This window comes from Saccoglossus kowalevskii, chromosome 20, assembly GCF_978046115.1.
Source record: "Saccoglossus kowalevskii chromosome 20, keSacKowa6.1, whole genome shotgun sequence".
In the NCBI taxonomy this organism is placed as follows: domain Eukaryota; kingdom Metazoa; phylum Hemichordata; class Enteropneusta; family Harrimaniidae; genus Saccoglossus; species Saccoglossus kowalevskii.
This window is the reverse complement of record NC_140660.1, coordinates 20252520-20324608: the sequence shown is the minus strand read 5'-3', so window position 1 is coordinate 20324608 and position 72089 is coordinate 20252520. Positions and strand designations below refer to the sequence as shown.

Here is a 72089-nt window from a genome sequence, read left to right as displayed (position 1 = left end):
TCAATGGCTTCTGAAACACAACAATGAAGGGAGACAGAAGTCTTGCTCGCAAATGAAAGGTGTTATTTTGGAGGGCGCCGCTGATGGCAGAAGATCGCAAAGCAGTTCGTACAAGTCTCACACAATGATGATTGAAGCCTGTACCACTTGTCACACAATATCGCAGCAACACGCAGAGTAGTCCTTTGAAATGGTGGTCCGCAGCAGTCCTCTGCCTATTTATATGGCACAAATGGCCAAGATTCAGCAAACATTGAGCAAAGGATGCTGACAATCTACATTGCCCATGTAATATGTGGTATAATTCATCCTCGAAATGATGCATTGTAAAACCACAGAAAACATACATGCAATTACATACACCAACACAGCTACACACAAACAAACGCGTCCATTGAACCACCCAGGGACACTGCTCATTCTTCTCCCCCAGTTTTGTTACGTTCTGCTCCGAGAATTGGAAATGTAAAACTAATTATATTATGACTACCTACTTTAGCAAGATTATAAATTGGCCATTATTAAGTAATGAGATCATGCAAAGACAAAATTATACACCATTACTACTTTGAAATGCGTATAGCATATATGTACATATTCATAACATGCATTTACTGTACAATGATTAGACAAACAAACTTATAAAAATTGGGGTGATTTTAGAATTGTGATAATATTGGTGTAAATTTGTATTTTGCTATGCTGCAACAAATATGTGCCATTACATATAAACATTTATCACATCTCACGGTTGTTACGCATGCTGTGAGTGGACTCGGTCACATGAAATTGAAGAAAAATGGATATTACATGGTATATTGCCCGCCAAGTGGATATTACATGGGTATGTCACTTGGATGACGTCACTGAAACTACTGAGGAACGATACTGCGCGTAACAAATTGTCGTTCGCTGCACTGGTGCTGCCCGCCGCTGTTGTTTTCGGGGTTGATTTCAGGGTTTTGAAGGAACTTTATCCATCCGAAATAGACAGCGAACGTGCCAGAATGGATATTAAGTAAAATACTATGTTTGATGTTTTTTTATATGAAGCAAAAATGTACGGCAAAGCCGCCACTGAATCGTTTCAGCCGGGGTCGCTGCGGCGCGTTCTACGCTGTGAGTATTTATATGCGTTCCACGCCGATGGTAGCCGAAAACGCTCTAAAGCTGTGTAACTTGTGAATACCTGTGGTACGTTCATGAGAAGTAATTTCAGTCACTTCCACGGCACTCGTAATTCATTTCAAAAATGTTATTTGCGATAAATTGAGTGATTCACACTGCTGAAACACGGTGACTAAAAAGAGTATCCGTGGCTAAAAATAACATTTACTGGGCGTATTTTGTTGTTTTGTTTCAACAAACAATGAATGTATGTTATTGAGTAATATAAAACTTGTTATAATAGATATAATAAAATATTGCTTACTTCAAATATATAATATAAGTGTTGTTATTTAGTGGGAGAGCGGGTGTGAGTGATGTGTGGTAGATGTGATTGTCATGGTGGATGTATGTTCGATGTGATAAAATAAATAACACATGGGTATTCGGGCAATATCACGATTTGTTGTCTGAACTCGGGCTTTTTGTCATGACCATTCCTTAGGCTAGCAACAAATCGTGATATTACCATAAAAAGCTTGTGTTATTATTTAAATAATAAAGACAAATGATGTTTCATATTCAAACTGTAAACCGTGTTGAAATCATGTAATAATGCAGTTACCTGTCTCTAGTTGACAAGGGGGCTCAAATTCCAACACCTATATCTCAAACAATTATTGCATTACTTGGGTACAATACTAAAATTCTGATTAGTTAGGGATTAAGAAATCGAGCATACTAATTGCTTAATTTGCACAATCATCATCTTTTATCGAAACTTGGTACGTAGATGCTCTCGGGTAATCCACCGACGTGATTAGTTTAACATTGTAAACCATGCGTATTAATTACATACATTACAGTAAACATTAATTACGTAATACAAATCGACAAAGACAAGCAAACAAGAGTAATGGAAATAAAACAAAACAAAAAAGGATAATTGCTAATGCACTGCAATGAAAAAAGTTTACACACTATCAGAGATAATAGACCACTTCCGTAAATGTAATTCCAATTTGTTTTTAGATGTAGCTATATGCTTTTCAATCTCGCATGCTTCAGTTACCACTTAATGAAAATACACATCACTCGGTATACTCTTACTCATTTTACAATTATAAATATATTGCTTCCCTAAAAGTACCAAATAATTTGCCAACACTGAAAAATCAGTACAGCCTAAAATTATCTGCCTGAGGGAAAGAGCACCTGACCAAAGATGTTTTTAAATACATCACTAAGGGCAAACCAATTTTTTTGTATATTCACAATAAAAAAAGATGGTAAGTAGTTTCCGTTTCCTGATGACAGAACGAACAATTGGGACTACTAACCTTTGATGATTTCATTTTAAAAAGACACTAATTAGTAAACAAAATTGTATGTAGTAATTTAAATTGAAATTATCTTGATTGCTGTCTGTCCTAAATGGTAAAACGTAATATTTTGACATTGCAGCAAAGTTGAGTTTAAAATCTTTTGTAAAATACTCTGAACTATTTGGAATAGTTTTTGCACGAAGAAAGTTATTTTTATAAAATTTTTACTAAGTACAGATACCGTTATATTCTTACCATCAATACAAATAGTTGGCACTGAATCGTACGAAAACCTTCGGATAGGATAAGAAACATGTGATCAAGCTTCCTTCGTGTTTTTTGTAATTGCATTAAAAACACAACTCACAAGATATATTCAAGTCTGGTTAGGTTATGTTTAGCAGATAAGACAGCAATACTAACGGCTGTGTTATTTGGAAATAAATCACCAATGCAACTAATACCCTTATTGGCAATTGTAGGGAAAACACAGATTTGTTATCAATTAGGATATCCTTGTTATTCAAAATTATATGATGTGATACTTGATTTTTAATATCTAAATGTTGAAGAGTAAACCAAGCTACCAAGGCTTCACGATAATATTCGGACAGGTTGATTTTCAAATATTCAAGTCTGTAGTTACAACTAAATATTACGTTGCCTCCAACAGGTTTTAACTTTTTTAAGAATATTTTTTCCATGCATGGGTCACTGAAGGGTCAAAGTACCTTTTCAACCACATTATACAAAATATAACATAGCTTGTAAAAATATCAGGGGCTTCCAAACCACCTTCTCCTATGTCTGCGATCATAACATTGCGGGCAACCCGGTCGTGGCCTTGCCAAATAAAATTGAAACACTTTCTATTTACCTCAAGTAAAATTTTCTTTGGTACAGAGACCATAAGATACACAAACTTTGATAAGTTAAGTTTCTTTGCTTCCACAGATTCAAGGTTAACTGTAAATTTTCCATTGGCATGATTTAAAGTAACAGCCCAATTTGTATCATAGGAAACATAAACACCAACAATCATGATTGGTTCCTTAGGCCATTTAATACCAAAAGGTGTGTTATTTCGACTTTTCCAGGGCCCAAGCCCTGATACTTTTTGGAAGCAATTCAAAAGCTTAAACAAATGTAGTACAGAAGATTCATCTTGCAAAAACATGATAGGTCATCAGCAAATGTTACATCTGTTACAAGTATATCACCCAACTTAATACCTTGAATATTTTGATTTGCCCGCATGGAGATTAAAAACACTTCCAGCGCCAGAATAAACAATGTAGGGGACAAAGGGCCCCCTGTCTGACCCATTCTGAACTTTAAAATAACCCGTGGTAGAACCATTATGGATAATCGAACTTTCCACGTTACAGTAATACGATTTCACTCAACGAATCAATGATGGACCAAAATTAAAAGTTTTCAGGCAATCAAACAAATAAGCCCACTCTAAAGAATCGAGAGCTTTTTTCAAAATAAATGGCAACTAAAATACCTGGGATATTATTTTCATCAGTACTAAGAAGTACCTCCTCAATTAACCTAATTAAATCCGTGACGTCTCTCCCCTTAACGAAAGCTGATTGCGTATAGTGAATAAGTTTTGGTAAAAAACTTTTCCATCCGCTTTACAATACAAAGAGAACTAATGTTCGCATCTACATTGATTAGCGATATTGGCCGCCAATTTTTAATATATTATCTGTCTTTACCCTTTTTCTCGAACAAAGTGAGTATACTCTGGCGCTGGGCATTTGACAGACAGCCATGGTCATAGGCATAGTTAATGAAATTAAGTACATAAGAACTAGTAATAGACCAAAAAGCAACATAAAATTTTACTGGGAGACCATCGTTTCCAGGTGTCCTGCCTTTTGACATGGACAACAGGGAACGATGCGCCTCCCCTAGTGAAATGTGACCTTCACACTCACTTATTTCATCACTCGAAACTTTATAAGTTGATAGTTTGTCTATAATTATATTCATAAGTGACACAATCACGATTAGGTATTGCCAATTCCAATCTATTAAATCATGATGCACATTGTTGGCTTTTTGGTCGTCCCAAGTGAGTTGTTCCTAGATGCTCAACAAATACAAACAGTTTTCAAATACCTCCAGTGATATAATGTGAGGAACTATAAAAATCAACAAAAATAATATGACAGAACCCCACACCCTCCCAGTGGCTTTCGTTGCGTATGGAAGTTATTTTCACGAGTGATGCGGTGTTCTCTGCGGCAGTACTTTCACGAGCGAAGCATCTCGAGTTATTTCGTATTAAAGAAAGAACGTGCAAACCGGGATGGAATTTAGGTCGGAGAACCCCATTACCCATTAATATGTTCCAATATAAGTGTTACGCCCTAGCAGCGCGTGTCAGTGGAGAACGCGCCCGGAGAACGCGTGTCATTGTTTGTTTGAAATTAAAATAATTAGACGTCTAATCAGAGTCACTGTCAGAATAAATAACTCGTTGACGTTTAGTTGGGACCACGGCAGAACCAGAACTTGAACTGGACGACTATGATACACAGTTTATGTTGAAGTTAAACGTTCCGCCACAGAATTGTGCATTGGCAAACATGCCGTACAACTGCGGTACTCCACTGACGGGACGACTTTCGTCGACAGCGGTTGTCGCTTAGCTGCACGCTAAAACTTCGTGTGTGATGTTGCTTGCTGGTCGTGGATTGACTGAGTCTTGATTACCGGTTAAAATGTTGCTCTTTTGGCGTTGGTAATTTTTATTTGGAACTGAGTAACGCCGCAACGTCGCCAGCAGAAACCTGGTATCTCGATGCTGATGGTTGCGGCTGCATAGTAATCGCTAATTTTACTGCTGGTGGATCTTCTGAGAGCCCTTCAAGGTTTATAAAACTCAGTTTCCAGGTGGTCAACATACATTGAGTTCTCCCAATCGTAGTATTCCATGTGATGTACATCTGACATGCCAAAAATGTTGTTGAACGATTTGAACTGGATAAAAATAGCAGACGAAAATGTGTTTACAAAATAAAAATAGTTCGGTAGCCAATGAAAATACCATGTTCATTTGCATATCGACCGTGAAAATACCGAAAACATTATTGCATGGGTGATATGCAAATTAGTTTGGGCCAAAATAAGTGACTGCCTAAGAGTACCATTACTGTTGTTCAAATTTCATTTCACTCGGCAAGTATATTCATGTACCCCAAGGGGAAAATATCGTACTTCTAAATAGTGTTTATTCCGAAAAAAACTGTACTCCTGAAGGAACTACTTTATTTGCTCTCAGACCTCATTTGCATATGGGTTGTGGAAATACCGATTTTGATTTCAGGGACGAACCAAAATAAACTGCAGTACATATAATAATAATAAATAAGTGTAATGTTCTACAACTCATCATTAGTGACAGATATTTTCGAATGACCAATGTGTGACATTATTAATATACTCTATTGTTAATAATACACGTCAATATTTTCTATGTTGATTCCACTATTTTATCTGCAATCAAGTGACGTTTGATTTTTAATTACCTACAACAATACAATACGTTAGAGTGACAGGTCTATAGAATATAAATGTGTAATTTAATAGACACTGGTACTGGTACCGGTTGAATGTAGTGTTATTTAACTATATAACTATTTAAAACGGATTCACAGAGAACATGCCATGCGAGTTAAATATAACCGGAAAACGTTTTAAAACATTAAATGCTATCACGGAATACATGCACGCGAGCAAGTTACGTTTTATTGGAGACTATTCATACGCTATTTTAGGTTTTATGGGAGGATTAGTTAAATTTGTTTTTCGTTCACTTATTTTTTACACTATGTTTTTTTTCTATGATTTAGGTGTGCATGATTGTTTTCTTTGTTAATGATCCCTGTAGTATTTTTCTTGTGAATATAATTTGTTTCCAATTCTGTCACCTCTCCTGTAGTTACTTTACTGATGGCCAACCGCGATGTGATAAGTTCAGTGTAACGATATTGATGTAACCTGAGTCTGATGAAATGTACCTAACCGTTTTTAGTGCTCATAGTTTGTGGCTCATCAAATTGCATCTGTCAATAATTATTATAGATTTCCAAACAAATAAGTGAATTGGAAAAGCGGTATATTTTTTTTCCTACAGTAGGATCTAGAGATCATCCCACAAAAAATGCATTTAAAAAAAATGATCGCCTGTATCATAAATTTTTGAAACACACAATTCACGTGACTCTCAATGATGTGGACAATTTCTAATCTAGTTGTGTATATTGCCAAATACAATCTGGCTAATCAAAGAAGAGTGCAATATGAGTTGGTGAAAATAACACGGGTAACAAATAGTTATTGTAAACTCATACATGTACTGAATGGAATAAATATTCAAAAACAGATTGCCAATAAATTACGTCTATACTCACATGCAATCGAATAGTATAACGTTGTTGAAACACATGCATGTCAATAGTTGTAACCCAGGCGCTGACTGAAGTCACAAAAATAACTGGCAAAATGACTCAAGATGGATAACTCTAAGTTAAGCCACGAAAACCCGATAAATGTCGGTAAAATCATTGAGTTACACGATATAATACCCTTGGGTACCAAAAAATATAAACAATATTATAAGCTGTACGCCTAGCCTGTACGGGGATGTCGGCTGGTATCTAGTGTATAAAAATAGACTAGGGATGAAGGCTCCAGTGATAATACAACTGGGAAAAAAGACGAAAGATAGGACAAATTTAATCAATACAAAAATACCAGTTTGAAGAATATTTTGCCAATGAAAGTCAAAGGCCATGCCTCTAACTGTACGGGGGCTGCATTTCTTCTCTGTGTTCATTGTAGCACTCCGACACTCTTTGCTGAGTAAAAGTTCTATTTTTGGCAATTGTTATTTCAACAGTAAGAGTACTAATAATACACAATTGCAGAATTTTATATTCAAGTCATCCTGTCATTAAAGTGACACCAACAAGCGACGATTCATAATGAAAATAACGGTGTCTGAAAATCATTATCTTCAATGTAATATTATTGCAGAATATAATTTATTTCACAATACCTTTCATTTGATAGATCACATTACATTTCCGTTCATAAAATTCAAACCATCGGGGAATTTCATTATAAAAATAACAATATCTTCATTTCGAATCTACAATACCATTGCAGATTCGCAGCATTGTAGAATAATATTGGACATTAACATACCTTTTTTGATATACGCGACGTTACTTAAAAAGCATTAAAATTGTACATTCAAATATGAAATATGTTCATATAGGTAAATAGGCAAATTATGGGTAGATTACCAAAAACTATTTACTAGTTTCTAGTTTGGAAAACCTAATGTGACGACGCTGCCGTTCATTGTTGGTAACACTTCATTTCGTATTCGTATTCTACCCTGTTATTTGCATTCGAGCGATGGATATTCTTTAAATAATCATTCACAAACAACAAGGTGTGCATGTCTGGTTTATAGACATGCGCCACTAGGTTGGCATGCGTGTTCAGCTAAGTAGTGGTATATTGTATAACAATGATAACCACTATATTGGATACGTAAACGAAACATACAATATGCGATGACGATTAAATATAACCGCTCTAGTTGAATTCGGGTTCGATAATTGTTAGCCTCGATATGAGTCAAAATAGACAATCAACATATTATATTGTTTTACTCGGTTGAACACCTTATTTTTTTAAACCGTAATGTACGTGCAACATTTCTAGATATTTGATTTACAGATCATATTATATATTAATTAAGGATTTATTAGATGTGGGTATTCAACTAACATATGGTGTTCCGGAACCATGTGTTTTTACGCCAACTCCACATCGGAATAAACTTGTCTGCATTCCACAGCCTGATTTCGGTTATGCTGCAACGAATTAGCTTCCATATTTATACCTGCATTATCATTACCCAGGTGAAAGTCATGGCGTACTACAAAGTACTAAATTTCATTGAAATCCTTCGAGTGGTTCTGGAGATTTCGGTAGAATAGATACACATTCAGATAATAATGTCATATATCATTCGGAAGGTAATGCCATCCTTTTTTTCAATATCAAACATTTTACCCCTTTGATGACGTCATCAGTTAGTGGTATATTGCCGTCTGCATACTGAATAACCTATAATAAATAAAACCATTATTCAAGGAAACAGTCACAATAGCTTGAACCCGTCACTGTCAAATGTGCATGTTAGTTTTGTGAATGTTATAGTCAGTATGTTCCTGATGAGAAAAATAAGATCCAAATCCAAAGTGACTCAATACAGATTGAATTTTGTAAATCAATTGATTGGATGTTTTATATTTTTATATTTGTAGTAAGACATTAAATATTCAGATTTCAACGTAAGTTATATTTCAACCCTTTCACAGCCATTCCGTGTTTTGATCTGTTAAAGATTGAAATTACTGGTACTGTACCAAAAATAGCAAATTAAAAAAAAAATGTATTTTTTTGTTTGCATTTTACGAGTCTCTCCCACCCGCAAAAATATTACATCACTGAAAATGGACTGCTCGGACTGATCAGCACGCAACTATCCTGATAATGAAGCACAGCCTATTATTTCTACTCGTGGTAAATATTTATCCAATCAAATTACCATAAAACAATTCGCGTTACGTAAGTGTTTCGCAAACCATCGACCCAAGGTTACTAGTGTAGTATGTAGCCGTATGTAGTCATAGTACTATTACACCACTTCGTTTTTTTGCCACGATCTGTTTATTAAAGTAAAACATTTCTAGACATTTGTACCATGTGTTCCTGTTTTGATCAGTTGATCATACAATCACTATGAAGAGTAGTATGATATCGACTAAGTTAGATATTTATGCAATGTATTTAGATGGCGTATGATCACATGTCTTCAGAGATATTATAAAACTATAAAACGATCGTCCCATCATGCATTGCAGTTCGAGACCTGGACTATTATTGAATTACTTTTCATCCACAAAGATCCAACCAGTATCGCGTGTAGCCACTCTTTTACAGTACTAATTTTAGGAAACATGCGGTGTCTGTCCTCACAGGTCAAACCATTATTACACCTTGGTAGGGGTACCATTGCAATCAGGGGACACTTTACCCAAATGGTCAATCCATCGACATTTAACCTGGGTGTTATTCCAGAAAGTCACCAGTCAACGTGAAATTGAGTAATAGGTATAGTATGTGTTTGATGAAATATTACAGCCAATGGTATTTGTAGCAAAACATAGCAAAGCAAAATAATGTACAAGACTTAAATTACTAATCATCTAAACGAGCCAATAGAAACACGACATCTCATTCCATACGCAATAAAACCCTGGCAAATGAACTTGTTTGGGAGTTGTGTGATCCTGCATTATACGTTCCAATTCGACAAAGTCTCTGATAACCAAGGCTGCTTCAACGATAAGAAGAATGTTGCGTTTACTGATGGTACTCATTGCTGTAAGCGTCATTGCAGCTGCTCCCATGAAGGTATGTACACAATGAGAATTCAGGTCTAGATATTCAATTTCATTTCGATCTGTTGAGTAGAAGTAAAACGTATCTGCTTCCTTGAGTGGTCAAACATTCTTTGATTTAAATAGCCGCTACAATGTCGCTGTGATTCTATAGTACTAAGTACGTAAATTATTTCATTTTCTTTCATCATCGGGCCAATATGTCAGGGTCTAAATATGTAATTTGGTATTACATTACTTTAAACATATATGCTCACTCACAGAAGCATAACATTCTTTCAACAATTTAATTTAATGTATGTAATGTTGCATCGCTTTTATCTGATATTTTTCCGCTAACCAATTCAAAAATATACTCGTTTCTCTTTTTGAAAATATTGATTTCTCGTTCGAGATTAATAATGTAGGAAAATTAGCAACATGCACAACCACACGTTTGTGTTATATACGTATTGACTAACTAACAATCGATCGTATAAACACGTCAAAGTTTTACATCGGTATTGTGGTTAACCCCCTGTTATTGAGGTCGACATATACATTGCCAATACATACAGTGCAGTAAATCAAATTCAAAGATTAAAAATAGCTGACTTGAGTCTTTTATAATTTCAAAAATTGTTTTATGGGGCCATATCTGAAAGAAGACCAACTAAAGAAATGAAAATATTTTCTCTTCCCGTAGATATTCAAAATATTATATTTTCTGAGAGTTCTTAACCCGAGTGCAATGATAATGTATGTGAGCAAGTTCTACTGCGAGGTCAATGAAATCTACTGTTGGTAACACACGCCATTATTTTGTATGCGTATTCTGACCGGTGTGTCTGCATCAAGCGACTTCTCCATTTTAAGTAACTATAAACAATGAGGCGTGGACCATTAGGTTTACATGCGTGTTAAAGCTAAGTATAGGTATGACGACAAATTGTGATGGTAGTGGTAATAACTATACTAGAAATAAAGCCGCATAAACGTACAACACACGATGGTAGTTAAATAAAACAGCCCCTGGTTGAGTATGTATTCGATCAGTAAAATGTATGCACGTCTTTATCAAAACTGATTCAAAAAAATTTCTAGCTTTACTCGTTTATAAAAAATGTATTTTTTTTAAAGTATTACAGTGCTACAAAGTATCACAGTAGATATATTTATTATTGAGAATTGATAAGATTGCATAATGCGCTGTTATATTTTATATAAACAATGATATCGCAGGACCCAATGTACACTTGGCAATGTTCAAATGACACCATTTCAGTGATTCAACTGCCTTTTACACAGTGTTTCATGATAACGACACTATGATTGTGTCTCAACGAAGGACACGCTTTAATGGCCTCATAACATACAAACTTCACAATTCACCTTTCTATTCTGTGACTCAAAAAAAATTAGTGACTCTTTATTTGGGTTATCAGAAGTGGAGTACAAAACATATTGCTGACATACACGGAGTTTGGTCAGATCTTTGACGAATGAACATCGTTCGTTTGTACATCCGCCGCTTACCAACAACAGTCTGTTGTACAATAACACTCTTCTTGAATTATAAATATAACAAGATTTTAAAATCATTATTAGACTTAGTTGAAGAAACTTTATTTGAGTGGGTAAAAGATATTAGTAAAATGCGTTTGTATGGGTTTTCTAGTAGTATTGATTGAGTGGTCAATTTATGGACGTGACTAAATTTTAACAAAAATGACTGCAACGCAAATTAGGATGCATGAATCTATTATTTGTGACAATATCTCATGTTTCTTAAATTCATTTGATGATTCTATCTATATTACATACGTGGTTTTAATAACGTCTTATAACAAATTGTGGATCGTCACTGCCTGTCAACAAATATAAGAAATCAGGTTACTACTATTACTAATTTTGTTTAAATGTTTTTTTTTGTGCCAGGCGACAGTTCAGGACATTGAATGTCACTGTTGTCTCTCCTGACTTTTTTGTGTGTGCAAGTTGCAAGTGCTGACATATAGTGCATTTTGCCACAGAAGCCATATTCATGTTTTGGGACTACACACATATCAGGACTGTGCGGCAATCTTTATATCAAATGGCAATTTACGGGGCTGTCCTGGCGTCAACCAGACTCTGTCGAACACAAGTACCTTCAGAACTTAGCCAATGTTCCCCCAAAGTCGCATTCATTAGTGAATGAATCTCGAATTGGCCTTCCAAATGTGTCTGTGGCTCACTCACCTCAAGCTTTTATGTGTTCAGCATAAGATTGGATTTGAACTTGGGTCTACCGATCATGAGTCCGATGCAGCACCCTGTCGCATACGACTTATTTACCACTTCTGTGTCATTGAGAATGTTTTTGAACCGTACTGTGTCTGGGTGGAATATTCTAGATTTTTTTAGAAACTGGTTGAATGGGTAATAGAACACTGTAGGAGGCAATAGAAGGTAATGGAACATTCTTGAAATTTATAGTAAATTCCAGACACATTATGTATGCTGATGTAATGGTCTATTTATATACAGTGTGGGTATATATAGGGGAGTTGTTCAGCACTGAGTTCAGATCGGAGATCTCGTTGAATTGTATTGGAGTTTAAGTATCTAGTTATTGGAGTAGTGGAGTTTTACCGGGTTATTGTACTTGATGTTTGCAGAGTATAATAATACCACTACCAGTTGAAACCTCATTTGTTGGCTCCGTGTTCGTATTTTATCATCGCCGCCAGGGAAGTCTTTCTGTTACTGTTGCCATTTTGGTATTTGAACCATCACACCTGTACTATACCAATTACAGTAATATTACGTTGCGTGCGACACACCCACTATACTACCAGTGACCATTTTGCTTGATGATAATATTGCTCTTATCACTTATTTATCAACAATATGAAGATAAATTGGATTGCCAAACCAACACAAAGATTGTATAAGTAATTGTGCATAATAGTGTGTTCACTCCAATAAGTTTCAGAAACCTGTTCTATTTGATGTGGTGTGTTATAAAATATGCATTATAAGATGTTACATTAATATTTATATGTGTATATACATTGACACATACCATGTTTACATATCTGTGTTTTATATTTTCACAGAGGTGTGTGTGCCTAGGTATGTATACTTGTATATTTTTCGTATATTTTTATATAATCAGGCACTCAACGAATCAAACGTACATCAAGTAGCTAGTCCAGAACGACAATTTGCAATGACAGACATAGAGTATGTTTAGAATTTTTAAAATATGGTCAGAGTTAAATACAGAATAATTCTAACATCAGGTAATATCCATTCAATCTGACCTTATGATGTCTTCTCCCAACATAACTATCAATCCATCCATCCATATACCCAGCCATGCCACAACATTAAGATGGATGACGTTTCAATAGCTTACATTATACCAATCAAACTATCATTCCATCTACATCTATCTATATACCCATCCGTGCCATTATATCAATTCACCAATCATTGTATACTAATAACATAGAAATATATTTTATTTTTATATGGTGGATAACAGAAGATATACCTGGATATTGGCTACTTGGTGAAGGTGATATGCCTGCTGAGGAACATACAGATGGTAAGGCACCCTGTTTCCTACCTTTCTAACCATCCGTTTTACCCATCCGCCAATATAATCCTTCAATATTAAGATTCAAATAATTAAATTAAATGCAAACGAATTATGTGATCTTTAAAAATGTTTCGAACATTTCTAAATCCGATAATAAAATGAGTTTTAAAATCTAAGGAAATTTGTGGAGCAAAATTAAAGTAAAGTCTCTAATCATTTAATGATGATTATTTTTACAGGTGGATCTTCGTTTCATACAAGTAAGTTGCCTTCAATATTAAGATTCAAATAATTAAATTAAATGCAAACGAATTATGTGATCTTTAAAAACGTTTTGAACATTTCTAAATCCGATAATAAAATGAGTTTTAAAATCTAAGGAAATTTGTGGAGCAAAATTAAAATAAAGTCTCTAATCATTTAATGTTGATTATTTTTACAGGTGGATCTTCGATTAATACAAGTAAGTTGCCTGCTTTACTTAATATATTCAGTACTAGTTTTGATTATTTAGGGAATGTATATGAAAATAAATAATATGTAAGATTTGTTGTTAAGCATACCATGTAAATGAGGAGAATATTTTAAAATAATCCACCAACAAATAGGGATTTAGATAATATGTCTACCAAATTTAATAAAAAGGATGCCTCCGCTATGTGACACTTATATTGTTCATTTTCTATATATAACAATAAAGTACATAGTGGTTAAAATATGTCCGAGCTTGCATTCCTAAAATGATAAATGTTTGGTAGAACATTATATGAAATTTAAATTCAAATTTTGATTTCGCAGAAGTATCTCAATCGAGCTACCTAACTAATATACACCAAACAGTAAACATTGTCGGAACTGCATCCATATCCAGACAGATTCAATACGGGGTGCCCCAGGGATCAATATTAGGGCCTTTACTTTTTCTTCTCTACATGAATAATATTAACCACTCTACTGATGTTTTAAATTTCCGCCTCTTTGCAGATGATACACATTTATTTAAATTCATGCAAACTAACTCTATTGATCTTTCTAATATCAACAATGATTTTGGAAACGTTTTACAGTGGTGCAATGCTAATAAATTAACAATTAATGTAGAAAAAACAAACTATATGATCCTGAAAACTTCGCAAAGAAACGTAAAAATGCGGGGACAGCTCGCAATCATCGATAGAAGTTGTGTGTAAAGCCACTTATCTGGGAGTAACCAATGACCCATGCCTAAATTGTGAAAACCATTAGTCCCAAAGTGGGCATAATATCTCGCATTCGTCACTATGTTCCCAGATCAATTCTCATCCTTTTTTTGCAAAACACTTATTCTCCCACACTTAATGCACTGTATTGAAATCTGGGGGAAACACATACCCAACACTTCTTGAAACAGTTCTGCTCTTACAAAAAAAGTTGTGCGCCTTATCACCTTCTCGCACTTTAAAGCACATTCTGCTCCTCTTTTTATCCAATTACGCATACTTGATATTCACAAACTTTGTAAATTACAAACCTGCCTATTTATCTTCGACCTTAAACACAACAGATATGCACATAGCCTCAATAAGTATGTTACTGATTACCCACATTGCTATCCCACAAGGTCAGTGTCTAGTGGTCAATTCCTGTTGCTCAACTTAAAGTTTCACAACATAATTTTAAATTTGCTGCTGTAAAACACTGGAATTCAGACTCCTTCAAAAATATCACCAACAGAAACAAATTTAAATATAAAATAAAACATTATTTGCTTTGTTAAATTCCTCGATTACCTCCCATTTCTCTTCATTTTTTTCTTTTCTTCTGCATATACATTTTTTGTACCAGTAGTTCGTTTATATTATTATTATACATAATATTTTTGTCATTTTTCATATCTAAACCATATAGATTACCTTTTAATTTTCGTTATGAAAATAGTAATATTTCTTTACTAGTAAATTGTCAATTTCTACTTGATAGTCTGGGCCATAGACTGAACTAGTCCATAAGGACTATTTCCATGGTCGCCACCAGAATTACTACTATTGCATTTTGTTTATAAGTTCCGTAATAATGGTCATTCTGGTGAAATAAATACATAAAAAAAATACATCTGTCATACACCGTAATGATTATGTTAGATCTCAGATTGCCGAGGGTCTTTATTACTTTGTATTACTTATAATTGATTTACTGCAAATAATTTCTCAATTTCAAGTAAACGTTTAGCTTAATCTTTTCTATATGCATTGATCTGCTGTATTAAATATAAAGTTATTCCCAATACATTTGTAATGTTCTGTATGTCTGTTCATCTTGTTTATATTACGGCAACATCTTGACATGTTCACAGTATTGTTCGATTTGTTGTTTGAGTAAAAAGAAAATGATGTCATCTTGTAAATATTTGTCGATATTTAATAAACACAAATATTGTTGTGGCATAGAGATTTGGGTTCGTCAGATCAGGAGGACTACGAATTGAATGTAGTGGTCCGGCTTGGATATATGTTCCAATTTACTTACGCTAAATATGGTTCTTGGGGGCCTTAACCTCTTTTTTGTCAAGGTCATACCGAATACACTAAACTAACTTATGTATTGACACGTGATGACAAGTGTTTTTTATCATCATAATACTTTAATAATTGTTTTACAAATAAGTTTACTTTCCCTAGTTGCAAATATGACAACATTTTGTTTAATTTCTACTATACATTGATCTGTTTTGTTTAATATAAAGTTATACCATACTCATACTCTTGTAATACTTATTCATCTTGTCCCTGTTTGTTTCTATCACAGCAATATTCTCAAATCTAACAGTATTAACCTAAACACATCTTTAGTATTTGATTTTTTTTAGTTTCTGTAAAAAATGATGTTGTGATCATGTAAATATTTGGTTTTTAGAAATGTATCACACGTATTGCTAATAAAATATATATTTTCTTTTTTGTGGCATACAGATTTGGGTACGTTAGATGTAAGTGATAGGCTATCACAAGGACTAAAAATTGAATCCAGTGACTCCGATATTGTTATAGATCCTATTTTTTCTGCACTTAACACAGCCAGTAATTTATATCAAGTTTTACACGGAATGATGGAAGCAGAGGAAGATGCAGCCATCAGGCAGGCACTGGCCGGTAAGACTGATCGTTGCGTTTATGTAAATCTGGTTGCACGCGTGCTAAAGAATCACATATATCGCTACCTGTTTCATTCTACTGTTGTTATTGAAAACCAATATTTTCTACTTTTATTCGTTGGATGACAGACATGCTTGCACGTGTGAGTAACTCAACTTCACCTGTTACGGAGGATGAAATAAATCGTCAGATTAGAATATACCAAGATTACATAAGCTTTCTTCAGGTATATTCAATGGCTCAGTCACATCTTAGCTTTGTGCTTGAAAGAAAGCAAGACCTAGAAGACTACAACACCAATGATGATCCAGCCATTGAAGATGAACTGGCACGGATTGAGTCAGAAATTGAGCAATACCGCCAAGCTGTCGACCAGGCTAAAGGTGAGTTTGTAAAAGTCACCAGTAGAGGTGCGTATGGCACCTCAGACTGGTCAACTGTCATCGCATATTACGTCACATGTTATTCTAGGCAAAATAATTATAATTAAAATTGATATATTGATTTGAAGGGACATTTCTAGCAATGTTCTACTGTTTGATGACAAGGGCGAGAAGTAAATTAATTATATAATTCTATCAGTTTAAAATCAAAACGTTTTTTTTTTTTTTTTGATGTGATAACAATTTGCAATTATGAATGACAATTTATAACCCGGATACAATACGCTACTATGACACATGAATATTTATTATTTGTTTTCAGAAACAATCATCAACGCTTTTCCATCGAAAAAGTGAACATGATAACAGTTATGTATCATTTTTGACGATAAATATTAAATGGAAATCTCATATACTATATATTTAAGCTTCCTTCGTCTTTGGTTATGTCAAATTATAATGTCAATTTCGACAAGCTTCAATATTATGTAAAGTTGCAAAAGAAGATTGAGCATGTAATTTTAAATGTAATACTTGAAGAATTTGATTTCCGGGCTGCTAATAAAGGGTGATAATATGCATATAAAATGTAAAGTTGTTGTGAATTACTACATGCTTGTAATCAATAAGCGTCAATATTAACTGTAACAGAACTGTTATACATGATAATAGAATATATTTCGTAATGTTTATTCAATTATGCTCTTGATGATAGAATAGACTGTCAACAGTCCTCAAGCCTAATATGTTTGTATATTTAATATTAATTTAATGGCGTAGGTATTTCAGTGAAAGCAGGAGGCACGAGGACTCTTAGCACTCTTAAATGATCTCACACGACAATATATGGTTTCTCACCGGTACTAACATGCCCCACCAATTATTGAAACCTAGCTCATCGTGTGCCTGCATGCCAGTTGCACTACTCACGAAATGCTGGTTTATTGTGTTGATAGAAGACCGTGATCAGACTGACTGCGAGTGGGGTTGTTAGCTACATTTATGGATGGGAAGTATAATTGTAATGTATATAGATTATTTTTTGTAGACTTGTGGATGTCACTAAAATAGAGTGCGTGTAACTATGATGTGGTTAATTCTCGTGTTATTAAATCTTCATCTGATGTACCAGAGATCACGAAGTTCGCCACCTTCTCACTGAAAAAGGCACACACACAGGTAGAATATGTGTCAACTTCTAGACTTAGTCACGTTGTGGACAGCCCCTAACAGCAACCTGACTCGTGCAGAAACAGGGACGTGGAGCCCCTGTGACTATAGACTAGGACTCTGTTTAAAAAACTCAACCAATTACAATGAAGTATAAAGTCTTTAAGGCATAAATATAAATATATATACCATAGTTCTAGGCGCAGTTGAATACCTGTGCGATATATTATATCTCAGGCAGAGATTTAGACGACACCGCCATATCGAACAGGTATATCGAATTTTGATTTGGGCCATACCATTTCAAGCTGCAGGGTGTCTAAACAATGACTCAACAAACAATAAACACATCTTCCACCCACCACAAACATTTTAGCCATAATTGAACAACCAAGAAAGCAACAAATATCAGGCTGCATCCCGAAAACAACGAGATAGCACATTACAACAAGTCATTACAAATATGAAATCCTCCACCCCTTCCAGAACACCATACAGCAAGCCAATAGACGCACCTGACTCATCAAACTTTTGATCAACCACTCATTCTAATTGTTGTTGAGTGAGGGCGCTATTTACTAATGAGAGGATTTTGTTTAAAGAATTAAACAGATAGATATATACACACGAAGTATTTAACACGTCATATATGTTGATTAATTACTCTCTATATTAAGAAACTATACATACCATATTGTCAGAAATAGTTCCAGTCAATGATTTCAGTTCCGTTCAAGGCGCCGCAACGGTCTAAATGGTGACAGATTATGGAAAGGTGATGAATGATATAAACAAGCTGTACACTGGCAAATAGCTATCATGTCGTATCAGTGACCCATCTGACACATAGAAATAAATCATGACGTAACTATTTAAACTAGTTTGACAGAGGTTACTCACGAAATCAGGTATAAGGCTTCAGCGGTTTTCAAAATGTCAATAATTTAATTAATTGAAAATGAACAATACCCTTGAATGGAATATACGAGGCTTTGAACTGTTCGTCACAGGTTGGCCATGGTCGCCAGGGAAATTCAACTCATCAATGATGTACTATTCAGAATATATTGCAGTGTGCTTATTAATGCATGTAAATCAATAGTGTACTATAGTGGGATGAACACAACGTCAACACAGTTATCGATTCATATATTCCTACTATAGGTACATACCTATTGCCCATGCAATATGTAGTATAATGGTCTCTCCAATGATGCATTGTAAAACCATGAAAAACAAACATGTACCCACCCACACATGCGGGCAGCTACAAACCAACAAACACATGCACTGAACAATCTGAGAACACTATTCATTCATTAAGCCCCAATTTTGTGTCTGCTATTCAGTCACTTTGGTTTTTAATCATAAATTATAACCTTCTACTCCCAATGGGAATGCTAAACTTCAAATTTGTAAAAAAGTTCTTTTCGTATGGTGAAATATATTAAGACTATGTGACGAATTATAAAACGAATGACGTACTAGTGGTTTAACTTAGAACGAAAACATACAGAAGCTTACAGTGCATAACATATGGCTGATGATTACTTTTTTAGTGAGAGAAAGTAAACACCTATATCAAACACTCACAAAAACATACTACTAGTAATTTGCATAAGTTGACCTATTCCCATGGTGGATTCACTGTATTATATTTGTTTTCATTACAGTAAAAATGTGAAAAAAGACCACTCATTAAGGATTGTAAAAGATCTTGGGTACACAAATACTGTTGAACATTGTCAATTGTAAACATGAAAAACTCAGCCATGACAAAGCATCACCCATCACAATATAAGTAAGTTTGATGATGATTGAAATTATGTGCCTGTAGGATACATGCAAGTGTTGTTAACATTTTACTAACTGTAGTATTACTATTTCCATGGGAACGAGTAAATCGTAAGCATTATGTATAAAACATCTGAATATAGCATTAAATAAACCATTACATAGTTACCATACATGACCTCAGCCTCATAAGTTATTTACACAAGCTACACAACGTATTGTGCATTATTACATATGTACTGCAGTTTATTTTAATTCGTCCCTAAAATCAAAATTAGTATTCCCACACTCTATGTGCAAATGAGGTCTGAGGGCAAACAAATTAGTCCTTTCAGGAGTAACGTTTTTCGAAACATAGCAGAAATAAACAATATTTAGAAGTACGACATTTTCCCCTTGGGATGAATTTACTTCCTGAGTGAAATGAAATTTGAACAACAGTAATGTTACTTTTAGGCAGTCGCCTATTTTGACTAAAACTAATTTGCATATCACCTATGCTATAATATAATGTTTTTGGCATTTTCACCGTCCATATGCAAATGAACACGGTATTTCCATTGGCTACCGAACTATTTTTATTTTGTAAACACATTTTCGTCTGCTATTTTTATCCGGTTCAAATCGTTCAGCAAAAGTTTTGGCATATTACTTCACATGAAATACTACGATTGGAAAATTTAATATATGTTGACCACCTGAAAACAGTTTACAGTAAAATCAGCGATTGCTATGGAACCGCAACCTTCAACACCGAGATACCAGGACGTTTCTGCTGGCGACGTTGTAGCGTTACTCAGTTCCAAAAAAAGATTACCATCGCAAAATGAGCAACATTTTAACGGGTAACCAAGACTCATTCGATCTATGACGACCGCTGTCGACGAAAGTCATCCCGTAAGTAGAGCACCGCTGTTGCACGGCATGTTTGCCAATGCATAATTCTGTGGAAGAACTTTTAACTTCAACATAAACTGTGTATCATAGTCGTTCAGTTCAAGTTCTGGTTCTGTTGTAGCCTCAACTAAACGTTCACGAGTTATTTATTTGGACAGTGACCCAGAATAGATTATTTTTATTTTCGCGTTCTACACTGACACGCGTTGCTAGGACGTAACACTATCCTGAAATATATTAATGGGCAATGGGGTTTCCCGACCTAAATTCCCTCCCGGTTTGTTGCACGTTCTTTCTTTAATATGAAATAATTAAATATGGAACATATGTAATAATAACAGGACCCTACACCATCGTGTAGCTTAGCGTCGCTCATGAAAGTACGGCCACAGATTACACCACATCACTCGTGAAAATAACTTATATTCGCAACGAAAGCCACGGGGAGGGTGTTGGGTTCTGTCATATTACCATATACTTCTATAGCCCGCCCTCGTAACGCTATGGGAAGTGCGCCCTCATATAAGGGCATTAAAATCTTGAATCACGCCACAATCAAAACGCGTTACTCTAAATTACATCGTGTGTTTTAGGCCACGGCGTGGTAAATTTATAATTACTTAACGTATATGATAAAACATTAATGCACTGGTTACGGCTTTTGCTGCCCACGGTCGTACGACTTATACGCACGTCCTCGGATCGCAAAATGCGTATCCAGTTCACAAAAAATAATCGCAAATCGCAATTGCCAAACAAAATGTACCTAATTTAGTCTGATTATAAATTGGCCATTATTAAGTAATGTGATCATACAAAGGCATAATTATACACGAATCTTAAAATTTATATTTGTTAAAATGGGTGTATCATATAGTTATTTGTAAAACAGTAATGTCATCTGATTAAATTAGATGGAACATTGTGTGAAACATTGGTTGATTTTTGAATTGGTCAGACAGACATATTTTCAATAAAATGAATAGATACGCAAAGGTGGAATGATATTTGTCTGCAAGCAATCCTAAGCTTCGTATACAATGTACAAATGTATTTCCTATAGCGTTACGAGGCCGGGCAATACACGGTGAATGATAATGCATAATATGCTGTATGGCCTATGAGTTATTTTATTTTCTGTTTTTTTTGTTTTCTTTCCAAAACGGGAAGTTTACATTTCGCCATTGATGGCGCTATCAATTTTTTTCTTACATAGTTTTCTATGTGTTGGCTTTGGTTACAATGGTTTCCCCATTTTCTTACTTTTAACATTTATAGAACTAAAGCCCTCTACAAAAAAGTAGTCCATGCTTGGTAGGATTGTTGGAATGCAGCGTTTTTCTCTTTTCAAATTGGGTTACGTTTCAATGTATGATAACGGAGATGCTATTCCCGAAGAATATATTGTTATTTGATGTAAATTTTCATCATTATCTATTCATCTTCCACGACTAGAGAAATTCAATATGGCCTGGTGGTCAACAGAGGAAAAACATAATATAGAATAAAATAAATACTCTACGCGCCTGTCTAGTATATTCAATACTTATAAATAATTATTTTTCCTTGGTCTAAAGAGTTGATGATTAAACGCTATTTGTAATTAGATGGTTGCGTACTACTATGCAATATTTGCTCTCTTGTTTTTATACCATTTTCAAAGACTTAATTGAAAGCGTGTGAAATTAGTTTGAACAATATTTGTTTCTGTTACTTAAACTGCAGATTGTTTTTATTTTTCATAATCCACCACGGAGTGCCTAATGAGGCCCTCTATAGTTGAGATTAGTTTCTTTAATGCTAATTGTTTTTAACACATTCCAAAATTCATGAGTGCTGATTTTCTTCGCCGCATGTATACATGAAGACTTTTGACAGCTGTCGGATGTATTATATAGCATCAAAATAGTCCTACGACTCATTTTACAAGGCCACTTACTTCGTGGCTCACACTTTTGGTGGGACAGTCACTATGTAGTTTATGGTACCAATTTGCGACATTGTGTGCAAACAATTGTAGCCATATTGTTCCTGGCTTTGAATATATGAATTGACCTCTAATTCCTGCAGCTGTTGCAAAATTCAATAATTTTTGATTTTTCTGGCATATTTGTCTGTTTATTATGTATATAGTGCACCAAAGAGCCACTGTCATGCTGACCGACTGTTAAATATAATAACTTGGACTTCAGTCTCAATGATGAGACTGATGTTTTGAAAATTGATATGCTATTTGTAATATATAGTATGGACTGTACGTTTTTCTTGTTTACCAGAAGTGACATGATATTATAGCTGTAATGTACCTGATTATGTATAATTGTCACATTGGTGGGTGGTTATTAGATCATGGTTGAGAGATTTAAATATTTAATTTAACTAATTTAATTCGAAATTGCAGGGTCAATTATAATAAATAAATTTATCATTAAATTTTTAAGTCTAACTAATAAAATCAATACATATACGATGTTAATAATTCGTTCTATTCCTATGTTGGGAAACCAATGTTTAAGAAACACCAAACAAACACATTTTCGGCGTATTAATCAGTGCACCAGACACATCAGAAGCATTGTTTGGGGTGTTAGTATGACACTAATATAACGAATGACTCAAAAAACTCGAAGTCTTCCACAACTAATGTCTCTGTAGAATTTTAACAATAAGAATACCAAACAGAAAACTGGCAGCATATCGATGGATTGCATTATTTGTATACATACTCAGAATGAAACAAGAAAGTATCCTGGATATCTTTGATATGGACTCCATCAGGCAACAAAAAACCTAAACGCTCTAAAACAACACGTCACAGAACTGTTTCAGCAGAGCTAGTAGACATGGAACTGGCATCAAAACACGCCACACAAGGCAACAAGTCAACCATTTGGAATTGCTGTCCAGCATATTTCTGTCCTGAATTTGCGACTAATAGCACTTTTCTTTTCTTTTTTGGGGTGGAGTATTGTATTTCAAGATATAATTTGTTCTATTAGGTGGAGTCTATTGCTTTTGGTAGAGTTTTATAAATATACTTTAAACCAAGCAAAATATTAAAATTTGTAGTAATATGACGTATTAAAATCTATCATCATTGGTATGTTGAGCCATGCAAAATATTCACATTGTTGCTAAATGGTTCCAAAATTAAGTGAGATTCGAGATTTTTGACACAAGAGAATACATCATGGGAACGCAGAAATAAAAAATGTTTAAGACAAATTTAACGAACTTCTTTGTGTGGGTCCAGTCAAACATTATTCATGTTTTTTTATTGTTAGAGGATGCTTAAGCGCGTAATCGTTCATTTAGAATTTGCGTTTCCTAATATTACAAGATGAAAATACACCGTCAAATACCGCAAAATTACGACACTCTGTAACTTATGGCGTTACGTGACAGATGTATAACATATATAACACATATATCACGACATTCTGTTTATTAGTATTACAAAGATATCTCGAAATATGCACGAATACGGTACAGATCATTTGCATACTATGAGGCACCCTTAATAATGATTCCATAGTTATACCTATTTCTGACCCAGAAGACGATGTGTATAACACAAAATTGTACAATATTTGAAATACCACGTATCTTAATAAGGCAGGACGCACAAGGGTGACATACTATCATAATCACCATGTATTCATTGCTAAAACAATTATTCCCAAAATCAGTTTATTCGCCATTATAATAGATCAAAAATGAGTAAAAGAAAAACAACAGTTTGCATTTACAATAAAGTAAAATAAGAATATGAGGACAGAAAATATATTTGAAGTACCATACAAAGCAGACTGAAAGTATCATATCACATATTTGTGCATTATTCGTTCCTCGTATTTATGTATAGTTGTCATATTAACATTTGTACTGAATTTATATGTATGAAAATCGTGGAAGGTACATGAATTGAATTTAAGGAATCAATCCCAACACCAGAGCAGTAAAAGCTGTCTCAGTTGCATGCCTTTATCCTTTTTCATCTTCTGATTTCGCAATTAGGTGATATCATTTTTACCTAAGTGTCTTTGATCATTACAGATATATTCTATGGACTCACCCCTACGTAAGTAGATTTAATACTTTTGTTACTTAAACATAAACTGTCATAAGCCAATTCATATACTTATCCATGTTATCATATTGATTATTCAATTCACTTTTTTCGTCATACATCCATCCAACCATCCACATACCCCCATTTAAGCACACTATCGACTCCATTATATCTTGTCAACAGTTCATGCACAAACATACATATCCAGTCATGTATTTATTGGCTATTGTCAATAACTTGGCTTGTGTAAACTATTTGTGGTACAACATGCGTGTGCTCACTCTTGGTTATCATCATACTACTCTCCTAACTGTTTGACTATTGCTTTATTCATAACCGACAGCATTTATCTTAATGGTTCAATTTGCTACTGTGCTGCTTTGCAATACATCTATGTTATCAACTGCTCGTTTTATCTTGTTTTTTAGTTTGCTTCTTGAGAGTTTGTACCGATATAGACGTTTAATATTATATTTATGATTAGTTGTGTGAGTAACTAACTTTGTGGCAATGTATTACGCATATTTATAGTTTATAGTGATGCTGAATATAATATTTATTTCCTTGTTTGTGTCACTTACAGGTCCATCGAGTAATTTAGAGGATGCGATGAGTAGACTATCTGAAGGCTATAGAATTGGTGAATCAGGCGATGTGTCCATCTCTAATGGGGATTCCGATATTAATCAAATCGTTAGGTTACAAGACCGATTGCAATCATGGCAGAAATCAATAAATGATGCAGATATCAATCAGGCGTTTTCTGGTAAGTGACATGCTACTGCTTTGTGTTAATTCTGTCTCATTTACAGGCACACATCAACTTTTTTTTGTTTCATTGTTTTGCGGTTAACTGAAACAAACATTTTCTATTTCAATTTAATGACCGACAGCTGTTCTTTCTGCAAGGCACTCGCCCTCGGAAGTTTCGAAATTGGGTGGAATGTACAACGATTTACTGTCATACCTCGAGGTATATTACAAGGCTAAGTGGAATCTACAATCGTTGGTTGGCCGAAAGAACGCTCTGGAAAGGCTAAACTCAAATGATCAACATGTACAAGAAGAGCTAGAAAAAAATGAGAGAGAAGTTGAGAAATACCAACAAATAGCTGACATGTACAAAGGTGAGTTTGTTCCAACTCAGCCACCTAGTGGTAGTGTTCATGGCACGACACAAAGACTGCAAGTGAATCGCAGTCTGGAAAACAATATGCAATACAACGATATACTTAAATCAGATTACCAAAAAAAACGTTATCCAATTTAATTGGATAAATAAATTGTATTGTTCTTGATATACAAATTATTTATGTACATATATGTATATACATATTGTTTTCGAATCAATCAATATTTTTATTACTGTTGGTATAACTATATCTGGGTTACATAACTGTCACCGTCAATCTATTTTATTAGAAAAATGAAATTATATTATTGATCAGAAATCAATTTGCATATTCAAACCCAGGAACAAAACTACATTTGTCTGCAAACAATGGCGGCTTTTAAAAACAAGTCATAAATCTGTCTTGATGCATAATACATCAAACAGTTATCAATTGACTTCAATTCAAACACGTATTTCGTAATAACGCCCTCTGCAGCCAAAAGGAAATTATGAAAACGTTCTCAACTAGAAAGACTCTGTCAACAACTATTTGTTTTGATAGTTCTCGAGAACAAAATGTGTTAGCTGTACCATCTTTCTCATATTAATTAATGCTAAATCACAAATTCTTAGCATTAGATTGGGATTAAATCTTTACACTGAATTATTCTATCATTAAAATTTAAAACAATCCATATTAATTATTTTTGGCAACTAAAAGTGTGTAGCACAATGAACGCCAACATTTACTTTACACAACAGCACACAGTATGTATATTGACACGTGACGTTTTTTCTTTTCTTTCAGGGCGAATTGTCAATGCCGCCCCATAGAAAAAATGAGCAAAATATGAGATATGTATCATTCTCTGGCGATATATTTGAAGATATCTCATTATATATTTTATAGCTTTAGATTTCATTCGTCTTGGGCTTGTATTGCCAATTTTGACCATATATGAATAATATCAAGTATGTAGTTCTGATATAGTGAATAATATTAAATAAGTCATTGTAAATGCATTATATGTATTTTCTTCATCGGGTTGATAATAAAGGGTGAAAATGCAATGGTGTTCTTTTCTTTGACTGATTTAACATACATGTTAAAAGTCTATGACAAATCAATGTACTAGGACAGTATAAATGTAAACAAATTTAATTTCTTCAAAATGTTGGCTTCATTAAACCATACAGGATCGAGCCTGGCGACAGTTGCGACGTATTTCAATGGCCACCAGTTCAATTTAGTAATTGTTACTAATCCACAATTGTTAGTAGACGAGACAGAGCAGCAATCTTAACTTACTGATGTATGGTGTGGAAGGTCCAGACTATGGCATTTGTATCCTTGAATTTTTTTAGAATTTACATATGAGCCAGGAGTTTGATAATTTTAAAGATGGTGGGTGTTCTCAAAATTTTGCAGAAATGTGCAAATCATAAAACACTCATATATGAGGGCTGATGTGTCGGATGCCATAAAATAAGATTAACTTAAAATGATCCAATTTCCTGTAACCTACTCGCATCTAGCGAGATTAATATTAAAATGGTGCAAAGTATTGTGACATAAATAGGTTATAGTAAGTCTAACTTTATTTGGTGAAGTATTTTTTTTTATATTCAGTCTCAAACTAGTGAAGTTTTTCAGCCAGTTAGCCAACCGACTCAAAAGTTCCACTTTCTAACTTAAAAGCTGAAATAAAAAGAAGAGCATTATTGTATGAATACTTCGGGCAGTATGAATGCAAAGAAGGCTAAAATAAAAGACCATTTTCCGTTCACTGCGTGTTATGTGTGAAATCGAACGTAGACAATAGGATACAAAAGGTCATAGCGTCGTGGTGGCGACAAACATCGCATTGGATTCAAAAAAAGCGAACATATTTGGGGGATATTTCCATGCTTTCCATATTTCCTATATTTTAATATTGTGCTGTACACATTTGGGTATTCAAACGCATTATTCGATGTTAGTTATTCGAGTTTAAAATCAAATCGTTCAATCCTTGCGGCATGCGTTCGGCGCGTCTTTCACGTAACTCGTGAAATCTCGCAGTTGAACGGAAAATCACCAACTAGTATTACATATATATTTAAGAGTCACGTGAAATTCAGCTGTGAATGGGTCAGCCATAAATTATAAATGTCCCAAAATAAAGATGTATCTGTATTTTATGACAAATATTAACTCCAAAATCACAATATATGTTTAAATTTAAAATTGCAAAAAGCGATTTTCTATAATAAATTTTGGTCCGTACCTTAAGTTCACTTCAAATATATTGGGCGGATTTCTTTTATAATAAAATGTGCAGACATTTATATAGGCTAAACTAGATGAACACATTATATTTATAATGTTATATATTAGTATTTGTAATTGTTTTAGTATAAATTTCAAATGGCTGTTAAAAACAGCTATGGCAAAGGCTAAGCAGGAAATGCCATCTGTAGAAAGAGTATCGTTTGTGTGTAGGACAATCGAGCAATGATTGAAGGAAACCCGCACGGGTAATAGCCAATTAATGTTTCTATTTTGGATTTCCATGAAGTAATAGGTTTTTTAAAGATAGATGTTTTATGAATATTTGATAAATTTGATAAATTAAGAGCCTTCATGAAAATTACTGTAGCCATTGAATATGCCTATATAGTGCAGAGTGCGTGCATGTATACATTTTCTTGAGGATGCGAGTTTTATTAAGCTTCAGAATAGTATTGATAGTACAGTTGTCATGTATCGCAATAGTACGACATATATTATATATATATATATATATATATATATATATATATATATATATATATATATATATATATATATATATATATATATATATATATATATATATATACGAGTAGTGAAAATATTTACTTAGTTTACAATTAGTTCTGTTAAAATAATAATGTTTTCATTGATGGTTGCCAGTGCGTCATTGCAACACCGTATATCCATGAAGCGCTGTAGACTCGATGTATGTTAATAGTAGATGAATTCACCACGAATCCTGAAGCACAGTCTTTGTTTGAATATTTGTACAGCATCGGTAGAGCCATCTCCATTAAGTGCGTTGCGTCGAGATAGGTGTATTGACATTTTTGCAGTTGACATTACAAAGTTTAAAAGTGCATCTGCATGTTTTTCGACATATAGACTTTTTTGGGTGGGGCAGGCGGACCAAGTATGTACCACCAGTGAAGAGGGTTAAAGTCATTGTCAAAAAACCTTTTACACAGAGCATTGAGTAATTTGAATAGTGGATTTAGACGGTCACATTGGGGGAATATATGTAAGAGATCGTCTGAATTTTCACAGAATGGACATTTATTGCTGTCACGATAGTTACATGATAGTAGATAGTTTCCGGTTTGATATGAACCGTGTAGGAGGCCCCATAATAGGTCACCATCTCTTTTTGATATCTGGATGATGTAGCAACCTTTAAAGTTAGGTTTGATGGAGGTGGGCAAAGACAGAAGATCCCTCCAAATGGTGTCTATATGATCTGGTAATTTAGAGTTAAACTGTGAAAAAGTAATGAACTTGTAGATTTCTCCCTTTTCTTGTTTGTATAAAGGGGTACTAAGTGTGACACAGTCGGTAATGAACCTTAATCAATATTGTATCTTGTATATGTAGGTGAAGCCGGTTGTGTGTCAGAAAGGTATGTTTCAATTTTATTGATGAAGGATTGCGGAATGGATTTTTGTATTATTGTCAGCATTTGTTCCATTATTCTTTTTGAGTGCACTGGGACGACTGGTTGTAAATCATCAGGTGTTAACCATCTTCTATTTTTATGATCAATGAGATCAGTTACAGAAAGGTCTATTTTTTCCAAGATCTTTGATCATTTGTAGTTTCGCAGTTTTATTTCAATTATATGTATCCTAGCCTTTTCCTGCACTGTAACAGGCTTCACGCAATTTTTTTTAAAAGATTTTCTCAATAAACGTGCATCTGCACAAAAAGTGTAAACAACGTTCAAGGATCTTTTTAGATCCTTTCATAGTTTCCAAGAGGTCATTGAGTTTTTTTAAACGATACGAAGTTTTGATTCTGGAATGTCATGGATGTCATTGGACATTTCAACTTCTAACTAGGTCATGTGTATATAGAAGCCAGGTTTCCGTCTATTCAATGTACAAACAGCAGCTACTATATTGGCGTGAAGTCTAAATCACAATCATGTGATTGCATGGTATTCAGCCGACAAAGTCAGATCTTAGAGAGTTCAAATACGTCTTGACCTTTCGCAGGTTAAAAACAAAAGACGTTCAAGGCCACAGTGCTGACACTGACCATCTTTCATTAGTAATACAATGGTAAGCGAATTCAGTTCCCTATCCAATCTAGATTTCTGAAGAATGCAGTGATACCACTGATGCATAACGCCACCAGACCCAGTATCTGTAGATAATGTAGTATTAACCTTTTCAGTGACTTTTCCAATGTTATGCAATTCTAGACGGTTGGAATGAGTGGCTAAACGACAAAAACGAATGCTGTGTAAGATTTGAACAAGGAAAACTCATCGCATTTGTCACACGAATAAAAGAAAATAATACCATGGTGATAGACAGTCAAAAATGAAAATTTAAATTGCAAATGTTATTGTTGTTTTTCTCATTATTTATCATCTGCCATTGTCATGAGACTTTAGATTACATTAACAATCTTCATGATCAACCAAATGCATCTGGTAAATGCAGTGGATGTGGCCAAAAAAACACAGTCAGCAGCGAGATGTAGTCAAATAATATTTTGTCTATAGACAGGCATCGGTGACCTCTGAATAATGATAGTTTCTGACCATTGTTTCTGACATGGCTAGAAAATTATCATAAAATTCTGTTTTTGTATAGAAATAAACCAGCTGCAAAACAGTTTCGACTATGAGAGCGTAATTGTTGTTTTATCTTACAACTAGCTACAAAATTGGAAGAACAAAATGGCGCATATCGCAAGACGAAAATATCACGTGACACATAAATCGTAAATAACATATAAATAACTCATACTGACTGACAAGTGCTGAGTAATTGAATTATTAATTACAAATCATTTCGTTAATGCAATTATATAAAGTATTACAACCTCAAATCAATATTACTCCATCGTAACATGCAAGGTACTCCTAAAGCATTATGAAAAAAACACGTATCACTTCTCTGTATTGCTTGTAGTGTGTTTGACATACGCACCTCAAAAAGGTGACTAAATACTGCGCATCCAGTTGATTCACATGACGACCACGTGACTTCCGTCATCGACACGCGGGCTGTTAGACAGTGCAAAATGCGATACGTTTGGCAGGATAATAAATCGCCATAATTTGATTTACATCTACCATTTCCATGGATCTTGGGCGCTAGAGGGAAAATGTTATGTTTTATTTTTAGTTCCAAAGGATGCAGATGTTTTGGAGTTTCAAGATTTGATTTCTCTAGGAATTTTGCTGGTAAATATTTCCCGGCCCATCGTGATGAGCCTTAGTGCCCCGATCACAACTGGTACTGTTCTAGTTATCATTTCCCACATTTTGTTGATTTAAATTTCAAGGACTTTACACTTGGACAACTTTTCAGCCAGTTTCAAAGAAGTGTTTCTATCTGATGATTTTGTCATGTCAATGAGGATGTACGTTTTATGTTTCTTGTCCTTGACAATTATGTCTGGTATGTTGGCACATTCAAGATGCAATGCGCAGAACAGCAGGAACGTTCGTATTCGATATAATGAGAATTGCAAGACAGATTATGGAAAAGTTCAAATCTTGAGAGTTGTATTTCGTAATATGATCCTAAATATATTAGTTTCAATCAGAGATTTATTTATCCCTGGTCTAAAGGTTTGATGATTAAACGTTCTCGCGTAACACTGTGCAATGTATTTTCTCTCTCGTTTTCAGCTCTGTTTTGTTAAAGATGATGTTAGTGTAAATTTGTATTTTACTATGATGTAACAAATGTGTGTGAGATAAGTTTTAACAATCTTTGTTTTTAACACAAGGGACGCTATTCCGAAAGTCAGGGTTACTGGTTGCCATGTTCGGCATGTCTGTGGTATTACGCAGCATCAATATAATCATATGACTTGTTTCTAAAAGCCACTTACTGTTTGGCTTACACTATGGTATTTTTGGCGGTCTGTCACAATAGTTTTGGGTACTGATTTGTGTGCAAACAATTGTGATTCTATTGTTCCTTGGTTTGAATAAGCGAATTGATTTATGATCTATGGTCAAATTGGTTCATGGGTCATACTAGACGAGAGGCTCAATACTAAGAGTGTTTCAAAGATATCAATAAGAGATGTTACATATGTGATTTTATTGTTAAACTAAATAATTTTGAAATTGACTTTAGACGTCTTTGTCAGTGTATTATGTATATAGTGCATCACGAGCCACAGTCATACTGTCATACACGCAGACATTCCGATGGTTTCGGCAAGAATTTAGATAGTCCGGTGTGAGAAATATCACAATCCCAGCAAGTTAATAATGAAATAAATGTTGCTGCACATTAAAAAACAGAGAAAAAATGTGACGCTTAACAGTATACAGAAAAATAATTAACATTCCTTTTTTCTCACTGTTTTAACCACGGCATTTTCCGTTTTCCCCGAATCTGCGCATTGTCGTAATTCTAGTCTGGTTTAATATTATTTTTTAAAACAAAGGAACTCTAAAATTTATCCAACCTTACAATTATACTGTGTGAAAAAAACTTCTTGCAAGTATTGTATAGCTGTATACCTTTTAAAATATTGTTTATGTGTAATTAATAATAAAGTCTTGATTTAGATTAAATTTTGTTACGATAATTTTGTATTACATTAAACAGAAGCGATAATACAGCTAGTAATATTCAAATAACTATCTGCCAATGTTGGGATTGAAGCATTTTAAATACATTTGATGGAAACTACATTGTGCATTGGCCATGTTTCAAATAAATATACTATGAACAGTCTAGTGAGAAATAAATGGGTGTCACTGGGTTAATTAGAATGACCTGGATTTCAGTCTCAATGGGGGAAGTAAAGTTTTGAAATCCGATAGTCCTTTTGCAATATACAGCGTTGAGTGTATATATATATTTATATATCAGTTTTAATAGTACTAATGATGATAAGCGTTTAGCTATAGTGCCTTATAGCATTTGTGGGTAATCAATCACCTTTATTCGAAATCATCGGATTGGATAACAGTTTGAGCCTAGCAAAGCATGATAGAATTGGCATGTAAGGATTCAAATAAACATAAACCATTAAATTGACAGGGAAGTGATACTTTAAATGCATCAAGGTGTTTCAATTGGTGTTATGATCGAGTTTTTAAATAACCCTGTCAAATTTATTATTGGTCCACTGAAAATATCTAAATAATGTTTCACAGTAACTTAGAGTTTTATTGATCAAGAAATTTTTAAAATTATGGGTATTAAATCCCCTCAAGTTATGAACCGAGGTCCCCCATAAGATAATGTTTGCATCCAATATTAAAATAAAGATAACCGACTATAGCGTTGATTCATCTCGTTCTACTCTGGATTACTTCGAGAAAAAAAGAAGGACAGTATTAATATGCCAGTATATTTTTGAGGTTTTATATTTATTGCTATGTCTTTGACTTTTCCAATATGTCTTTGGCTATTCCTAGTTGTTTTCATATTGTCCTTACTGTACCAGTTTCTTGAATGATATATACTTACCTGAACTAGATTATTACGATGAATGCTGTAGACTCTCTATTTGACCTCAGTGAATTCCGAGCTACGGGACGTTGAGCAGTGGCAAATATTTGTTAATAACCCCAGTTGGTCACTAGATATTATACACAATTAGTAAATTTGTGAACAAATGTCAGATAATTGGAAATTAATAACACATATTTCTTTCCCCACTAACTTTCTAAATAAAAAACAAAAATATGTGTTGTGCTAGGACTTCCACCATGACAGTTGAAATAACATTTTGTTTACGGGAAACGTCCAATGTATGACGTCAATAAAATGTATCGATAACACACGCTGTTATTTTGTAGGCAGATTTCGCCGTTTTAACAAACATAGTATGAATAGTTTAAATTACCCATTACAATGTAATAAGGTGGCAGGTATGTAGAAGATATATGTGTAAATTGATAGGTACTGGTACTATGAGAGTTAAATATGCGATGATTAAATTAAATTTAACATAATTCATTTGTAAAAAACATGTGCTCGTTAAATACAAGTATGCAAGCCACACGATATTATCTTGTTTTAAAGGATGCATTATAATTACAACATTCATTGAATTTCATATGTCAGTGACGAATGTAAGTAACTTTCAAACAACATGCAGAATTTATTTCCGTTAACCTTCCGGGAAATTCTGATTATATAATAATTATATGTTTCAACTTCAGTGGAAAAATAACATGTGTTTAATTTTTGAATAGCCTACTGTGACGTCAATACAGTTCCTCGTTAGCAACACATGCCATTTTTTGTACGAAATCATACCATTTTATCTACATTTAAGAGGTACATGGTCTTTTATATCAGTCAGTTTAATATCGCTTTATAGACATGCGCCAGTATGCGTGTTCAGCAATATGGTTATGACGAAACACAACGGAAAATGGTGGTAGTGATAATATTGGAAATATGTCCGAATAATCGACATATACAACACACAGTGAAATATTTTTTTTTATTAAAACGCAAGGGTTACAATAATAGATTGTTCGTCTAGGCTAGCTGTGCAACATACGGATCATGACGTGTCACCACTCTAATTGATTTCTCACTGCACTGCCAATTGAGTGATATCAGTTATCGTGCCCCTATTTATGTGTTTTGGTTCTAGTTTTATGTTGAGAGCAGTATTAGTAATTATTAGTTTTGTAATGTTTTGTAAAAGTGTTGAATATTTATCAAAGCTATCGAGTTGAAATGAAGCTGCCAACAATTATTATTATGGTACGTAGATGAGAACCATATAACATGTGTATTTGAATTTCATAAAGTAGGAAGATAGGGTGGGGGTCATGACCGTCCCATCATGCATTGCATTGCGTCGAAGCGTTTTGTTACTTTATTAGATCAATGTCATATATCGTAATCCTTACCAGCGAATTCTCAGTTTGAGTCCAGGACTACTATTGACTTTAATTCTTCCAACATGATCCAACGAGTCTCGCCCAGTTTGAGCCAAGCAAGGCGTGATAGAATTGGCCTGTTCGGATTCAAATAAGCATGAACCACTAATTTGATAGGGAATTAATACTTATAGAGCAGCAAGCTGTTTTAATGGCTGTTTTGGTCGAGGTTTTGGATAACCCTGTCAAATTCATTGATTGGTCCACTGAAAAATATAAATAATGTTTCCCTATAACTTAGTCTCTTATTGATCAAGAATTTTTTTTACATCATGGGTGTTCTTATTGCATATTCACTCTCATAGTACCAGTGCTATCAATTTACACATATATCATCAACATACCTGTCACGTCACCTTATTACATTGTAGTGGGTAATTGTGAAGTCATGCTTTGTTTCATAACATCCCCTCACGTTATGGACCATGGTCCCGCATAAGATAATGGTTGCATCCAATATTAAAATAAAGATGGCGGACTACTTTGAATCACTTAGAGCAAATAAATATCCTAGGAAGTTAGTATTGATATTCCTGTGTATTTTTTGTTGTTACAATGTTTTTTCTTTTCAAATATGTATGTGACTATTCGTGTATGTTTTGCATATTATCTGTACTTTGGTATATGTTTAAGTGAATCAGGTTTTTACGCCGAACGCTGCAGGCTCTGGTTGACTTCAATGAATTCAGAGCTCCTTGAGATTGATCAGTGACAAAGATTTGTTAATAACCCCAATCGGTCACTAGATGTTATACACAATTAGTAAATTTGTGAAAAAATATCAGATTTCATATAAAACATATGTTTTCCTGTTCACTTTACAAATAAAGAATAACAATATGTGTCGTTCTAGGACTTTCATCGTGACATTTGATATAACGTTTCGTTTATGGGAATCGTCCTAAATATGGCTGTTAATGAACTCTCTTGATAACACACGCTGTTATTCTTGTATGTAGATTCCGAAATGTTATCAGACAGTGTATGACTTCACAATTACCCACAACAATGCAATAAGGAGAAGTGACAGGTCTGTGGAAGATATATGTGTAAATTGAAAGGTACTGGTACTATGAGAGTTAAATCTGCTATAAGGGTTAAATATAATAACTTCAGTTATGTGATCGTTAAATGTGAGTATGCAAGTCACACGATATTGCCTTGTTTTGGAGGCTGCAATTGCGACATCCATTCAACATGATGTCAGTGAAGAATGTTATTTTGTTTTCCACAGTTTTCAAGCAACATGTCAACTTTATTTCCGTTAACCTTCTAAGAAATCCTGATTATATAATGATTATAAACTTCATTGGAATGATGACATGTGTTTACATTTTGGGACGTCAATACAGTCCATTGTTGGCAACACGTGCCACTTATTTATATGCATATCCTACGATTTTACCTGCATTTATGGGTATAACAAAACACATTGGAAAATAGTGGTAGTGATAACAACTATATTGGAGATATGTCCAAATAAACGACATACACAACATGCGATGACATCTTTGTTCTACATTAGTATCCATCAACTGTTTTAAATTTTTCAAATCCATATTTCATTAATTCCATTAGTTTCATAAACAGTGTCACAGTATCGATTAAGACCATTCCGCAGAGTTGATGATATTGTTTTTTAATAATTGTACTAACCGCTTGACCATACATCGACTAGACCTTCCTAAAATATCGTTGCTTGTAATGTGTTTTTGTGGGGTATCTAACACAAACTAAGTAGGAATAATATATAGTGTTCAGTGGAATACCACAATCAAGTACCATAGAGAAATTATATGTCACACATTTAAAAAAAATGGTAAAAGCACATTCCAAGGTTATAAGTTTCTACAGTATTTGTATACATTAATTAAGCTTGAGATAATTTATAAGGAATATGTCATTGTTTTTTAGTCACAGATCGCTTTCTATACGTCTGTTGTGAATGATGGTGTTACTCTTGATACAGACAACATAAAATATGAGACAATAAATCATAATGTATTCACAGTCATGTATTTCGTCAAACTTTGCATAATAATGCGATTGTTCTTAAATTGACAGCAAACAGTATATTCCCATTCTTATCTTATGCAATACATGATTTCATTAGTTAGTTTTCGATGAATAATTACCATTATGTAGATAATATATGCAGCAATGAAAACTGATGAGTCTAAATTTCCGACAAATGGTTTGCTGATTGACGCTTTTTCATTTCGAGTGATAAACATTACTCTACCTGGGAACGTTCAACGGCTGGATGCAATAAATTATTAAAAACGCAAGGATTACAATAATAGATTGTTCGTCTAGGCTGGTTGTGAAGCATACGGATCATGACGTGTCACCACTTTAATCGACTTTCCATGCACTGTATTGCAATTATAACCCAGTTTCATGTGAGTGACGTCAGTTATTTATGTGTCAAGTCATTGTTATATGTTGAGAGCAGTATTTGTATTTATTAGTTTTGCAATTTTTTGCAAAATGTGTTGAATATTTATCAAATCTGTCGAGTTGACATAACGCTTCTTACTTCCATATTGTGGTACGCGAATTAGAAGCATATAATAGAAGGTTTTGATTTTGATAAAGTTAGGTTAATATCAAACGATTTAGTGGGGTCTTGCCCGTCCCATCATGCATTGCATTGCGTCACAATCAATATTAGATCAATGTCATATATCGTGATCCTTACCGGCAAATTCCCAGTTTGAGTACTGGTCTACTATTGGATTTATTTTATCCAAAAAGATGCAACTAATATGGCATGTAGTCACACTTTCACAGTACTATTTTTAGGAAACATGCGGTGTCTGTCCTCACAGGGCAAACCATTATAACACCTTGGTAGGGTGCCATTTAAATCAGGGAACAATCTGCCCAAACGAAACTAAACCTTGGTGTTATTCCAAAACGTCACCAGCTAACTTGAAATTGATAAATACGTACAATAATGTATGAAACATGTTTTCTCTGCAATGTCCTGGATTCGGAATAACCAAGATATTTGTACAAAAAAACATAGTGAAGCAAAATAATTGCAATGTACCTGACTAAAATTAAATCATATAATCCAGCCAATGGAAACACGACAGCTCATTCCAAGATGCAATAAAATTCAGGCAAATGCGCTTGTTTGTGAGTTGTGTAATCCTGCAATAAACGTTCCAGTTCGACTAAGTCTCTAAGCATAATGTTTAGTAGGGAAGGAAACTGTAATATACAATCGAAAAATGTTCAACATAAATAGTGTTGCTTCTTAACCCACATTAATTGATTAGAATAAATGCAATCACTCAGTGTGAGGGGCTCCATCAACTACATCAATACCTATCAGCGTCCATCTATAACTTGAACCAATGACTGTGTTGAAACAACTGTTTCCTTGTGCTAGATTGCAACATTTTTAAGCAGACTAGAGTTTGTAATAGTTTTTTGTTTGTTTTGTGTTCATTGGCTGCCATGGAAACATCTGTTCGATCTAGGCAACGCAAAAAAAGTTAGATATTAGACAAATTATGGTTGAAATAGAAATAATTTAAATAAATGTAAACATATTAATCTAAAGGCAAGTCGGGAAAGGGATTCAGCAGAAACTTTTAGTGGTTTATTTTATTGATTACCTGGATTATGAAGTTTATCTACAAGGTGTTACAAAATGAGTTCGTTTTGACAAAATTCATCATCACCACTCTGTGATATCATACCATCAGTATAAGTAAGCTTAACATCTTTCCTATATTAGTAAAAATGATAATTCGCTCAGATATAGTTATTAGTTTGTCACAGTTACATCCAGTAAATAACTCCGATACAGGCTGAAATGTGCTTTTTATGTTACTGCCATACCTTTATTTATTTATAACAACACATTATTCTCCTGTCTAATCATGGAATTGTGTCAATAAATGTGTCTGCAAATGAATGGTGAGAAAATGAAATATATAAAAATAATGTATAGTAAAAACAATAGGGTAATAATAATTCAAATCTTGGAATTTTTTATATCAAAATGACATTTACGTTTTATTGAGAAAAAAAATGTATATCTGAGTATTTGAGAAGAATTGACAACCTTCACCAAACAACTTTTATCTATTTAAGTAGTAAATTCTGACTGTTTTCACTGTGAAATTCACTGATTATCTTATATACTTGAAAAGCTCTCTAAATAAAAAAAAAGTAAACTCAGGGAATTCCCAACAAACAGTTCAACCGTATTGCAAACAATGACAATAATGTAATCGTATTACTTTTATTAGTTTTCGTATTAGAATGAGTAAGACAAATACAGTGGGAAAATATTTCGATGCTAGTCTTCCATTCAATTATTAATTTGCATTCTTTATTTTTTTCATGTTTGTTCGATTTTGATGAACTAAACTGATATTGTTTTGAATGAATTAGCCAGGCAGTTTCTAATAAACCACGCTGTTAATTTGTGACTGAATTGCCGAGTTACCAACTATAATGAGTCAACCATTCAGATTATGATGACATCGCTTTGAAAGAGCGATGGTCATTTTTATTTACTAACACACTAGGTACATCTGATAATGGTTCCGATAGCTGTTAATGTTATGCTTATTTTAAACAAACGTAATATGTTGATTAACTGTTAAATAGGTTTGTTGCAAGTGTGTTCTGGAAAATGTATGGAGTTTCAATTTGTGATGAGTAGTTAACGTGTATGTTGACATCATGTACTTTGGTCTTTTCATGTACACAGTTAGGTGATATCAATTTTATTTAAGTTTCTTTTATCTTCACAGATATTTTCATTGGACTCACCCCTACGTAAGTAGATTTAGTACTTTTGTTACCTAATCATAAACTGTCATACGCCCATTCATATACTTATCCATTTCATCACGGATTATTCAATTCACTTTTTTCGTCATACATCTATCTATACATCCATCCACACAAACCCCATTTAAGCACACTATCGAATCCATTCTAATTTATCTGTCGACCCAGTCATGTTTTTATTCTTTCATTATATTTTCTTAAACTCTAACTTATAGAACACATCCAATGACAATATACACAGTTGAAACGTCTATCAGATGTGTTTGAACATAGATGTGTAGGTGTAAGGAACACAACAGCACAGAGGGGTGCTGTGAGAACGTAGACCGAAACAACACACACATTTCCCGTCGTGGTGTCATCTACTTATACACTGGCTGTTTTAATTTAATTTCTGAAAGGTGCGAGGCAAGGTCAATATAATGATCATTCTCTACATAGCTGATTTTAAATCTTCGGTTGGGAATTATGAGCAATAACACAATGTCTCACATTAATGCAAAACATCTCTAATCATCAGCTGGAATCATCACTGTTTGTCAACAATTTGTGATACAACATGTGCGTACTAACTCTTGGTTATCATCATTATACTCTCCTAACTGATTGACTATTGGTTTATTCGTAAACGACAGCATTTATCTTAATGGTTCAATTCACTACTGTGTTGCACTGCAATGCAACGATGACATCACATGCTGTTTTAGTCTGTTTTTGACACTGTGGTTTATTGACAGTTTGTACCGACATAGACGTTTAATATTTCATAGTTATGATTTTTTGAGTGAGTAACAAACTGTGTGGCAATGTACTACGCATATTGTTAGTTTATGATGATATTGAATAAAATATTTAATCGCTTGTTTGTTTGTTTGTGGTCCAGGACCATCGAGAGATTTACAGGATGCGATAGATCCCGATATTGATGAGATCGTTAGGTTACAAGAACTTTTGCAAATATGGCAGGAGTTTTTGACTGATGCAGATATCAAACAGGCATTGTCTGGTAAGTAACATTCCACTGTTTTTGTGTCAATTATGTTTCCGGTGACAGGCGATGTTTCACACTTGGCAATTGTTTTTTGTTTTGTTTTCTGCTTTTTGCTGTTGACTGAAACATACATTTTCTATTTCACTTTAATGACCGATAGCTTTTCTTGCTGCAACGCACTCAATCTCTGATGATTCGATTGATCAATTGACTCGAATGTACTACGATATCCTGACAAAACTCGAGTTATATTTGAATGCTAAGTCAGATCTACAAATGTGGATTAACCGAAAGAACGCTTTGGAAAAGCTCAACTCAAATGATCCAAGTGTACAAGAAGAGCTAGACAAAATTGAGACAGAAGTTAATAAATATCAACAAATGGTTGACATGTACAAAGGTGAGTTTGTTCCAACTCAGCCACCTAGTGGTAGTGTTCGTGGCACGACACAAAGCCTGCAAGTGAATCACAGTCTGGAAAGCAATATGCAATACAACGATATATTTAGATTACCAAAAATCCATTATCCGATTTGATTGGGTAAATAAATTATATTTGTTTTGATATACAAATCATTTTCATGTACATATATGTATAAACTGTAAAACATGTTTTTAGCTAGCATGTTATTTTAGCTAATTTCGCTAATCCGTAATTTCGCTAATTCAAGATGCAGCTAATTCAACAGAAATATATATTCGCACAGGGAGATCGCCGACACTTTACCTAAATTAAGTTTCTGTTATTTCATGCCAACAGTCAAATCCGCTAAAATTGCATGCAGCTATTTCAACGTGTTCTACAGTACATATTGTTTACGAATCAGTTAACATTTCCATCACTGTTGGTATAAACATATCTGAATTACCATAACTGTCACCGTCAATCTTGTTTTATTAGAAAAAAATCCATTATTGGTAAGAAGTCAATTTGCACATTCAAACCAAGGAACAAAGCCACATTTGTCTGCAAACAATGGCACAGATCATTACCCCCATAGTAACTGGTGGCTTTTAAAAACAAGTCATAAATCTGTTATGATATTGCATAATACATCAAACAGTTATCAATTGACTTCATTTTAACACGTATTACGTAATAGCGCCCTTTGCATCCTTAAAGGAAATAAAGAAACTGATCTATACTATAGAGGGACTCTATCACAACCTATTTGTTGTGATAAGGTCAGATATTTCAGGAGCACAAAATGTGTCTTTGCATTAAATTGGCATTAAATCATTACACTAAATTATTCTACCATCAAAACTAGTTAAAACAATCTATATTGATTATTTTTGGCAACTAAAATTTGGTGAAGTCAGCATCACAATGAACGCCAACATTTACCTTTCAAAACAGCATACATTATGTATATTAACACATGACGTTTTGTCTTTTCTTTCAGAGAAAATTATCAATGCCGCAACATCGAAGAAATGAGCTTAATAAAAGTTATGTATCCTTCTCTGGCGATATATTTGGAGACATTTCATCAAATACTTTATAGCTTTAGGTTTCTTTCGTCTTGGACTTGTATTGTCAATTTTGACCAAATATGAATAATATCAAGTATGTAGTTCTGATATAATGAATGATATTAAGTAAGTCATTGTAAATGCATTATATGGAAAATTTATCTTCTTCATCGGGTTGATAATAAAGGGTGAAAATGCAAGCGTGTTTGTTTTTTCTTTAATTGATTTATCATACATGTTAAATGTCTGTGACAAATCAATGTACCAAGATAATATGAATGAAAACAGTGTGAATATGTTTTGTTGGTGTTTTATTCACACAGTTTTGTTATTCATGACTTGCCATGCCACGTGAAATTCACATAGCATTCCAATGAAATACGCATGGACTAAGACTAACTGGAAATTTCTATTCCATCTGAAGATGTCTCAAAAGACGACAGGCTTGGAAACTTTTAATTCTTCAAAATGTTGGCTTCATTAAACTATTCAGATTCACGCCTGACTATAGTAGAGATTTATTTCAATGGCCAACAGTTCCAATGTAGCAATTGTTACTAATCCACACATGTTAGTATATCAGACAGAGCAGCAATCTTAAATTACTGATGTATGGTGTGGAAGATCTAGACAATGGAATTTTTTCTTTTAAAACTACTAAGAATTTACATATGAGCCATGAGTTTGATAATTTTAAAGAAATGTGCAAATCATAACACTCTCCCCTGAGGGCTGATGTGTCGGATGTCATAACGTAAGATTAATCTAAAATGACCATATTTCCTGTAACCTACTTGCATCTCGCGAGAATAATATTAAAATGGTGCAAAGTATTGTGACATAAATATGTTGTAGTAAGTCTAACTTTATTTGGTAAAGTAAACATTTTTCATATTCTGTCTCAAATTAGTGAAGTTTTTCAGCCAGTTAGCCAACCAACTCAAAAGTTCCACTTTTTAACTTAAAAGATAAAATTAAGCAAAACAAGAGCATTTTAGTATGAACACTGACTGTCTTTCAGTAGTGATGCAATGATAAGCTCTTGTTAGCCACGAATTCAGTTTCCTATCCAATCATGACTTCTTAAGACTGTAGTGATAACACTGATGCATAACAGCACCAGACTTAGCACATGTAAGTTTTTACAGTTATATTTCAATGTTACGTAGTTCTAGACGGTTGAAATGAGTTACTTAGAACTATTGTTGTCATAGGAATAATGATTATAATAACAATGTATGATGTGTAAGATTTGAACCAGGAACACTCGTTACCTTTGTCACACGAATGAAAACAAATTATACAATGATACTAATCAGTCGAGAAAGTGAATTAAAATTGCAAATGTCATTGCTGTAATTATTTATCATCTGTGATTGCTTTGAGACCAGAAAATAACATTTTAAAGTTCTGTGCAAGTGGTTTACTGTAGATTTAATTAATAAACTTTATGATCGACCAAAGGTATCTGATAAATGCAGTGGATGTGGTTAAAACACATAAATATATCCAAATTATCATTATCAAGAAGACACGCGAAATACAGCAATTTCGTACAACAAAATTGTTACACTAACTGTGTCACATGTACCATATCACCAATCAACAGCGATATGTAGTCAAATCATTTCACCAATCAACAGTGAGATGTAGTCAAATCATATCACCAATCAGCAGCGTAATGTAGTCAAATCATATCACCAATCAGCAGCGAGATGTAGTCAAATCATATCACCAATCAGCAGTGAGATATAGTCAAATATTACCACCAATCAGCAGCGAGATGTAGTCAAATCATATCACCAATCAGCAGCGAGATGTAGTCAAATCATATCACCAATCAGCAGCGAGATGTAGTCAAATCATATCACCAATCAGCAGCGAGATGTAGTCAAATCATATCACCAATCAACAGCGAGATGTAGTCAAATCATATCACCAATCAACAGTGATATGTAGTCAAATCATTTCACCAATCAACAGTGAGATGTAGTCAAATCATATCACCAATCAACAGTGATATGTAGTCAAATCATATCACCAATCAGCAGCGAGATGTAGTCAAATCATATCACCAATCAACAGCGAGATGTAGTCAAATCATATCACCAATCAGCAGCGAGATGTAGTCAAATCATATCACCAATCAACAGCGAGATGTAGTCAAATCATATCACCAATCAACAGTGATATGTAGTCAAATCATATCACCAATCAGCAGCGAGATGTAGTCAAATCATATCACCAATCAACAGCGAGATGTAGTCAAATCATATCACCAATCAGCAGCGTAATGTAGTCAAATCATATCACCAATCAGCAGCGAGATGTAGTCAAATCATATCACCAATCAGCAGCGAGATGTAGTCAAATCATATCACCAATCAGCAGCGAGATGTAGTCAAGTAATATCACCAATCAGCAGCGAGATGTCAAATCATATCACCAATCAGCAGCGAGATGTAGTCAAATCATATCACCAATCAGCAGCGAGATGTAGTCAAATCATATCACCAATCAGCAGCGAGATGTAGTCAAATCATATCACCAATCAACAGCGAGATGTAGTCAAATCATATCACCAATCAACAGCGATATGTAGTCAAATCATTTCACCAATCAACAGTGAGATGTAGTCAAATCATATCACCAATCAGCAGCGAGATGTAGTCAAATCATATCACCAATCAGCAGCGAGATGTAGTCAAATCATATCACCAATCAGCAGCGAGATTTAGTCAAATCATATCACCAATCAGCAGCGAGATGTAGTCAAATCATATCATCAATCAGCAGCGATATGTAGTCAAATCATTTCACCAATCAACAGTGAGATGTAGTCAAATCATATCACCAATCAGCAGCGAGATGTAGTCAAATCATATCACCAATCAGCAGCGAGATGTAGTCAAATCATATCATCAATCAGCAGCGATATGTAGTCAAATCATTTCACCAATCAACAGTGAGATGTAGTCAAATCATATCACCAATCAGCAGCGAGATGTAGTCAAATCATATCACCAATCAGCAGCGAGATAGAGTCAAATAATATAATGCAATGAGTTTTACTTCTCTATTTTTCTCTACATCAAGATGAAAGTTTTTCTATTGACAGGCATACAAGACCATTAAATGATGACTGTTTCCGACTATTAAATTTTTGGCTGGAACTTGTTATCTATCAGCTGCTAACAATTTCGACTATGAAAGCTCAATTTAAATGCCTTGCAAGAACCAATGACATTTTTTGTCGTCTATGGAGTTTCAATTAGTGGTATGAACCCTGAAAGTTGCAACAAGGTTGGAAGGACAAAATGGTGTATTGGGCAAGACGAAAATATCACGTGACACATAACATATAAATAAGTTATATTAACTGCTGGGTAAATTAATATTCTATTACTAATCATTTCGTGAATACAATTATATGAAGAATTACAATGTCAAATCATTATTACACAATCGTCACATGCAAGGTAATTCTAAAGCATTATGAAAAAACACGTATCACTACTCTGTATTGCTTGTAGTGTGTAATACTGCCTGTTTGACGGCCAACATACGCCCCTCAAATTGAAATTACTGATGCAGAAAGGGACGATAAAATAATACTGCAAATTGCTAAGGCGCGTTTGCTTCTTCCGAGTATTTAGATTCTTCTTTCGTGCCGCATGTCTCACCTTCAGAGAAAAGAAACAACAAAAACATGATCATTCTTGAAGTTGAAATTTCCCTAGTAACCAGACAATACCACATCTGAATATGGTTTTACAAATGACGTCACTAAACATTCATACGGACGTTCGATTCGAACAAACAAGTAAGAAAACAAAACTTGAAATGAATAGTGTTGTGTGGAATTTTTTTTGGCCGAGTTCTTAATTTCAATTTACAATGAATCACGTTCACATATATGGTGGCGTACTCCGCTAAGGCTCCGCTGACGTAAAACAAGTCAGTACAGATTACACATGCTCATTCATCGGTAATATCTCATAGTGAAAACAATGAACTCCCTCATTGTCATATTTGATTCAGAATCAAATATATTTGGAACAATGTAAGATTAACATACAATACAATACATATTCGAATCTTTCCAAATATGCAAATGACAAGCACGCACATGCATGACGTCGGCCTGATAATTGTGAGGCACAGATGTTATTCTTGTCAGCCATGCGTCATATCCGGTAACCATGCAGCACAATACAACATGTCTACTCCCTAACAGTTGTTTGAAAAGAAACGCAATTTTGAAGTATCTTTAAGACTGCGCATTCAGTTGATTGATATGACGACCACGTGACTTCCGTCATCGACACATGGAGTGTTGGACAATACAAAATGCGATTCGTTTGGCAGGATAATATATCGTTATAAGTTAATTTACGTTTACCATTTCCCTGGATCTTGGGCGCCAGAGGGAAAATGTTATGTTAATAGTACTTTTTTAATGTGTGGGCCCTTCTAAGGATGCAGATCTTAATATCTACAGGAATTTTGCTGGTGTATATTTCCAGGCCCTTCTTTATGAGCCTTAGTGCCCCGACCATTATTATTATTATTATTAATATTATTCAGCCTAAACAGCCATTATGTGGCATATACTTATTGTTTACCCATGACGCAATGCGCAGAACAGCAGGAACATTCGTATTCGAGATAATGAGAATTGCGAGACAGATTACGGAAAAGTTCAAATCTTGAGAGTTGTATTACGTAATATGACCGTAAATATATTAGTTTCAATAAGATGTAAGTATACTTATTCCTGAGGGTGATCGCCCTGGTGTTCAGTGGCGTTATCTGTATGTAGTTGTCTACGATGTTAGAAATTCCACTTACGTGTGTCTATCTAGTCACTGTAGATTTGAGACAGTAAGTGTGGAATGTTGAGTTTCGCGTCTGCGTAAATTGTGCAGTGCTTGGCTGTGGTTTCGGGGTGGTATCTGCTCTGTTGTATTTTAATATGCTTGTAATATGTCTGGTATAATATCAACTTACCAAATTGCTGAAGCTTTGGTTCAAATTGATTCCAGAATGCACATGTTTGTCATTACAGGTGGAAGTATACTTATTCCTGAGGGTGATCGTACCTGGGGTACAGTGGCGTTATCTGTATGTAGTTGTCTACGATGTCAGAAATTCCACTTCTGTCTATCTAGTCACTATAGATTTGAGACAGTCAGTGTGGAATGTTGAGTTTCGCGTCTGCGTAAATTGTGCAGTGCTTGGCTGTGGTTTAGGGGTGGTATCTGCTGTGTTGTATTTTTATATGCTTGTAATATGTCTGGTATGATATCAACTTACCAAATTGCTGAAGCTTTGGTTCAAATTGATTCCAGAATGCACATTCTCTTGCTTTCAAAGCGTTACTATTCTCCATTGGTAATGAGAGTTGTTTATACGCTAAACCAGGCACTGTAAACAATGGCCAGTCATCGTTGTTATCCTCATCACTTGCAGAACTACGATTAGGATTACTGGAAAATCACAAACAAATATATTCATAGTGTTGCTTTGGCACATTAAGTTTAAAGCGCCGCAGTCGTCGTGCTACGCAGTGCAGTTTGAATCGCTGGTTCCCGGCGTCCTTTGCGAATGGCAAGTAGGACGCAGCAGGTAACTAGTGATCGCCATATTGTTCCACTGGGCCACGATTCCGACCCAAAGGCACGTGACTAAATTACGTTATTTGAAAACACTACTGTTGCACCCACGTACACCACAGAACGCCTCGACACTACTCATTAGTACATGTACTTTGCATTATAAGTAGTATTTGATCAAAATTCTTTACCTGCGATATTCCTTTGAACCCAGCGAAGTGCTTCTACTTGGTCCAATAACCCATAATTGCCAGGCGCTACGTCACAATGAGAACATATTTGTCGGATGATGTTTTCAGCTGAGTACGTCATCCCATCCGCCATTTTTCTCATCCGGGTTTGCTCGCTTGCAGCAAGTCGTGATTGAAACCCTAAAAATAGTCCTAAAACAGATTTCCATTGTACCAGGACTTGGCAGGCGAATGGTTCGAATAAGGAATAGTTGGAAGTACCACGAATTATTTGCAATCAAACATGCAATTAACAAAATTTTCAGGTTTTCGTATAATTTCTATATGGATCCACCGAATTACAACACAGTATACTGTAAATGACTAAATTTCACTGGGTTTAAATTTCGCTGATTTGCCATTTTAGACATATTCATTTGGTTTTAATTTAGCGCATTTTCCATTCAGCGAAATAAGCAAAATTAAAACCCAGTCTTTTTACAGTAATAATACCGGTATTATTAATAATATTGATAATACATTTTATTGAAAAGATATAAATCACCATATGCGTAACGTTTTCTATGTATGGGTCAAATAATAGATCGAAGAATGAGGGCTTGATTTCGACACGAGCCGAGTTGGTCTCTAGTGGGTCCCGACTAACGTGAACGAAACTGCCGTAATCTCTTTGTAAACACAAAAACATGCTGTATGTAACACGTGTGTTGACATCACGATGAATTGATATCTCGTCTGGGGATACAAAGAAGGTACTTTACCGTCTCTGGTGTTGGTCGGATTACTTCTGTATTTGCTCATTGCTAGCAACTTATGATGGTAACATATATGCCACCCGTTAATCAGATTAAAGGAAATTTTAATTTTCCGGGTTTCACAGGATAAGCACATTCAATTTATTTTATTTACCGATGTACTGTTTTATCTGTACAAATTCTGATTTTATCACTTTAAATAAACGTTGTTTTGACAAGAGGCGGTCCGTGCAACTTGGTTACATTATCGAATGAGGGTAGAGTAATTATCGGTACCTTGCGAGTACCTTAGGGTGTCACTTAACACCGTGATATGAATAACAACTGCATACCTTGATCTTTACCCCCATTGCATTCGTGGTTGTTTGAACTGCAATTCCGCACGTAATCCTCGTATAAACGCGTACTTCGTATCATATAATATCAATATCACCTTTATAACGTAAAGGACGATGACTTCTACCTCAGCAACATACCTCAACTTTCTGACAGTGTATTTGCGTATTGATTGGTGTGACGGTATACTATCCAAATGTCTACTTTGCAAATTTTCAGGTGAGATTTCAAAGACCTGCAACCCAAATACTGTTCGAAGGAGATTTGTGTTATTTTTATATTAATGGGGGTACTAATTGTTCTTTTCTCACAACTTTGAGTTTTTCGAATTGATTATTTCCCAAGCTTAGAATGTACTCCATTTGTGCGCCGCTCAAATACAAACGAGATAGTACTTTGGCTGACATAGTTTTGTAATTAATACTGGTATTGCAAAGAATTGTGGGACAGAAAATTGAACTGTAGAGGGCGTTTTCGTGAGGGGGGGCTCCACATCTTTTGCATAGAACCCTATGTTAAAATTAGTAGTTTATATCTCCAGTTTATATCTCAAGCAACGCGTTATTTTTTTACAATTATGGTTATACTGTGGACTTTCCAGAAATTGTTAGTGGGAAGTTTGTTTCAAAGATTTTCTTTTAGATTTTGTACCGTTTTTGTTTTGTTTTCAACTGTGACACAGAAAATACTGAAACATAAATAAGAATGAATGAGAGGAAATCAGATGCACGTACCTATCACTACAGTTCCTACAATTCCAACACGTTTGATATTTCCATTCGTTGCCAGCAGCGCACAGTGGCGATATCAAACTTCAATTGCAACGAATAATAATAAGAGCTGTTCTTTTTTGATACAATGAGAAAAACAAATATCACAGAATCATTTTCGAAATACTGACAGATAAACGACAAATGAGACAGAACTCAAATACGACTTGTAAACCTACATGTTTTATATTCACACAATTTAAAAAATATTACATGAGTGTTATTTAATTAACATCACTTCTAATGAATTGGTTCAATCACAACTGTAAATTTAAGAAAAAAACGACTGCCAAAAAGTTTACAACCATTGATAAATGAAGAAGGATATTTGCTGGTAATTTAGTAATTAATTTACGTGCCAGCAATGATTAAGTCGATCACTTTCAAAACTGCCTTTTATACTTCAGGTTCCCTCTGTCAATCCGTAGATATTCGCATATAAATAAATCTAAAGCAATTCTATCAACAGTAAGCTAAAACTGAGAAAGTGGCGGATTAATCCTGCATCTTGCATATGTACTAGTTCTAAGGCTTGTTTGCTTCGTCGGAGTATTTGGATTCTTCTTTGCTTTCACAAGTTTCACCTGTGTGTGAAGAAAACATAATGTCTAAATAGAAAATGAAATGAAATGAAATGAAATGAAATGAAATGAAATGAAATGAAATGAATGCATAGCAGAAACAGTGAATATTGTACTGACTTATTGTACTAGCGTTAATCGGGTTTCGCAAAACGACGATATTTTATGCAAATGAAACAAGGCGCTCTACAACGTCTTGAATCTGGGAAACGAGTATAGGGATACACAGAATATAAAATTTGTAACTTTAATATCAGATTTATTCACTTGTCTGATAAGAATATCCGTTCTATATAGCATTATGAGCTACAAAAGTTTAAACTCTGGATCGTGACATATACCACATAATTTACAATATTTAAACTTTACCAGATTGCTGAAGCTTTGGAAGAAATTCATTCCAGAATGCACATTCTCTTGCTTTCAATGCGTTACTATTCTCCATTGATAATGAGAGTTGTTTATACGCTAAACCTGGCACTGTAAACAATGGCCAGTCATCGTTGTTATCTTCATCACTTGCAGAACTACGATTAGGATTACTGGAAAAAAACAAACAAATATATTCATAGTGTTGCAGTGGCACATTAAGTTTAAAGCGCCGCAGTCGACGTGCTACGCATTGCAGTTTGATTCGCTGGTTCCCGGCGCCCCTTGCGAATGGCAAGTAGGAGCAGGTAACTAGTAATCGCCATAATGTTCCACTAGGCCGGGATTACGATCCCAAGGCACGTGACTAAATGACGTAACTTGAAAACACTCTAATACAAATGTATTCGTTTTTTGTTAACAAGTCTTCATTACGCTATGCCCACACAGTCAGCCTGATTAGACTTATTATTTGAGATGTTTCAGGCATTTCTCGCTGTTTATGTGCAAATTCATAACAAAAGAAACACCTTTTCAGTAATTAAAGGGCGGTGGTCGTCGCGCAGCGCGTGTTCGAATTCTAAGAATTCAATCAATGCATTTCACATGGGTTGTGTACGTTTCTACGAGACCCATGTTGAACAGAACGAGGCGCGGCATACACAACCCGTGTGTATATGCACTATACTGTCGTTTCTGATGGGTGTATTAGTCGTTTGAAGAAACATCTAACAAGACGAATTGTCACATTTTCCGTTAACCAAGTGATTAACGTTTGCCTAAACAGGCGCTCCATACGTCCGTTGGAACCAAAAACCACTCTCTGCAGAATAGACCACCATGTTTTAGTTATCCTGCTTTTTAGTAACACCCACTTTTTTGTAGACTGATTTATATGCAGAATATTGAATATTCATGCATTTTTGAATTCAAACATTTTATATGAATGAGTGTTCCAATCTGAACTATATAAACACGTGGTCAATCCGGGTTCGGGTCACGTTTTGGAGTTGATATAACTCCTGGAATGTTGCGTAAAAACAACACATTGACATGAGTCGTATACGATGCGTGGTAATACGTCGATCAAGACCAATATCTTTGAAACGAATACGTTCATTAAAATATTTGTCAGTAATCATACACTCACCCAGTTTTGGCAAAATTCGTCCAGTACTTCATTATCTTCAATGAAACATTTATATCATCTTTATTTGGCGTTTGCTTAAATAGAGTCTTCTCGTCACCACCAAGGACTAACTGCATCTCGGATAGCAGAGTGTAACCAAAAACAAATTGGACGTCATCTCCATGAAGTGCCGTGCCAGTTTTGATAGGCCAGAAAGTCGTTGCCGATGCGTGTGTCATCTGGTACAAATACGTATCAAATCCGGCACCATAAAAAGCGCGTGCAGCTTCGTCAGATGGACAAACAAAAAATGCGTCCCCTGCCATTTGACTCATCGCTGAGAGGTAGTTGGCATTCTCCTCATCAGCGTGGTCCCAGTCCACGTAAATTAGTTTAATTACGTCCAAGACAGCTTGGTTTTTATCTAGGAAATACATAGCATAGATTTCATCATACACAGTCTTGTTCACGGTTAACTCACTGTGCTCGTCTGGAAATAACATGAAATACATCATAAATCCTTCGTCAGCCATAGTGCCAATCATGAATTCCTCGCCATTGAAAACATTTCCCCTGACAGCATCTTTTGGGTCTTCCGTCAGAAATACACCATCCATAGTTGGTGGGAATGGTACAAATATATCTTCAAGCCCGGTGGCATTTGCAATGACTCCCTTGCAATAAAAACGAGTAATTGTTAGCCACTCAGATTTAAAATCGTTAATAAGATACTGCAAATTCGTACCCTTGTTATCAAAATGTATTCAAATTGCACACAAATAATAATTTCCATAATTAATGATTACATATTTTTGCATTAATTTTCCTTTGTCTTGAATTATGACTGAAAACAGCAGAATGAAATTACAAAATATTCAGCGCGTTCACGTATGAACAACATCTCGAATATGAACATCAAAATCTCGCGTATGAACAACACATCGCGTATTAACAACATCTCGCGTATGAACAACAACATCTAGTGTGAGCAGCAACATCTCGCGTATGAACAACATCTGGCGTATGAACAACAACATCTCGCGTATGAACAACAACATCTCGCATATGAGCAACAACATCTCGCGTATGAACAATAACATCTCGTGTGTGAACAACATCTGGCGTATCAAAAATAAATTTAATTTTTATTTTACTTTCATCCATAAAAACGAATGAATTTGACAATGTCGAAAACGAAGAATCTTTATCGTAGGGCTATTTTTGCAATACCTGCGGAACTGAAAAGAACAAGATAAAAACAAGGAAATTAAGGGGGCTTAGAACATGCACAGTTTCTATGAGCATATTAGAGTATGGATTTACCTACCGATTCTGGATCCGATGAATTTCTAAACTTGTCAGCTGGTGCAGTACGAAGACATTCAATGAGCTCTTTACTGTTGTCTTTCTCACATCCAGCAATTTTACCCTGACCATGTGCTATCTTGTTAGTCTTAGATGCATCGGATTGAAAGAATCCAATCATGGTAGCAGTGCCACTCTGGATCAAGGACAGACATTACTATGTTAGGAATGACAATTAAAAAGGTTCCTTCGTTAAAGTATTTCCTTCGTTAACAAATCCTACCCTAGGCTGAACATCAAAAAGGTCGACCCTTACCCTGGGTAAGAATGCCACAGACCACTGGCCGAGATTCATTCACTAACGAATGCGACTTTGGGGTAACCTTGGTCAAGGTCCGCAGCTGCTTGTGTTTGACCGAGCCTAGTTGACGCCAGGATAACGCATTAAAAATGCCATTTGACAGAGAGATGGCCACACAGCCGTGTCATGTAGTCCTAAACATGAATATGACTTCTGTGGCAAAATGCACTATGTGTCAGCACTAGCACTTGCAATTTGCACATAGAAAAAAATGTCAGGAGAGACAACAGTGATACTCAATGTCCAGAACTGTCGCCTGGCACAAAAAATATTTAAATAAAAAAAAAAACCTTACACTACGTTAATTCCTAGTTTTTTATTGACGGATATTTTCTCATATTTAATAGACTCCGTTTACTGAGATATCCCGCGTTATCGTTAAACAAGACAAATAACATAACGTCTAAATGACTTCAAAATATCGAATGGTATTCACCAAACGCGATTAAGATGGCCATTTGTTATGAAGTATGGGTATCTCACCGCAATATTAACCTCGTCAAAGATTGACATTTCAACATTGAACTTTAAAAAAAAGAGATTCAAATTCAAATTGTTTAATTGAATTTGACTCCTTTGTCACAGGTTGGATTTCTAATTTGACACGTTTTAATAGTGGTGTTAATGTCTCCTAAAATAGATAATGTGTATAAATAACCCATGTAATGAATTCCCCAACTGATACAATTACAGGAATACCTGCAGAATAGCTCTTTTAAATAATCCTTTACTCAATGGAGATAACACGTGATAATGTATACTTATTGCTCCTGCACTCTCGCCAAATATAGTAACTTCATTCGGATTTCCCCCGAACGCTGTAAAGTGACAAATATATGCATAATTATGTATTCACATTGAATCCAGTAAAAATATTTACCGCAATGGTCGTCGCGCCACGCAGGCGCGAGATATGGATCACATATGAACAAGAATCTCGGCGACTTGTGTGCTGACCAACGAGTGAAAACTGAGACGTCACCAAGCTTTAACTAGGTATTTCTTTAGATGATTGGAAGGCATTGGATGAGTCACCGGCGGTAATTAGTGCACGTTGCGTCCAGGTCAAAACTTGTACTCGTGATTTCCATTGGAAGAGCGCATAGGATTGTGGACCAGTTAATGGTTATCAAAACAAATGTCGCACATGCGCAGCGCGAAAACCACTGCTCTCTAAGTGTAAAGATAGCCTGTTAATCAAATGGCGTTTTATTCATTCATCATAAAAACAAATAAATTATTTCTACATTTAAACAGTATAAATATGAATAAAAAACATTAAAACGGTCAACATAGAAGTAATATCTCGTCACGGTACCTGCTATATTTTGTTGCACCCAACGAAGTGCTTCTACTTGATCCAGGAAACCGTAGTTACCGGGTGCTACGTCATCACCTGTCAACATATGAGAAGAAAAATAACAATTAATTATATACGTTGAATCGTACAAGCATAAGAGAGCTAGAGAATAGCTCGATGGGGTTTGATACGCATTGCTTTAAAATTAGTTGAAGTAGGAAATCCCATATACAAAGGATGATTTCCAGAGAAGTTTCCGTTCACTGCGAGATCGCGCGAATTGCGAACAGTATGAATTCGAATTAAAAATGTTTTTTGTACGCTAAATGTCGATTTAGGAGAGTCGAATATTTCGTTGAGATACCCTTACTTCATCAAAATTGAACATCATAAATATGTATAGGAAAAAAATGCTTCCTTGTTTGTCGAATCCCACGCGATATTTTGACGTCATGAAACGCTATGACCTTTGACGGTTCTGTTTTTACGTTCGAGTTTACACATAACGCGGGATCTCGCGTTAACGGAAAATTAAATGATCTATAGAATAGCACAAAATACTTAGCAGAGATATGGGAATAAGAGTCAGGGTTTGTTTTAGCCAATTATCCAACAATAGTGCCTCAAGATACAAAATGATGGATTTAAAGCGGAAAGGTGACATAAGTCGCGCGGGGAGTTGAGTCCGAGGCGACGATAACAAGTACGATAAAAACTCAAAAGCTTATGAGTAGACGCTTGTATATAAACAACGACACGCTATTGCCATTGGCCGCATGCGCAGGCGAAGGCTACCCATTTTAAGACATAATACGTGAGTTTTTACCAATCGGTCAACTATCGCCTGAGTGAGTCCCATTTTAGAACCCCCCCCCCGAGAATACACACCACACGGACGATGCTAACCACTATATTTCCCGTCAGTTTAAGAAAAGTGAAGTTTGTTAAAAAAATCACATCAGTATAATAAAGTGGCGAGCAAATGATCAATCAAACAAGCATTCAATCGTTCAGTCGATAATGTAAAACTAGGAAAAATATTGACCTGTACTAAGAAATCCAAGCGCCCCCAATCGATAATTAAAGGTAACTACAATGACGTCATTCAATGAAGACAGTATGGTTGCATCGTACATCCTCGTTCCGGATCCCAGCATTAATCCACCCCCGTGAATTAAGACCATTACGGCTGTGTTATCGTCCTGAAAATAAGAACCACTTTACATTTACAATGCAAAATTGGTTTTACTATTACAGCATTGTCCCGAAAACAAACAACTATCCACCTTTACACGAATCGGGAGACCATTACAAGCGACTCTCGCTCTATACACAAGATTACAATAAATATTTAGTTACAATGATCAATACAGCAAAAAAATACAGTTTCCCGCCCATCCTATCAAGATTGGTTCACACTATTTTTTTTCATATCTGCTACCAAACGTTCCGGTTAAAGTCTCATTTAAAGATGACAGAACATAGCTGTTTCAATTATCTCAAGATGTTTTCTAAAATTGTATAAATAGGGGTACTGAAGAGCGATGGCTTATGTAAATACAATGTTTACGAAAAGTGTTTCAAATACGCAAAAGCTCAATTTGGAATGTGCTGCAATTATACAGGATTCCTAGGTGAAGGTGGTGATCTATTTGTATAATCTGAGGAGGTTTTAATACAGAATATTACACACGTTTGGTTTTACCAGTTCAATTGGTTTCGAAATTACAGCAAACTTTGAGCAAAATTAATTAATATCACTGTGGGATAGACTGAACGCCAGGAGCAGAATCGATTTATTTGATTTTGAAATTGAATTTCTTAAATTTTTTTCAGATGGGAATATGACATTTACATACCCTTACCTCACTAATATTATCGTTATTAAACATAATACGCGAGGGAATACCCCCCCCCCCCCAATGCATCCCCGTTTGTCGAATCCTACGCGTTGCTTTGACGTCACTATGGCCTATGATTTTTAAGTTCGATTTCACGCCAAAGGTGGGATCTCGCAGTGAACGGAAAATGTGCGTGTTTTAAGCTGGTACTCAGGTTGCTTGGCTTAATTTGTACTTATAGCGAGTATCAAGGTGAGTGAACTCTAGGGGTCATACACACCTTTTTGTACTTGAATGCGAGCCTCACTGATGTGCACGCCACGGCACAAAAACACTGGTAATACATGGGTCATGTGATATATCATATTTATTATTATCTATATGTGTGACATACTGAGGGGGTCATTCACCAGAATACAAACGCCCAGGCGTCGCTGTGTCATGTGACCTATTAATGGCCTCGATTTACAATTCAGCGTATCTGTGGTACGTACATAGTCAAATTTGCATTGTTACTGCAGTAATGAACTTTGCCGCTGAAGCACAATTACATGTGACCTCCAAGTAACCTTGATGTGATCTTCCACCAACTTACCTGTGGCTGTGGGACGTAAACATTCAAGTGCAGACAATCTTCGTCTTGAATTTTGTCCACAGGTACCAGTGGAGAGTCTGGCTGTATGCACGCAGTACGGAAGTCGGTAGCATCGTACTCCCCTTGCCACGGTGTCTTGGGTTTAGGCGGTGCAAACCTCAGGTCACCAACCGGTGGTTCAGCGTACGGTATACCCCTGTAAGCATGTACAGGCCGTGTACCGTCCACAAATTCACTGCTGAATTCTTCCACGGTACCGATTAATGTACCGGTAGAAATCTTAATAGTTGGTATGTCTGCATTACATGCGCTGACTAGCAATATTACAAGGAGTGCAGAGATGTACACCGTTACCATTTTAGCTATGGAGCCGCCAGCATTGACTGAATGACAAGTGAGCCGGTCTGAATACGCTTGTGAATACGCATGCGTATAAGTAGCCATTGTTATTAAATGTGACTCAGCATCTTATGCTCATTATGTAGTTGCCTAGCGATTCACCTAGCCATATTTTGGTGTAATCATAATGACTGGATTCGGAGTTGCCATAGTGCCGATTAGTGTACCGGTAGAAATCTCAACAACTGGTCTGTCTGCATTACAGGCAGCGATTATCAATAAGATTACAGGGAGAAGGTTCGATACTAACGAATGTAGTGTCACATAGAGTGACTATGTCAATCTGTGTGTATGCCCCTAACCTACAACAATTAGTTAGAGATGATATTTTTGTTTCGATTTTTTTTGTATTTGTAGTAGTCTAGTTTTTCATGTTTTAGTAGAATTGTTTTAGCTTATTTTGTATGTGTTATTTGGAACTTTACACTAGCTCTGTATTGTGTACGTGCAAAATAAAATATCCCATCCCATCCTAGCGTGTGATATGCGTGTTCAATCGACTTGGTTAATAAGCCATATTACGCTCACTACGAGATCTCGCGTGGCCAAGCTTTACCTTCTTAGCAACCAGTTTCGATCACGTGACACAGGTCAAGCTTTCCCCAATAGACGGTGGGGCGCCATTGTTCACTCCGCCGTAATCCGTACACACAGCAATATCGACTGTACAAAAACGCTCTTACGGTGGATACAAGAGCGATTCTCGATTTCATATAAAGGATTCGTTATGACCATCTGACGCATGCGCAGGTAACGACTCCCCGCTTTAACGTTCAATTGGTAGATTTATTTTTATATTACTCTCTATTCATTTCGGCATGTCTTGTCTGGCATCGCGAGCACGTCCGTGAATTGTGTTCACTCGGAAAAATTAGAACTTTCTGAATTTGTTTGGGTATTTTTTTTATAACTATACAACTATCCTGTATACATTCATGCTTCCTGTACTACGTAATCATAGTTAAACCATGGAAGGTAGATGTCCGGAATGAAAATATGTTTATTCTTAACAAGTTTGGGCGTATCTTATTCCACGCCAACCGCTGTTTCCTCCCATGCGTGAATGAAATTGGGTCTAGTCGATATGCAAATTTACGAGATCAGCCTAATGGCAATAGTCGTGTTCAGGCTAAACTAAATACTGGCTAAGGTAGTTGCTGAAAAGCAAGTTTGTGTTCCCGGAATTGTTTTGATTCCATGACCCTGATCAACAAAAGGCACTCCGTTCTTTTTTTTCGAATTATGGCGGATTTTCACTACCCTGCTTAAAATTTGCAAATCTGACTAAAATATTCATTTTAAAGCGGGGGAGTCGTCACCTGCGCATGCGTCAAATGGCCATAGCGTGTCATTGTTTACAAAAAGCGTCTACCCATGAGCGTTTTTAGCGTGTGTTGTTGACTCAATTCCCGCGCGTGCGCAGGTGACGACCCTCCCGCTTTAAAAAAATAAGTCCAGACTTTGCATGTTCAACTTGGATCAAGCAAGACATAAACACATTGATATTCATTATGACCCAAATCCCACGTGTTGTAAATGTACCAATAGTTTGTGGACGCCTAATTTGATTTTCGACAACATAACATTATTGTCTAACCGACTGATAAATGGTATACGTTAACTAATCTGATACGATATGCTTTGAGCACGCACGGAGCTGCATGGTGCAAACTATTGATAATACGGTTGTTTTCCTTTCAGAATATTTGGTAGCCCCGAAATAGAACCGTTTGGTTTGAATGTGCCATTTAAAAAATACATATTTTTCAGTGCCATGACACATATTAGACACCCCTCAGAAAAATAAAATAAAACGCTGCCATGTATATGTCACCAGCTATCCAATGTTTCTGTACCCCTAAATACAAAAACAAAACTATTAACACACAAAGTGGTATCATCGCCCGAAACGCTGCGATATGCCCTTCCCGAAAAAAGTGTTGGAAACCTTCCGCAAAATCCGCAACAGCGAGAAATATTGTTACAAAGTTTGCTCATTATATTTTCGAAAACTATTCGAGGTATATACTAACATTCAGTTACTTGTAACTCGTCGATTCTTAAAAATCTTACACAGCTGCAAAGATCAAAATGTCCTGAACGCATCTCTTGTTGTTTTCAAAAATGTCCGGATCTGTTTTACGCAATTTCCGAAGAAGTGCGAAGTGTTCAGAATATCCGATGTTCGGCAAACGTCGACGGTGTCTATGTCAGTACAACTGAGCGAGGCACACATATCATATAGAATTAAGCCGATTAACACCTTAAACAATAGGCGTTGCCAGTCTGTTTATAAGTTGTCTGAGCTTGAACAAAATGTCAATACTGTGGAATACTTTATTTTCGCTGGAATTAATTTTCGCTGAAAAGGCTTTTGAGGCGTTTTGTATGGAATTTATTTTCACTGATTTCTGATGAGTTTAATGTGAAATATAGGAAAAAAAGTATATTCGCTGGGTTTTATTTTCACGCAATCATACCTTCAGCGAAAATAGCGAAAATAAATTTCAAGCAAAAATAAAGTATTCTACAGTAAGTCCTTTCAAAATAGATAATAATATAGCGTAATACGTTAGCATAAGGAATTAACGCCTGGTAACCAAGGTATCTCGTATCATCTTCTGATATGAATATCGCCGTGATAATAAACAGGACGATGACCTCCGCAACGTACCTCAGTATTCTGACAGTGTGTTTGCCTATTGCAATGATAGATTGATATGACGACAGTTTACAAGCCTACTTTGCGAAATTCCTAGGGAGAGTTCAAGGACCCGCAACCCAAATACCGTATTTTGGCGGGGATTTATTTTATTTTTTTTAGTATTTGGGCACTAATTGACCCTTTCTCACACATTTGTGATGCAGATTTTGCTCAGGTGAAGAATGTGCCCTGCTTGTGTGCAGTTCAACAACAGATGATAGGATGAAGGTGGGTATATCCCTATTACAACCCACTTAGATCAAGGAAATGTAAACATGTATTTAACGTTCATTGTGAAGATTTATTTGTATATTAATCTCTATTCATTTCGGCATGTCTTTTCTGGCATCGCGAGCACGTTCATGGATTTTGCGCTCGCGGAAAAATTAGCACTTTCTGAATTTGCTTTGGTATTGTTTTATAACTATAGAACTAACCTCGTACATTCATGCTTACTGTACTAATTGTACAGTAAGGGCACTGCCGATTGTTTTCCATTACTCCTTCACCATATCCAGCACAATTAAACCATTTAATTTGGCATTAGGTCCCTGCCAGTGATTCACAATTAATGGATTAACTTTTCACGAGGAAGTTTTCACACACAATCATGATGTCAGTTCAAATTGAAAACAAAAACAACGACACTACCATCGTTATGACAAGACTGCCCTTCGGAGCGTCGTTTTGGGTTGTTTTTCGCTTTCTATTGTCTTCCTTGAACGCGTATGGTTGAATTTTATACATGTATATGCTAATCCGATAATGTAACGAAGAGCTCGTACGCAGTCCCGATGCAGTTCGTTCATCATCGGTTTAAAGGGCAGTGGTCGTCGCGCAGCTCATGGTTGTGTTAATAATTATGTTTCTTACACGCATTGTATACGTCAGCATATCTCTTATCGAACACCTTGCGGCGCGACGACCACCACCCGGCCTTACAAGATGTCAACAATAAAAAATATTATTGATTTTGTCGTTTCAAACAAAGCTGTTCTATATCATGACATATTGATTGCAGGAAACTAAAATAACAATTGCGATGCTTGGTATTTTCATTCATTGCAAGCAGCGACTCGTGACAGTATCGAACTTCAGTTACAGCGAGTAACAGTACATACTTTTTGATAAAATGAGAAAAAACAATGTACCGACGAATAAACGACAAATAGAAGAGGAATCAAATTAGACGTGTAAACATATATGATATGTATTCAGTGTTACTTAATTAACATCACTTCCAATCAATAGGTCCAATCACAATTGTAAATTTACGAAAAAAGAAAATGACTGACAAAAAGTTTACAATCAAATGAAAAACTGAAGAATATTTGCTTGTAATTCAGGAATTAATTTGAGTGCCAACAATGATCAGGTCGATCACTTCAAAATTACTTGTTATACTTCCCTCACTACGTAGATATTCGCATATATATATATAAATCTGAAAGTGTTGGGTTAATCTTGCATGGTGATAATTCTAAGGCTTGTTTGCTTCTTCAGAGTATTTGGATTCTTCTTTGCTCTCACAAGTTTCACCTGTGTATGAAAAAATCCATAATGTCACTGGATACGACAGTAGACATGTATTCACAAGTCGAATCTTGAATATGTGCTCGGTTCTTAGACTTCAGAATCTGCGAAATGAGTATATCTGATGAAAAGGATTATTCACTCGTTTTATGAAGCTGATACTACACGGTTACACATGCGTTATGCGCTATATACTGTGGAATTAATTTTCGCTGAAAAGACATTTTGGGCGTTTTGTATGGAATTTATTTTCAATGATTTTTGACAAGTTGACTGTAAAATATAAGAAAAAAGGTCTATTCACTGGAATTAATTTTCACAGAATCATTCCTTCAGCGAAAATAGCGAAAATTAATTCCAAGCAAAAATAAAGTATTTTACAGTATAGCATGCAAGTTGTGCGCTACTGGACAATAGTTTTGGCACATTATTTTATTGCTAAAACTTTGGATATATACCACATAATTTACAAAATTTAAACTTTACCAGATTTCTGAAGCTTTGGTTCAAATTGATTCCAGAATGCACATTCTCTTGCTTTCAATGCGTTACTATTCTCCATTGATAATGAGAGTTGTTTATACGCTAAACCAGGCACTGTAAACAATGGCCAGTCATCGTTGTTATCTTCATCACTTGCAGAACTACGATTAGGATTACTGGGAAAAAACAAACAAATATATTCATATGTTGCTGTGGCACATTCAATTTCACGCGCAACAGTCGTCGTACTGCGTGCTACGCTGAATTGTTATGGTTTCGTAACAACACGATCCAGTATTTTCCCACAATGCATTGAGCTACGAAACTTCAAATTGCGACAAAGCCTGACTGAAGCGGAATTTTATCACAGCTCATCCCCTCCCGAACTGCAGCATCACGATTTCCCGTCACCATTCCGCTGGTTCCTATTTTGGCAATAAATAATGCAATGCAGTTTGAGTAAGATTATTCAATTCAATGGTTAGTAATTTTAGTAAAAGTATTTCAAAAACGTAAGGTATACGGACTAAATTTGTTACTGATTTGTTACAGGTTTTAGTTGTTCTGAATATTAGTATTACCCACATTCTTGCAGACTGATTAATATGCAGATTATTGAATATTAATTTTTGAATTCAAATATTTTATATGAATGAGTGTTCTAATCTGAACTATTATACACGTGGTCAATCCGGGTTCGGGTCACGTTTTGGAGTTGGTATAACTCATGGAATGTCGCGTATAAACAACACTTTTACACGGGTTATATATGATGAGTGGTACCACGTCGACCAGGACCAACACCTTCAAAACAAATATTTTCAACAAACATGACTTTTCTGCAATGAGACACTCACCCAGTTTTGGCAAAATTCGTCCAGTACTTCATGATCTTTAAGGACACATTTATATCATCTTTATTTGGCGTCTGCTTAAACAAAGTCTTCTCGTCACCACCAAGAGCTAGCTGCATCTCGGATAGCAGAGTGTAACCAAAGACAAACTGGATGTCATCTCCATGAAGTGCCATGCCAGTTTTGATAGGCCAGATTGACTTTGCCGGTGCGTGTGTCATCTGGTATAAATACGTATTGAGTCCGGCACGATAAAAAGCGCGTGCAGCTACGTCAGTGGGACAAACCATTATCATATCCCCTCCCATGTGATTCAACGCTGAGAGGTAGTTGGCATTCTCCTCATCAGCGTGGTCCCAGTCTATGTAAATTAGTTTGATTACGTCTAAAACAGCTTGGTTCTTATCTGGAATATACATGGCATACATTTCATCATACACAGTCTTGTTCACAGTTAACTCGCTGTCTTCATCCGGAAATAACATGTAGTACATCATGAATCCTTCGTCAGCCATAGTGCCAATTATCAATTCCTCGCCATTGAAAACATTTCCTCCATCTTTTGGGTCTTTCGTCAGAAATACACCATCCATAGTTGGTGGGAATGGTATAAATATATCTGCAAGCCCGGTAGCATTTGCAATGACTCCCTGGCAATAAAAAACGAGTAATTGTTAGCCACTCAGAATTGAAAAGCGTGAATAAGGTACTGCAAATTCGTACATTGTTTTCAATGATAAAGGTTCGGTATTTTATAGTTCCATACTTCTATAAACACGATAAAGACTTTAAGTTTTTGACATTCTGAAATCCTTCCGTGAAATATGCATAACAAAATGTATTCCAAATGCACACCAAAAGTACTTTTAATAATTAATGAGTACACTTTCGATGTTTTTGCATTACCTTTGTTTAGAATTACTGAAAATAGCAGAATGAAATTACAAAATATGCAGCGTGTTTAACATCTCGCATATGAACAACATCTCGCATATGAGCAACAACATCTCGCGTATGAACAACATCTCGCGTATGAACAACATCTCGTGTGTGAACAACAACTCGCGTATGAACAACATCTCGCATATGAACAACAACATCTCGCGTATGAACAATGAGTTTAATCAATTATTTTACATTTTACATCCATAAAAACGCATGAATCGAACACGGAGAGTCTGTATCGTAGTGTTATTTTTGAAATATCTGCGGAACTGTAAAAGGAAGGAAATCAAATGGTATGGTAGATACGCACACAGTTTCTTGGCCAGATTAGTGTATGGATTTACCTACCGTTCCTGGATCCGATGAATTTATAAACCCTTCGGCTGGTGCAGTGCGAAGACATTCAATTAGCTCTTTACTGTTGTCTTTCTCACATCCAACAATTTTACCCTGACCATGTGCTATCTTGTTAGATCTCGATGCATCGGACTGGAAGTACCCAATCATGGTAGCAGTGCCACTCTGGATCAAGGACAGACATTACTATGTTAGGAGTGAAAATTTAAGAGGTTATATTTGTAACTTTCAACCGTTTTCACTCCAACGTTAGTTAACTTACTGTAAAGTACTCTATTTTAGACGGAATTAATTTTCGCTGAAAAAAAATTTTTTGGGTGTTTTGTATGGAAATATTTATAGGAAAAATAGCATATTCGCTGGATTTTATTTTCACTGAATCATTCCTTCAGTGAAAATAGCGAAAATTAATCCCAAGGGCAAATAAAGCATTTTACAGTACACAACGTTCCTTCCTGGTTTTTATTGACCGATATTTTCTCATTTTTTAATAGACTATTTTCCGTTTACTGAGATATCCCGCGTTATCGTAAAACAAGACAAACAGATGACATAATGTATTGGTGACGTCACCATATCGATTTGCATTCACCAAAGGCGATTAAGCAATTATCGATGAGGTATGAATATCTCAACGCGATATTACCCTCGTCAAAGATCGGCATTTCGACACTGAACTTTAAAAAAGAAATTGTAATTCAAAATCAAATCGTTCGAGTGAATTTGACTCCCATATCTACAGACTGGATTTCTAATTTGACACGGTAATGTTTCCGAATTAGGTAATTGTATTATTTCTGTGTAACTGTACAACATTCATGCTGTAGTCGATGATAATGACAGTTGTAGCAGGGAATGATAGCTACTGAGTACCGTTTGCAAAAAATGTTCTACTTGTGTAAAACTTGAATGAAAAGTCATTTCCATTACCGGCATACCTGCAGAATAGATCTTTTAAATAATCCTTTACTCAATGGAGATAACACATGATAATGGGCACTTATGGAGCCTCCACTCTCGCCAAATATAGTAACTTCATTCGGATTTCCGCCGAAGGCTGTAAAGTGAAAAATATATACATAATTATGTATTCACATTGAACCCAGTAAAAGTTTTTTTTATACTGCAATGATCATCGCGCCACGCATGCGCGAGATATGAGTAACATATAAACATAGAAAGATCATGGTGACGAGTGAAAGATCAGACGTTACCAAGCTTTAACTAGGTATTTTGGAATGTGTGTCAAAGGAGTCACCAGCGGTATTTAGTATAAAGTTAGATAGCCTTTTAATCAAATGGCGATTTTTTCATGCATAATAAAAACAAATAAATTGTTTATACATTTGAACAGTATAAATATGAATAAACGATTTTTTTAAATGGTCAACATGAAAGTAATATCTAGTACCTGCTATATTCTGTTGCACCCAACGAAGTGCTTCTACTTGATCCAGGAAGCCATAGTTACCGGGTGCTACGTCATCACCTGTCAACATATGAGAAGAAAATAATAAAATAGTGTTATAAATACTGTTATATACGGCCGCAGAATACCGCGCTTGTTGCTTACTACGCTTTGCTACATGATGATGCGTTGCAGCAGAGACAGATAGAGACATATAGAGCGTGAGTTTTCATCAATTACAATATATGGTAATAAGTAATAGGCTAACTATTTCCTAAGTGAGTACTACTTAAAAATGTTATCGTGCATGGTTGGGGCAGGACGGTGACATGTTCTACTCATTATTTAAAGCGAGAGGGTCGTCACCTGCGCACGCGTGGGAATTGAGTGCCAAGCGACGATAACAACGCACGTTAAAAACGCAAAGGCTCTTGGGTAGACGCTTGTTTGTAAACATTGACACGCTATGGCCATCTGACGCATGCGCAGGTGACGACTCCCCCGCTTTAATATGCTATACTTTTAATTATTGGCGACCAGACAATTGCTTAGTCTATGGTGCGAATGTGAAGAGGAATTCCAAAGAGAATTATCTACACGGAGAGCGGGTAGGATGATTAACTTATTCTTGTCGGAAGGACCGGGATTTTATAACACAGCGTAATGGTAACAAATTATTAAACATATAGCGCTGATACTTGGGGCATTTGGCTGGTGAAGGTAGAACATGAGTGTTCGTCAGAATAAAATTCAGGCGGAACTCACAAAACAACAAAGCTTTCCACTGTTGTTTCATGCCATGCCGTTCTTCACTTTTCTTCAACGTCATATTTTTGTTACCATAGAGTCAATGATATACTGCCGTCAATGAGTCAAATCACCGCCTTTCCTCTCTGAGCTAGCATTACGCGAATGTATTGGTCACATGATATGAGGACGCAAACAGAATTTAGAAACTTTCCGACGACGACACCATCCAGTGAACTAGCTACCAGACTACGCAACAACGAAATCATTAGGTTAGATTTTGGAGAAGGGAAATAGAGAAACAGTTTTTAGTGTTCTGGGACTGATACCAAGAAAAAACCGAACATTGTACTCGAGAAGTTTAATGATTATACGAAATATTAGTTAAGACTTTTTCGCGGCAATATACACGGATGATGCTAACCACCAGATTTCCCGCCGGTTCAGGAAAAGTGAAGTGTACAACAAACAAGCAGCCTCTCGGCTGAGATAGCTCCGCTGTTAGCAATGCACATGGCAATTAAAGAACAGAAGATACCATTAGAAAATGAACAATATGTATAGTATCAAAACAATCAGACAAGAAGTGGAAAATATCACTTTTTACCAAAAATTACAAAAATATTCATCAAAATTAGAGAATTGAAGATATCATCATGAAATGAGCAAATCTGAGTTAGAACCACACGTAGTACCTATATATGTAATATCAAAGCAATTGGACTTGCGGTTTTCAACAAGAAGTTGAAAATATCACTTTTTACCAAAAATGACAAAAATATTCACCAAAACTAGAGAATTAAAGATATCATTACAAAATGAACAAATCTGAGAAAGATCCACACGTAGTACCTATATATGTAATATCAAAGCAATTGGACTTGCGGTTTTCAACAAGAAGTCGTAAATATCACTTTTTACCAAAAATGACAAAAATATTCACCAAAATTAGAGAATTAAAGATATCATTACAAAATGAACAAATGTGAGAAAGATCCACGCGTAGTACCTATATATGTAATATCAAAGCAATTGGACTTGGGGTTTTCAACAAGAAGTTGAAAATATTACCTTTTACCAAAAATGACAAAAATATTCACCAAAATTAGAGAATTGAAGATATCTACCCAAGGTACATATACACCAAGTATCAAAGCATTCAGGCTTGTAGTTTTCAAGAAGAAGTCGAAAAAGTAAAACATTGACACGGACGACGACGGACGACGGACGCCGGACGACGACGGACAATCACTCATATGATAAGCTCCGCTCGGCAAAGTCGACAGCGGAGCTAAAAATTCAATCAATCGATCGATCGATAATGTAAAACAAGGAAAAATATTTACCTGTACTAAGAAATCCAAGCGCCCCCATTCGATAATTAATGGTAACTACAATGACGTCATTCAATGAAGACAGTATGGTTGCATCGTACATCTTCGTTCCGGATCCCATAATTAATCCACCACCATGAATCCAGACCATTACTGCTGTGTTTACGTCCTGAAAATAAAAAAAAAACACTTCACATGGCAAATTGGTTTTATTATTACGTCTTTGTTCCGAATGCACAAACGTAAGTTACGGTAAACAACACAACTAAAACATTTGATTTCTTGTTTTTTATACCCAAATTATATCAGTTTTCTACACGTCGCCCATCCCTGCATGGGGACGAGATCTGCACAACCTTGCGCCGAATTACGAAGGCGCGATCTTACTAGGAGGTCCGGAGGCATGCCCCCTTAAAAAAACTATTTCCTGCATTTTGAGGGTCAAATTTTGCTGACAAAAAGGTCTTAGCTTGATTTTAGAGAGGCGACGTCCCCAACATTATTTTCGAGGGGGCGATTGTTTCTGTCCCCCCCCCCCTTACCGCTTATGTAAATCTACAAAAAGTGTTCGCGTATTACGTGAATAACCTGGACCGAACGCCAGAAGCAGAAAATTATTTGGTTTTGAATTTGAATTTCTTTCTTTTTTATCGTTTGATTCCAAATTGCCGATTTTCTTGGATGGGAATATGACATTCAGATACCCTAACTTCACCAGAATTATCATTATCAGACGTGTCTAGTACATACTAGTGATTAAGCGTGGGAATATTTAAATAATGCTTTCCCGTTGTCGAAGACCACGCGATATTTTGACGCCACTATGACGCCGAGACCTATACTTGTCCGGTTTTTACGTTAATTCCACGCGTTAGGTGGGATTTCGCAGCGAACGGAAAATGAGTGTATTGTACCACATGGCTATACATTATATGACGCCGGTAGTGCTTGCCTTAATTTGACATCGATAGCGTGTACCTCTAACGAGTATCAAGGTGAGTGAACTCTAGGAGTCATACACACTTGTTTGTACAGACGTATCGCCAACACTGGTAATATGTGGGTCGTGTGATCTACCATGTTTATCATTATCTGTATTTTCGACACACTGGGGATTATTCTCCAGAATACAAACGCCAGGCTAGGGGGGTCACTTGCCCAATAAATGACCTTGCTCGCCAACTCAGCTTACCTGTGGTGCGTACATACTCAAAATTGTTACTAGTATTTGCAACGTCCTTGTAGCAAAAGACTCTACCGCGGGAGCACAATACAAGTGACCTTGATCTGATCTCGCGTTAACTTACCCGCGGCTGTGGGACGTAAACATTCAAGTGCAGACAATCTTCGTCTTGAATTTTGTCGACAGGTACCAGTGGAGAGTCTGGTTGTATGCACGCAGTACGGAAGTCGGTAGCATCGTACTCCCCTTGCCACGGTGTCTTGGGTTTAGGCGGTGCAAACCTCAGGTCACCAACCGGTGGTTCAGCGTACGGTATACCCCTGTAAGCATGTACAGGCCGTGTACCGTCCACAAATTCACTGCTGAATTCTTCCACGGTACCGATTAGTGTACCGGTAGAAATCTTAATAGTTGGTCTGTCTGCATTACATGCACTGACTAGCAATATTACAAGAAGTTCAGAGATGTACACCGTTACCATTTTAGCTATCGAGCCGCCAACATGGACTAAATTGTACCCGGTCTGAATACGCATGCGTATAAGTACCCATTGCGATTTACGATGACTCGGCGATTACGTAGTTATATAGCCATATTTGGGTGTACTCAGAATGACTAGATTCGCAGTTACAAAACCATTCATCTGTCCATATTTAGGTGCAATCCTAACGACTAAACTCGCAGATACATAGCCATTCACCTGGCCATATTTGGGCGTACTCATAAAGAATACACTCGAGTTTCCATAGCCATATTTGGGTGTGCTCAGAGTGACTATAGGTTCCAGGCTACCGCAATCCGTCTGACTTGTCCAATTTCGACTTGGACTCGGCCTGCCCTGCCTTGGTCCAAGCTTTTAGAATAGAGAAAAACGAACGACCCAGCATACCCGAGAATACGACAAATCTGGTAACTCGATTATAATGGTCGTGAGTACTTGTATTTTTCCGGTATTACAACGAGAGCAAATCAATTTGTACATTGACGACGTACACATATAATATACATACATACATTCAATGTTAGTCGAAGTCCCCGGAATACTTTATATTTGACGACGCCAACCGTGATTTTGTAAACACTCAATCTTATAACTCGAAACCATTAATATAATTACGAACGACTTTTATTTACAAAAATACACCAATAATCCGCACAATTTCCAACCACACTCCATTCTGGAACGTATAAATGGTCATAAATTAAATGCTAAGTATTTCAACTGCAGTGAAACCCACAGATTCTTCATCAGTCAGCCTATCTGCCTATCATCAACTTACTCGTCTTTGTGCTACGTACACACCTACACAGAAAGTCTGTATCTCTGTTGCGTTCCACCAGCCATTAGTCGTTTAAGTTACCACTCGTCAATCACTTGATGTGTATTTCTGCGTGCCAATTACGGAGTGTCGTGATAATGATCGCCGAGTCATATGATCGTGTTGACAGACGCTATTGCCCAATTACAACCCCTCCCCCCTAAGTGTGTACTTTTTAGTGTCGTCAAACATCACGATTCGAGTTGCCCAAACACAAATATTTCAAAACAACGCAAGCACGCACACGCGTCCTTGCATGTAGATCAAAACACATTTAAATATATTAGTTCAGAATTATTTGTTTAGTTCGGAATCAAATACATTCTACTGCATTTGTGTACAAGCACAACCTTTGACTTATATCGTTTGTTTCAATACTCCCCTGGACTGAATCAGTTCAGTGAGCTTCCAATATACGTTCGTATTATTAGAGGGGGGTAGTGTATCGATTGATTGTGGATGCGTCTTGAATTCAGACTGGTTGCATGTACTAATACTTTCTCAAAATATCAACGACAGTTGACAGGATTTTCGCCTAACCCCCACAGCAAACAGGGAAGAAAAATTAGCAAAAATCGACTATACTTGTAATGAGTTGAACAGTATGGTCAAAGACCACGGCACTACTAGTATTTGAAGCGGTAAGATCGACACCTGCGCGCACGCGGGAATTGAGTCCCAAGCGACGATAACAACACAGAGACATGATATGACCATCTAACGCAGGCGCAGATAACGAATCCTGCTTTAAACAAAACACTTCTAAGTTATTACAAATACACGTAAATTATAATATAGCGAAGTCAATAGCACCATATATTCGCACACACACACACTGAACGCACACACAAAATACTAATGTGTCCGCATTGAGCAGCGTAAACACAAAAAAAACATAACAAAAGATGACCTTCCTGACCTTTTGCTGACTATGTCAACGCCGTTTGGAATACGGGGTCATGTACACTATGGGTCAACAAAACAACGAATTTTCCACGTTTTCATTTTGGTTTTGTATAATTTGGACTATAACTGGCCAATTGAAAACAGCGGGACAAGGCGGGACGCAGTGGTGTATCATGTAGTTGTTATGAAGTAAGTTGGTTGGTGTAAGATCGGATACTCGTGTCGTTTATGTGACAGGACACGTACATGATATGCATTTTTTC

At 35.6% G+C, this 72089-nt stretch overlaps 3 protein-coding genes and 1 long non-coding RNA gene across 4 annotated transcripts; 2 read left to right on the top strand and 2 right to left on the bottom strand.

The window, feature by feature from the left end:
- The first annotated feature begins 9792 nt into the window (after positions 1-9792).
- Positions 9793-17604, top strand: LOC102805510 (uncharacterized). The gene is made up of 8 exons (XM_085494256.1): positions 9793-9947; positions 13015-13030; positions 13446-13508; positions 13742-13762; positions 13945-13965; positions 16451-16630; positions 16762-17016; positions 17339-17604. The coding sequence occupies exons 1-8, from the start codon at positions 9888-9890 to the stop codon at positions 17371-17373; spliced, it is 651 nt and encodes a 216-aa protein (XP_085350382.1). The 5' UTR covers positions 9793-9887; the 3' UTR covers positions 17374-17604.
- Positions 17605-25883: 8279 nt separating this feature from the next.
- On the top strand, positions 25884-27080 carry LOC146730110 (uncharacterized). The gene is made up of 2 exons (XR_014927832.1): positions 25884-26076; positions 26872-27080. It is a non-coding gene; the product is annotated as an uncharacterized LOC146730110 (long non-coding RNA).
- Positions 27081-50337: 23257 nt separating this feature from the next.
- On the bottom strand, positions 50338-58044 carry LOC100367670 (acetylcholinesterase-like). The gene is made up of 8 exons (XM_078009009.2): positions 57655-58044; positions 56264-56420; positions 55237-55314; positions 54618-54736; positions 53580-53753; positions 52274-52926; positions 51124-51296; positions 50338-50757 (listed from the first exon to the last, which is right to left on the bottom strand). Exons 1-8 carry the CDS (start codon positions 58009-58011, stop codon positions 50699-50701), a joined length of 1770 nt encoding a protein of 589 aa, XP_077865135.1. The 5' UTR covers positions 58012-58044; the 3' UTR covers positions 50338-50698.
- A 3898-nt stretch (positions 58045-61942) lies between these two features.
- On the bottom strand, positions 61943-70111 carry LOC100368126 (acetylcholinesterase-like). Its single transcript, XM_085494740.1, has 8 exons — positions 69726-70111; positions 68431-68587; positions 66341-66418; positions 65868-65986; positions 64921-65094; positions 63631-64277; positions 62777-62949; positions 61943-62296 (listed from the first exon to the last, which is right to left on the bottom strand). Exons 1-8 carry the CDS (start codon positions 70080-70082, stop codon positions 62238-62240), a joined length of 1764 nt encoding a protein of 587 aa, XP_085350866.1. The 5' UTR covers positions 70083-70111; the 3' UTR covers positions 61943-62237.
- Between the last annotated feature and the right edge of the window lie 1978 nt (positions 70112-72089).

Coding starts and splice junctions, on each gene's coding strand:
- LOC102805510 (XM_085494256.1), top strand. CDS start 9,888: ATGTTGCGTTTACTGATGGTACTCATTGCTGTAAGCGTCATTGCAGCT. Junction 13,509..13,741: donor TGCTGAGGAACATACAGATG/GTAAGGCACCCT, acceptor TTATTTTTACAG/GTGGATCTTCGTTTCATACA. Junction 17,017..17,338: donor AGCTGTCGACCAGGCTAAAG/GTGAGTTTGTAA, acceptor ATTTGTTTTCAG/AAACAATCATCAACGCTTTT.
- LOC100367670 (XM_078009009.2), bottom strand. CDS start 58,011: ATGGTAACGGTGTACATCTCTGCACTCCTTGTAATATTGCTAGTCAGC. Junction 54,737..55,236: donor GGTGCAACAAAATATAGCAG/GTACCGTGACGA, acceptor GTCACTTTACAG/CGTTCGGGGGAAATCCGAAT. Junction 50,758..51,123: donor TCCAAAGCTTCAGCAATCTG/GTAAAGTTTAAA, acceptor CTTCACACACAG/GTGAAACTTGTGAAAGCAAA.
- LOC100368126 (XM_085494740.1), bottom strand. CDS start 70,082: ATGGTAACGGTGTACATCTCTGAACTTCTTGTAATATTGCTAGTCAGT. Junction 62,950..63,630: donor ACGAATTTTGCCAAAACTGG/GTGAGTGTCTCA, acceptor GTTTTTTCCCAG/TAATCCTAATCGTAGTTCTG. Junction 62,297..62,776: donor ACCAAAGCTTCAGAAATCTG/GTAAAGTTTAAA, acceptor TTTCATACACAG/GTGAAACTTGTGAGAGCAAA.